Consider the following 69,065-nt stretch of genomic DNA (forward strand, 5'->3'; position numbering starts at 1 on the left):
GGAGGCAGTATTATAGCAGTTATATTCTTGTACATAGGGGCAGTATTATAGCAGTTATATTCTTGTACATAGGGGCAGTATTATAGTAGTTATATTCTTGTACATAGGAGGCAGTATTATAGCAGTTATATTCTTGTACATAGGAGGCAGTATTATAGCAGTTATATTCTTGTACATAGGGGCAGTATTATAGTAGTTATATTCTTGTGCATAGGAGCAGTATTATAATTTTTTTGCAGATTTAGAAGTTTCTTGTTCTGCAGAGAGCTCTCATTTTAAGGAAGAGCATGAGGGAAGATGTACTATGAAAGTAACACTTTACCAAAACTGAAATTACTACATTTTCTGTTGAGTCCTAACTAATATTGAGATATTACATGACGTTTACAACCTGCAAAGTGCATAAACTCCTGTATGAATTGCGTCTGGGAATGATTACTCGCTTTGTGTTCGGCACTTCCCTCTGGGTTGACTTTATATGGGCTGGATGGGAAATGACAGGTTCTACTGATTCCTTATTAAAAAACTAAATGTGACAATTTACAAATAAATTGCTGAATTAAATCCTTTCACCTCTAGATGGCAGTCTTTGCTCTGTTATTAATGAACGCTTAAAAAACACAGCACTCCGAGTGGTAAAATATGGTATAACAAGTAAAATTCCTATAAAAAAAAAATAGAGGTTATGTGGTGATTTTTTTTTCTGTTCTTTTGAATACAGGTCAGCATGATGGACACATTCAGTGTGATGTACTTTGCTGCTGTTGTTCTCCCCATAGTTCTCATCACAGGCCTGTGTATCAGCTGTCATAGAAAGATACCAAGTAAGTGATGGAATTCTCAGTTTTAATATATGTCATGGTGAATATGAAAGATGTTGTAGAAGTTTGAACTTTAATTTTTTTTCTAAAAAAAAACCAAAAAAAACTTTTCTGCTTTCTCTCTCAGTTCACATTACACAGACAGAGTACTGCGATAACAAGTAAGTTATTCCATTTGTGTAAATGTATCAAATCGGCAGCGCTATCTACGGTATATGCCATTTAAATAGATTCTATTATAATAACAGAGCCACCTATAGGACACAAACATATAAAGACTCCATCAGGAAGGTCCAGTAATGAAACACCGCCACCTGTAGGTCATAAAGATGTATAGAGTACATCAGGAAGTGTGGACACAGCACCATCAACAGGCAGACTCCATCAGGAAGCATAAAAACAACGCCACCTACATGACATAAAGATATATATAAACCATCAGAAACTACCGTAAAGGTCTATAGAGTCAGTCGACTAGGCAGTATGGAAATGCCACCACCTACAGGTCATGAGTAGATAGACTCCAGTTGGGCAAAAATTATCATGTTTCTCCTTTCCATCTGTGGTTGTATTTAGAGCCTACTGTACGTAGGCATGACCACCTAAAGTACATTTTTGGGGGGAGAATCGATGTGCAGTACATTACCCGGAATGCTCTTTTTTACTCTCATTTTCCTGTATCGTAGGACTCATTATACTCCACCTTCATCAAGTTTTATGATTATGAATAGACCACCAGGTAAGGCCTGACGTCAGATTCCCACATCTGTCTGATCACCTGCCATGTGTTCTGCACGGAGACAGAACATTCTTTGTGATGTACCAGAGTTGGCCTGCCTGCTCTAACCCCACATTTCCATAAACACCTAAATATTGATTGTATCTGAGGATCAGCCCAAGAACAACACTGTTTAGACCATAGGACATGTTCCTCAGCTGCTGAGAACTAACCACCATATCCTCTGTCTCCATAGTTCATCTGCGATCAGTCTCCTCTCAGGGCACCATGTGCCACCAGGACATCTTGCTCACCATTCCGTACGTATCTGTCATCTCCATATCCTCGATGTTGACCTTCTCCTCTGCACCTATCTTCATTCAGTAGGGTATATACATCAATAGATTGTAAGTTCTGATGGTTTCCAGGTCAGTGTGAACAGGCACACATTAGAAAGTTGACATGGTGAGGCCTCGTTGTTTTCGTAGACTTTTGAAAGTAATTCAGAGGTCGGGATTTCTTACACTTCCTCATATCATGGCCGGACCACAGATTTATAGCTTCTTGAGGGTTCTTGATGAGAAGGAAGTGTGTTATTTTCAAGTTCACCTGATGCGCAGACGACACTGAGATAAAGGGCTCATACATGTGAACTAAGACCCTTTGAACATCTGTCTCCACAGGAAGTCACCAATCTGTGAGAGCCGTAGAAGTTCGGTGGGAAGAGAAATTCAAGGTAGGTTCTAAAGCTCATCTCATTTGGAGCATGTGAGGCAGGCACCAGATGTATATGCCCCGTGGTGGTGATAATGTGGGTCTGATGGCATTGATGGATATGGATACTTTCACCTGTTTGCCAAAATTTGGTGACTTCCATATCTTTTGTAGGAACCTGTTGTATAGGGTCTACATCCTGAGCATTGGTTGTGAGGATCTACTATACTCTAGACCTTCTTTCGAATCATCTATTCAACCTCTGATACAGGTTTTGTCTACTTGTCTTCCACCCACTGTATTAAGTTCATTCATATCCAGCCTCATTTCAGAGACATGTACTGTGGGACAACCAGTAGACAAGTCTCTATGTATATGGAGATCTTTACCTCTGCGGATAGTCTCACATCTTCATCACATTTCTTAAACTTCCTTTATCATTTTACTGAGTTGTCAAAGTCTTTTCTTGATTCCTTTTTCTTCTGCTCTCAGGTTACCCTGATGGATGCGACTCCATCCCACCCGCAGCAAGTACGTGACCGCTATAATCTTATGTATCAAGCACAAGTTTAACTCTCCATATGGCACTCATGATACCCAAGGACCATAAATTTGGTCCGTCCTAAAGTCACCTATGATGGTAGAACCATCTACTAGGATTGTTGTTGAGTTGATGTATTTCCTAGTTCCCCATATTTGGTTATGACTTTTGTACAGGGGCCATCTTGATTTAATTGGGGACATATGAGGTGGTCATCAGAGAATCTTGGCCAGGTTCTTCATGAATGAGGCCTCCTAAGATTTTGTTTAAAGTGGAAAAACCATTTAAGTCAAGTGGCAGCGACAACTGTGTCCTTTCTGTAGGTGCTTCTCTCTTAAAAAGGAAAAGTATAGAAGTAGATGATTATGACGATGAAGGAGAAGACCCAAACTACTCCAATGACAACCAGGCTTACGGATACATGTAAGGAGGCTTGATATCCAGTAGATGACAGCGTATGGATACTTGGTGCCTGCCGTCATGTCACATATTGTAATGAAATGCTGAATGGAACATAAGAAGATGGTGGAGAATGGCTGACAGTATGAGAGAGCTGACATTTGCTACACCTTTTATTGCTGACGTATACTTGGCACACGATCCAAACCTCCATACATATACACAGTGCACCATCCATGTCCTTACACAAATGCACAATGATCCATCCAAGCTTTCACACCCATGCATAGTGCACCGTCCAGACATTCATACATGAAAGACACAGAGCCCAAATTTTTATTTTTTTATTCCAAGACTATTCATCCATCCCACCACTTTGACAAATGTACAGAGCCCTAGATGTAGGTTTCCTTCACCATTGTTACACCTTCACTCACTCTTCCTTATACTAATGCCCTACACTTTATACCCATCCAGTGAAGTTCTACCAGACGAAGGGGCCACTAATCTTGGACCGGTGCTGGTAGTTACATGCGATGTGGACAACAGAGCGAGCCTCTCCTCAGGTAGGAGAAAGATCTGTCATCTGTGAGGGAGAAAGGTTTGGACCAAACCATTTCTGAGGCCTCTGATAATACCTCGTTTTTGTTTCGCAGTGGGCACCGATGAAAATTATGTAAATGTCGGCAATTCCGATGACGCAAAGGGTAAGAGGAATGTTAATAACGGCATTTCTTAAAGATGTGGACTGAAATTAGCACTTTATGTAAAATGTTGAAAAGTGGTGTGGAAAGTTTAGACCTCCTTCACCTGGTGATAGGCACAGAACCATGACTACCAGAGATGATCGGCTGCTCATCTTGTTCTTGCTTCTATGGACTTTTCTTGTAATAATTTCCATTATTCTGTTTTCAGCACCTTCCATCGATGGCAACTACGTTAACGTCGGAGACGCGAGTGATATAAAGGGTATTTATATTATAGATATGCGGCAGGAAAGGCAATTGTGGGAGAAGAGGTCACACAGATGGGGAAAAGGCCAGGAGAATTAAGCGTGAGGGATGATTAAAGCGTTGGTTGAAATTTCATGGTGTTGGTTATTGAGGAGGAGGTTGTGTAGAATGATGCAGGATAAGCTATGGAAGATGATCATGAATGGACGAGAAGGTTGACTAGACAAGTCAAGGTCAGACATGGAAGAGGAGGTTGGACAGACTGGTGAAGAATATGCAAAGAGTAATATAGAACAAGGCAAAGTGTACCCAATGCCACCATAAAAAATAAAGTCAAGTGAACAGGTATTCAAAGCAATAGAAACACTACATTATTAGCAGACCAGAACCATAATATCTTATATCACTCTATGCTGAATGATTGGATTTATTATATGCTGGTACTGGTTTATTGCTACAAATTGTTTATATAGCAGGCATAGCAGCCACCGGTTTGGGACCCTATTGTTTTTGTCATTATTTTAATTGCTTTTAACCTGTTCTTGAGTAATGTCAGTGTAATAAAGTATTCATATTTTATACATGGGAGTGTGCTCAATGATTGTTTAGAAATGTCAAGGATCTGATTTAGAATGATGGTTTAATAAGAAGGCCAAGAATCAAATAGGGAGATGGAGGTTAGATCAAGACCATTCAAGGTCAGGTGTGAATGATGAGTTTAGATAGATTTTTCAAGGTTCCGGTATGGAAGGAGAGGTTGAATAGACCAGTCAAGGTCGGGTGTGGACGAGGAGGTTATATAGGCTATTCAAGGTCAGGTGTGGACGAGGAGGATATATAAGCTGTTGAAGGTCAGGTGTGGACGAGGAGGTTATATAGGCTATTCGAGGTCAGGTGTGGCCGAGGAGGTTATATAGGCTGTTCAAGGTCAGGTGTGGTGGAGGAGGCTAATTAGGTGACTAAAATTATAGAGGTGATGGTTAAATAAATTACTTAAAAATTAAGGATGGAGAAACTAAGAGTTGTCCATCTAGTTTTTATTTGGCTCTCGGCTATTTTATGGGAATGCATAATTTTTGTTCAGCCAAGAGGGAACATGATGAAATTCAGTACACCGATCATTTTTGGTGTTAGGCGATCCTGATATATGGTTCATTAAATCCATGGCAAATTTCAGTGAATATGCCATGGCTGGTTGCCTTCAACCCAATATGGGTGAATGGAGAGTTTAGACATATCAAGGAAGGGTCGCATATTGCTTTACTTGCGCCAAACGTTAAACTCTCTTCTCTTAGGAGAAAGTCTGGAGTATGTGAATGTAGAAGATGCCGAAACCCACTCCGCTTCCATTAATCAGGGTAGGTTTTTGGGATGATAATAGGTGGAATGTCCTCAGGCCTTAGATGAACATGCCAGTGAGCAAATTTAGGTCCTAAAATATTTCCAAAGTATGAATCATTTGCGTGCTCTGTTTTCTAGAGGAAAAAAACATCTTGCATTTTGTCTTACAGAGAGTGAAGATGATGACGTACCCGAATATGAAAACATTGAGAAAGCGCATTAAGGTATATAAATAACCCTCTATTCTTGACCTAGGGGGCAATGGCCAACTTGTGGAATCATCTGGTGAAATATTACATCCGGGGATGTTTCCTATCTCCACCTTCTACATGTCTTCCAGGTTAGGACTCCACACCTGCTGAAGGACAGACTTTTATTTTTTTTTTTCAGGCGACTGACCCCCAATATTCCCTGTATGGATCCAGGAGGAAGTCTTCTTGATGGGCCTTTATGCTTCAGGTTGACCTGTTAACCACTTTTCCTGAATCCTATCTTTGGGATGACCTCTTCTTGCACTTACTGGACTATTCTACATTGAGTTGCTAGGTTGAACTGGATCCCATTATAATTTCCAACCAACCCTTGATGAATCGGTTGTAAATGTCTTCTGAAGATAGATGAAGATGGGACGTGACCCTCAGAAAACTCATCATGAATATTTCTTTTTTTCTAATTTACTCTATTTTTTTTTTCTGAAGAAATAAGATGCCACCAAACTGGTGGCAGAAACGATTACAAAAGTATTAGATATTAGACATCGGAATAGTTCCTAGACATCATGTAAGAAAGTGGTCTTCATCCTGTGGTGGAAATAGTTGGCGACCACTAATCTAACCTGAGACGTATATATGGTAGTGCATGTTTTTGTTATTTATGCCTTGTAGATATTTTTTATGTTTTCCTTCCATATCTTGCTGGCCAAATCCTGAGATATTTGCCTCTTCTTTGATCACGGACCTGTAGCTGAAGAACGTGATAACTGGAGCCACTGTAGATGCTCAAGGAATCTTCAAGATTAGACGCCTTGTGTCTGTAGTAATAGGCCTACAACCTGTATAAGCTGACACAAACTCCTCACAATAATTAAACTCTTTCCCACCATTATCCGATGATGATGTTCCTGAGAAAATGTAAAAAAATAATCTTTGTAGGGAGTGACAAAAATACATATGATGTGTTTTATATGAAGACTTTATTTATTTCTTTTATTCTAGTAATTCTACTGTTCATTTTATTATGTTATTAAAAGGCTTTGATATCAATCCAAGGGTCCAATCATTTCCCACATATTTGTACCTGTTTGAGTGTCCATTGCCTGGTTTATGGTGTAGGGGCAAATTTTGGGTTACACTATGGGCAGTGTTGGAATATAGAAACTGGTTTAGGGATGGAATTTAGCTAGGACTAGGCCGGGCATCCGACGGTTCATTGGAGTCACACCTGTCTCGAGTGTTGGCCTGAATGTAGAGTTGAGCGACTTTTGGTTTTTTAGGGTCGAGTTTCGTTTAGTGAAACCCGACTTTTCCTAAAGTCGGGTCGAGCAAGATCGGCCGATTATAGGGAAAAGTCGGGGTCGTCCCGAAACACGAAACCCAATGTAAGTCAATGGGGAATAAAAGTCGGCAGTGAGAGGAGGACAGGAAACACACCTACAGTGCCCATTTGAATGCCAAAAGCATCAATTCTTCTTACTTAAGCTTGTCAACCTTAATTAACTTCATAATACAAGTTACGCACTGAAAAATGGGGGTTATTTGGCTAAAGTTGTGGGGGGGGAGGGCTGGCTCCAGGTTTTCATGTGCCCTGGGCGAAAGAGCGCCCCTTTAACACATACCACAACTCATCATGCTCCGATACGGCAGAGAAATAGCGGTATAGTACAATGAAAAATACTTCACTTTTTACATCTCATGACGAGGCCCATCTATTTCTCCATACAGAATCATTGGTCCCATATAGTGTTTGAAACAGTATTTGATGAGCTCCACATAATGCTACAGTATATGTTGGTCCCCATGGATGAAGCTCCACTGTCTTATGGGCCCAAATAATGCTCCAAACATAATGGGCCCCATTTCTAATGCTCTAGTGTATAATGGGCCCTGTAAATGCTGCTCCAGTGTCTGATGTCCACCTTTGGAATGTTCCAGTGTATGGTGGGCCCCATCTATCATTCTCCAGAGTATAGTGCTCCCCAAAAATTGCTGTCCCAACATTGAAAACAATGAAATAAGTCTCCTCGCTAGGGAATCCCTGTACTAGTCTGGACTCCTCGTCGTCCCCATCTTCCATCTCACTGCACAGTATTTCAACCTTGCAAGTGCTGTGATCCTGAGCAAGCAGGGGGGGCCCACTCGTTGGCAACGGCACTGGCACAGGGCCCCTGATAGTACGGTGGTGTGTCTGATGGCGGGTGGGCCGAACCTGCACTTTCATCTGCAGCTTCCTCTTTGTCACCGTGTAAGATGGAACTGTATATGGGAAGGGTAACCTGAGTTTCATCAGGGTCAGATTCAGGCCGTGTAGCGTGCGAGGGGAATGTAGTGGTCTGGGTCAATGTACCAGCAGATTCATCGAGCAGTGGCTGGGCATCAGTGCACTTGTGTCGCCCCCAGGAGTACGGTCGCCACAGTGGCATTACCTTCCTCCTAGGGAGTGTGATGTCATGCTTGGGAGCAACGAAGGATCTCTCTAGCAGGTTAACTGATTGGGCGGCGTTATTCCCACGAGTCATGACCCTCCAAACAGCGTTCATGAAGGCAAAGTGTTTGTTTTACGTGGGCAGTATGGTTGGAAAGCTGAACCTTAAAGGAATGTCCAGAAGGGCACCACCAGGAGTGGAGCCTACGGTTTAATTCGACTCCACCTGGGAAACCTCAACCATGCCAGCTACAGAACAGATGCACACATTGCAAGCTTAATTCCATTAACGAACGAGACTCCGTCATGCCCCGCGATCCGAGTCCGGCTTACTAGAGGGACACGTGAGGCTCTGGCACATGAGATTGGCCAATAACTGGTGGGTCATGCCCTTACATGTCCGTGGCTGCATGTGCGCTACACTGAAAAGGCCAGCGTTTGTCGCTTACATGTGCAGATAACCCGCTGAACAACGTTAGTGATGGGGATCTGGGATTACAATTATTACCCGCGAACGATGATTTCCCAGTAAGTGCAGGTCAACCGCAGTTCCGGAATTAGGCCTAACCGTCATTCCTGAAAAAATGAAAAACTTACGTGTGCAAACCACAGGTGCTGTAGCTTGCTTAACAGCTCGCCAGCCGTTCTCACGCCCAGTATGGATTACACGTGATTGCACAAAGGTGAGAAAGGGTACCGTATCCCCGGATAACATGTATGGATAGCGTACACATTCAAAATATATGTCTATACATCAGGAGGCAGGCTCAGACGGTGTTAGGCCCAGTATGGATTACACGTGATTGCACAAAGGTTAGAAAGGGTACCGTATCCCCGGATAACATGTATGGATAGCGTACACATTCAAAATATATGTCTATACATCAGGAGGCAGGCTCAGACGGTGTTAGGCCCAGTATGGATTGCACGTGATTGCACAAAGGTGAGAAAGGGTACCGTATCCCCAGATAACATGTATGGATAGCGTACACATTCAAAATATATGTCTATACATCAGGAGGCAGGCTCAGACGGTGTCAGGCACAGTATGGATTGCACGTGATTGCACAAAGGTTAGAAAGGGTACCGTATCCCCAGATAACATGTATGGATAGCGTACACATTCAAAATATATGTCTATACATCAGGAGGCAGGCTCAGACGGTGTCAGGCACAGTATGGATTTGACGGCCCAGACTACACAGCGGAGGAGCAGGGAGAGGTAAAGATTGCAAATGCTGGGGCCCTGCCCAAGCAAGGGGGGCCCACTCGTGGGCGTCGGTACTGGCACTGGGCCCCTCATAGTATGGCGGTGTGTCTGACGGCGGGTGTGCACCACCACCGTCAGAGACACTTGATTGCACTATGAGGGACCCTGTGCCAGTGCCCGCGCCCAAGAGTCGGCCTACCCACCTGTCCAGGGCAACGGCACTCGCACGGTGTCGTGCGCTAGGTGGTGACCCCGGCCATGGGGGGGGAGGCAGCACAGTTAGGGAGTTTTTGAAAGTGGTATATGTTGATGTTGGACATTCAGCTGATGCAAAAGGCGAAATAGGTCAAGTCCCAGGAAGAGGTGGACCAAAGCAAGCCATTTTTCTGTCACCCTATGTGTCATCAGGGGAAGGTGGGACAAAATCCTTGGAAACCCATGCGTGGTTCATTTTAATGAAGGTTAGATCATCCACATTTTGGGTTGACAGACGGGTCCTTTTTTCTGTCAGGATTGATCCAGCTGCACTGAAGACTCTTTCCGATAGCACACTTGCAGCTGAGCAAGCGAGCTCCTGTAAGGCATATTGTGCCAATTCAGGCCAGGTGTCCAGTTTAGCGGCCCAATAGTCAAAGGGGAATGACCTGTGTGGGAGAACATCGATATGGGAGGAAAAGTAGTTTGTAACCATAGTTGACAACTGCTGTCTCCTGTCACTTTCCATCGATGCAGTATTACCAGTTGTGTGAGCGGTACTTGAAAAATCAGTCCACAACATTGTCATGAAACCCCTGTCTCCAACGCCACTTCTGCTGTGTGCACCACGAACACCTCTGCCAAGCTGCCCCCGGCCCGTACGGCTCGTGTGAGAACCATCACCGCTGCTGTGTGCTGGGAATGCCTCAAGCAACCGATTTACCAGAGTTGCTTGTCTATTAGCCAATATTAGGTCAAGGTTCTCCTGTGGCATGATGTTTTGTAATTTGCCTTTATAGCGTGGATCCAGGATGCTGGCCAACCAGTAGTCGTCATCGTTCATCATTTTGGCAATGCGGGGGTCCCTTTTTAGGATCTGCAAGGCATAATCTGACATGTGGGCCAATGTTCCCGTTGTCAATGATGCACTGCGAGTGCTGGTTGGAGGAGCACTTTCTGGAAAATCCACATCCCTCCAGTCACGCACAAACCCTGTACCAGACCTTGCCACGCCAACATTTTCACTTGCCCCACGAGATGCATCCTCCTCCCCTAAGTAATCATCCCCATCATCCTCCTCCTCCTCTTCTTCCTCCACCTCGTCCAGGAGAGGTCCCTGAGCAGACAATGGCTGAATGTCATCAAGGATTCCCTCCTCCTCTTCCTCCTCGTCAACATTGGCTGCAGACGCCTGCTCCTTAAGGTGCGTCAAAGTTTGCATGAGCAGACGCATAAGTGGGATGCTCATGCTTAGGATGGCGTCGTCTGCGCTTACCAGCCGTGTGCATTCCTCAAAACACTGAAGGACTTTACAGAGGTCTTTCAGCTTCGACCACTGCACACCTGTCAACTCCATGTCTGCTCTCAAAGTGCCTGGCCGTGTATCCTCCCACAAATGCATTATGGCCTGCCTCTGCTCGCACAGCCGCTCCACCATGTGCAGGGTGGAGTTCCACCTTGTTGCAATGTCGATAATGAGGCGGTGGTTAGGAAGGTGGAGCAATCGCTGCAGCTTCTGCATACGAACGGAGTGTACAGGCGACTGGTGGATGTGCGCGCACAGTCTTCGCACCTTCTGGAGCAGGGCTGTTAACTCCGGATAATTTTTGAGGAAGCACTGCACCACCAGGTTCAAGGTGTGAGCCAACCAAGGTATGTGGCTGAGTTTTGAAAGGGCTATGGCTGCCACAAAATTACGGCCGTTATCACTAACTACCTTGCCTGCCTCAAGATGTACACTGCCCAGCCATGACTCAGTTTGTCGCTTCAAGTACTCGGCCAGCACCTCGGCGGTGTGTCTGTCGCCCAAACACATCATCTGCAACACAGCCTGCTGACGCTTTCCACTAGCTGCTCGATAGGGGGACACCTCGTGTGCAACAGTGGCAGCTGCAGATGGAGTGCTCGTACGACTGCGCTCTGTGGACGAGCTTTTGCTTCTGGAGGAGGAGGGTCGAACGCCTACAGCCAACTGTTTCCTATACCGTGGGCTAGGCAGCACTGTCCCACCACCGCTGTCCCCTGTGGACCCTACATCCACCACATTAACCCAGTGCGCAGTGATGGACACGTAACGGCCCTGGCCATGCCGACTGGACCATGCATCAGTTGTGAGGTGCACCTTTCCGCTCACTGACTGCTTGAGTGCATGGACAATGCGGTCTTTCACATGATGGTGGAGGGCTGGGATGGCTTTGCGAGAGAAGAAGTGGCGACTGGGTAGGTCATAGCGTGGTACTGCATAGGCCATGAGTTCGCGGAAAGCTGCGCTTTCCACCAACCGATAGGGCATCATCTCAAAAGAGATTAGTTTGGCAATGTGGGCGTTCAAACCCAGTGTACGCGGATGAGAGACTGAGTACTTTCGTGACCTACTCATAGTGTCTGGGAGGGTGAGCTGGACTTGAGAGCTGCATATGGTGGAAGTAGCGGTGGACAGGGCGGACTGAGAGAGGGTTGATGATGGTGATGGAGTTGTTGTTCTTTCTGATGGCCTAGAATCAGTCTTTCGTTGATATAACAGTGGGATTCCCTGACTGCTGTGGCCTTGCAACGACACCTCAACATTTGCTGCTGTGCTAACCGGTGGGCTTACAGTGGGGGAAACAATGTAGCGTTGCTGACTACCTTCGTTGTGATCAGTTGCACATGTGGCACTTGAGGTTTGGTGTTGTGTCCACGCTTGCAAGTGCATGCTGGTTAAATGTCTAAGCATGCAACTGGTATTCAAATTTTTCAGATTTTTCCCTCTGCTAAAGGTCTTTGCGCACTTCTTACAGATAACCTTGGCCTGATCATGAGGATTTTGTTCAAAAAAGTGCCACACTGCACTCTTCCTACTTTGGCAGACATTTTGCGGCCTAGCACGCTGTGATCTTTTGACCCTCTGGACAAGCTGTCCAGCAACTCTTTTGATTTTTGGAACCTGTCTTTGGAGTGCTCCGGGCCTGCCAGATAACAGCTGTTGCGATGTTGATGTCTGCTGTGGATGCTCCTCATCTGAGCTATTGGAAGCAGCACCCTCTTCCCCCAATGGATGCCAATCTGGGTCAACAACTGGGTCATCCATCACCTCCTCTTCAATGTCATGTGCACCTTCCTCTGTGTCACCGTGTATGGTGGTATAGTGTGCGGGAAGGGGCACCTGAGTCTCATCAGGGTCAGAATCTGGCTCTGTACACTGCGAGGACAATGTAGTGCTCTGAGTGAATGTACCAGCAGAATCATCCATCAGCGGCTGTGCATCAGTGCACTCCATGTCAGATTCATCTTGGCCTGGGTAATTCACCATTTCACTTGATAATCCAGGCATGGTATGTGAAAACAGCTCCATGGAGTAATCAGTAGTATGGCCTGCGTCATCCTTCAATCTTGGTTGGGGTGAAGGACACAAGGAAAGGTGTGGTTCATGAACATGAGCCTCCAATGACGACTCAGTGCTTTTACTTTTTACAACTTCAGAAGAGGAGGCGATAGAGCTGGAGGATGAGTCAGCAATGTAAGACAAAACTTTTTCCTGATGCTCTGGCTTTAAAAGCGGTTTGCCAACTCCTAGAAAACTAAGCCTTCGAAGCCTTATGGAGCCAGACGATGACGCAGGCTCAACACCTCCTGCATTCGGTCCTATTTTGCTTTTGCCACTACCATCAGATCCACCACCAACACCATCATTACCAGCTGCCAACCCCCGCCCAATTCCACGGCCTCTTCCACCAGCCTTCCTCATTTTTGGTAGAAATGTAGACAAAATCCAACAAACTATATAGTAATGTAAAACAAGGTACAAGGTGTCTATAGGACAGGGGAGATTATGATTTTCTGCAGACACTTGTGGACACTGGACACTTATGGATTGTGTGAGGCCCACTGAATATCAGAGCGCTATGTCACAGGCTCAATGGCACAGGTGTGACCAAAGTGACTAGAGGATAAGGGAGATTTTGAATTTCTGCACACACTTGTGGACACTGGACACTTTTGGATTGTGTGAGGCCCACTGAATATCAGAGCGCTCTGTCACAGGCTCGATGGCACAGGTGTGAAAAAAGTGACTAGAGGATAAGGGAGATTTTGAATTTCTGCACACACTTGTGGACACTGGACACTTTTGGATTGTGTGAGGCCCACTGAATATCACAGCGCTAGGTCACAGGCAGAAATTGGCTAGTGTATCACAAACTACAAGGTGTATGTAGAATTGGGCAGAATAGGAATCTCCCTAGAGTGTAGGTCTGTAAGAACGGAACAAGTCCTCCACTTATCCTTCCACAGTGACACACAGATAGCTTCACTGTGGCCGTGATAACAGCCGTTACACGGTACTGAGAGGAGCGTACACGTACACGGCTGTCCGGTGTACGTTAAATTGTCAAGCTCCGTGTTTTTTAAGTATACGGACTGACACACGCTGTCTCTCTATAGTTTTGAATGCGATCAAACAGCAAATATATTTAACTGTTTGAAAGCTAGACAAAACTAGTAGGTGCAGGTCTGTAAGAACGGAACATGTCCTCGACTTATTCTCACAGAGTGACACACAGATAGCTTCACTGTGGCTGTGATAACAGCCGTTACACGGTACTGTGTGAGGAGCGTACACCGCTGTATGGTGTGAAAAAATGCACGCTCAGTACCTCAGCAGGACAAAAAAAAAAATTGGGATTGCTTTTAAAAAAGCAGTTTGCAGAGCAGTGGGTAAACAGCAATGCAGCCGTCAGGAAGCCTTAGAAGGCAGCCTAACAACCAACACCGCTGATACACCACAATATAGCCTCCCCTTGCACTGCACACACAGTGACTGGTGTGTTGTACAGGCAAAATCGCTAGCAGCAGAAGCAGTTTTTTTGTCTTCTTCCCTGCCTAACGCTCTCCCTACAGAATCAGCAGCAGCAACCTCTCCCTATACTAAGATCGGCAGAAGTAAGATGGCGGTCGGCGTGCACGCCCTTTTATACCCCCTGTGACGCCCACCAAAGCAAGCCAATCACTTGCATGCCCTTCTGAAAGATGGTGGTGACCCCTGCCTATGTCATCACGTTGCCCACAGTGTCCGTGGATCCTGATTGGCTGAAAAAGAGCGCAAAACAAACTTTTGAAACGCGACTTTGGCGTGTAAGTCGCCGACCTCGTGGCCGACCTCATCCTAGGGTCGGGTTTTGTTTCATGAAACCCGACTTTGCCAAAAGTCGGCGACTTTTGAAATTTTTCGACCCGTTTCGCTCAAATCTACCTGAATGTTTATGTATTGTCCATGGAAGAGCGGAGTGTTTCCTGAGGAAACAATCGGATAGAGCTTTGATTTTCAACCGGTCATTCCTTCTCTCCATCAATATCATCTGTTGGGGGAAGAGTCAGGAGATCCACATTAACGATAGATGGTTGGCCGGCACCACCGATATTGATGTGGTTCAGCCAATTTTAATGTGTATGGAATGCTTTAGTGTTGACCTATAGATTGACTTAGGGCTGGGAGATATAGAGGGGTTTACGGTTTGACCAGAGTTAGAAGTGGTTAGAGGGCAGACAGAGCCATTTTTAACCCCCTATATAACGCACATATCCATCTTATGTGCGTTACTTTGTACTCCATGAATGAGTACATCATGCCGATCGTACCGTCCAACTTCTGTACCAATGCCATAAGCTGCAGGAACTCAACTGATACATACAGTTAGGTATTATCACCTATCCTACTAGCTGTTTAACCCCTCAGGACAAATTTGACAGAGGGAGACTTCTCCTTCTGTCAGCCCATCAGCACTTCCACAGTGCAATAACAAAGTGCCGATGGATTGCTATGTCAAATGGAAGACTGACAACGGCCTCCAGGTCTGCTATATACTACTGCCTATGAGATCATGCCAGAAGATGGGCCTAATAGGTCAACAATTAGTCAAACACCGACAGGCTAAGTAACGCACAGCAATACACAAGTAGTGCAGGGTATTACCTAAGTGATCATGAGATCACATGTTCAATTCCCATTGAGTTACTAATAAATATTATAAAGCAAATCTAAAAAAAACATGTTTCTAAGCATTATAAAGTGTTATAAAAAAGTAAAACCACCCTCACCAAAATCCCACTTTTTCAATAAAATAAAATATTTAATCTAGAAAAAAAATATTATTTGTTCTGTAGGATAGAAGACAATCTGTCACACAACTCTGTCTACCGAAAAATAAAAATGTTATGGGTTTAGGAATATGGCAAATAAGTGATTAAAAAACAAATTGTGAAAACGTAGTAAAATTTAAAAAAATGCGTCAATGAAAAAATTAAGTAAGTGATCTATGTTCCAAAGGCAAAAAAAATCCAAACATCAATACATATGAATGAAGTTCTCATGTGTCAGCACGGCCTTCACATCTCTTTGCTCTTGTTCTCGTAGAATTAGATGGTACCACTTGTGGTTAGTCTCACTCTTACGGTTGACCACCTAAGGAAGGTTGCGTTTTGGATGTCGAAAAGTGAAAGGTCTTACCTAGTCCTCAAGAGCGTGACTAGTTAAAGGGGTTGTCTATGGACATCAGATAAAACTTACTGATTTATTGTAATTCAGAATTATGAAAGTGCACCGGCATTATGTCCAGATTTCCCGACCGTTCCCAAGGTCTATATCTGCAGGGAGCTTCTTCACCCTCCATATTATCCCACCAGCTGTTTGGCACAGTTCATTCAGTGAGTTATACAAAGGTATACAGTTATGCAAAACTATATACTATTATAAAAAGTTGTTAAAAATGGCATCGCAATGACAGCCTCTGAATAAAGACACCTATGTGCTGTACAAAGGCCTGATGACGAATGTGCATCCTGTCCAATGTGGTTTTGGTGGTTTCCATAACACCTAGTTTTAAGCATCGCGTGTCTCATCAGAGGGGGCGTACAATTACTGTTCCGGACATGCTGCTTTGGTGGGTCACAGAACCTAGTGAGGACGATAGGACAAGGTAAGAGAGGCCATAAGAAAGAGCAGAGAAGAAAAGAAGAGCGCTACACAGCCAGAGAAGCTGAAGGACAGAAGAAAGGACGCATTCAGGAGGGAAATGTTGAGTGACCTGAAAGAGGACCTAAGACAGAAGACTCACCGGGAGTGAACACAGAAAGATAAATGTTCCACAACGCTTTCGATGACTGGATAATTGGGCTGTTTGGAATATTGGGTATGGCCTTATTTATTGGTTGCACCAGCTGCTGGCAATGTAAGTACATCTCACCAGTTTGGCCTCCAGGCCTACTCATTATCATGGTTTCAGGGCTTCTCAGCTCCAGGACTTTTTGTGTTATGCTCAAGACTTGTTAAGGTTCCACATGCCTCCGATAGATGTCAGTTGAAGGCTTTTTTAGGCCGCCAGTCATTTCTTTTGACTCCCCCCCATAAACACTAAAGCTTGGCTTGATCAAGAGTTCACAGGCTTTCAATATAGAAATCAGAGTAAAGCCACTAATAGGCACCCCTGAAACGTTGATTCTCCTCCTTATCTAATGAGAAAACCAAACCAATTCTCCCACCATTATCTCTACCAACATCGTATGTTGGAATAGAATCAGAAGACCCCGATACGAGCTAGATGTGATGGGTTTGGGTGAAGAACGGATTGCGGTCGTGTTCAGGGTTTTTGTTAGGGTCGGGAGCCACTTTAGATAGCTTGATCCAAATTGCTAAACAACAGCCAACCAGGTAAATCCAAGGAGATCGTTTAATGATCTGATTAGATTAAGCCAGCTTAAAAATCATTACAACCAATGAACAATGAAGAAGTGTTTCCTTCATTGGGTGATTACCAGCTTGTTAAGACTGGCTGATAGTTGGGAACAAGCCCTGCTATAAATGCTAATTTGCCAATCATAGGTTCCTCCAAATGAGCCATAAGGACTTGTGAATTGGGTTCAGGCTGTGAGTTAAGATATAGTGCAGATCATGTATTGAGGTTGGGTTCAGGGTTTCTAGTAATGTGATTTTCAAAACTTGGGTCGTGATCAGATTTAGTTCCTTTGTGGGATTATAAAACATATATTGGGGTTAGGTTCAAGTCTTGCATGGGAATCAATCAAGAGCGTATGTTGGGTAAAGGTTTCATGACTTGTGTTAAATTTGGCTTCAAGACTCATGTTGGGGTTGGGTTGAGGACTTGTGTTGGGGTCAAATTCAGGTCTTGCCTTAGGATTGAGTCCAGATCATGTGTTGGATTTGGATTCAGGACTTGCGTTAGGGTCAGGATCAGAATGTGTAGTGTTGACTGAAGATATGTCTTGGGGTAAGTGAAAGACATGTGTTAGGTTTGGGTTCACGGCTTGTTTTGGGGTTGGATTGAGGACTGGTTTTGGAGCTGGGCTGAGGGATTTTGTTAAGGTTAGATTTATGTCTTTCATTACAATGGAGTCCAGAACGTGTGTTGGGTACAAGTACAAAGCTTCTCTTGGGTTGGGTACAGGGCTATGTGTTGGGTCAATGTGCATTGCTTATTTTGGGTTGAGTACAGGGCTTGTGTTGGGTCCGGGTACAGAGCTTCTGTGGGGTCAAGGTACAGGGCTTTCAGTTGGGTCATGTCGCAGGGCTTTTTTGGGTTGGGGGTACAGGGCTTCTATTGGGTACGGGTACAGAGCTTGTGCTGTATCCGGGCACAGGGCTTGTTTTAGGTCCAGGTACAGAGTTTGTGGTATATCCGGGTGCAGAGTTTGTGTTTTGTCCAGGTGCAGGGCTTATGTTAGGTCTGGGTGCAGGGCTTTTTGGGTCAGTGTGCAGAGCTTGTGTTGGGTATAGGTAATGGGCTTGTTTTGGGTTCGTGTACAGAGCTTGTGTTGAGACCAGAGACGGGGCTTGTGTTTGATCCAGGGACAGGGCTTGTGTTTGGTCCAGGGACAGGGCTTGTGTTTGGTCCAGGGACAGGGTTTGCATTAGGTTGGGGTGCAGTCCTTGTGTCGGGGCAATGTAAAAAACGTGCAGTGTTGGCTCAGGACATGTATGAAGATGAGTGGAGGACTGATAATCCTAAAACATCACCTCCCTGTCACAATGTAGTTGTCTACTAGGAAGAACTAAAAGAGGAATGAGTCCTTTGGTGACTCAGTGACTGATTAACAAGGTCTATGAGAACCAATATGGCTGACAGTGCAATTGTAGGTGTCCCAGATACAAGTATAGAACTTAGAAAGCTGAGCTTAGAAACCACAGCGACAGGTTAGATACCAGAGGTGTGGATATGGGGGAAAGGCATTGGGGCATGTGCCTCAGGCGCTGGATGTTGTGGAGGTGGTGGAGAACAAGCCACTCTACCTGAGCTGAGGTATATACAGTAGATACAAGGTGAGGTGAACCTTTATGCCCCGGGATGAAGTCACAGTCCTGAATAAACCATTAGGAGCCTGCAGCAACTTTTTTTAATTTGCAAAATTTTTCACAAAAATTTAAATATGTAAAAATCAGAACTAAAATTGACATCCCCCTTCTGATATTTCTAACCTTTTCTTCTCCACAATCTTTATAGATAAATCCTCACATCCCGGAGGACGCCGCCAGCCTCCGCCGCCTCCGTAAGAACCTATAGATGAACCCGCCTTAATATTTGGGAATATTTTCTTCTATTTCTCAATGTTGTCATCTTTTTCTTTTTTTTTTTTCCCACAGAACCCCGGATCTACAGCCTCGTTATGAGCATGGTGAGATTGAATTTACAAAAAGTAACTTTTCCTTCTCCTGACTTTTCTCTCACATTTTGGTATTTATGTCTGATTTTACAGGTCCATATCCCCCAAATCCACCTCCAGCGGCTGCAGCCGACCACTCTGTCCCTCAGAAAACAAGTATGGCTGTCTCAATATTTGTCCCCCAATTTCTCTACCCCCTAGAAATCCTCTGGTACCAGTCAGTGGGTGTGAATAAATCCTCTGTTTCTAAAGAGTCAGGGAGGCGGAGCTTACTATACTTTTACTAATGTGTGACTGCCCTTCAAAATTACTAAACCCTTTAAATCTTTTATCGCCACGACAGGCGCAAACGACGGTGATTCTGAAGAGGATTTTGAGGAAAGTAAGTACAAATTTCTGGTACTTTTTAGAAAACCGGTCAGATTCTGGTAATATTACCATCATGATGGGGATAAGAGCCTACGAGACGTCACCATCAAAGGAAGCAAATCTTGGAAGAACTGAACACTAGGAGAGGCGCTCCACTGTGAAGCTTTGGGACCTGATACCTAACAAAGATAAAAATGTCAAAGTGTCCAGTCACCAAGAGGGTCTAAAGCGGGAAACATCGAGGTCCAGACCAGTTATGGGGGCTCTGTGATAGATGGCTGTCATTTATGGAGAGATATCAATAACTGTCATGTATGAAGGGCATCAATGGCTGTCGTGTAAGGGGACATCTGTGGCTGTCATGTAAGGGGACATCTGTGGCTGTCATGTAAGGGGACATCTGTGGCTTTCATGTAAGGGGAGATCAGTGGCTGTTATGTAAGGGGACATCTGTGGCTGTCATATAAGGGGACATCTGTGACTGTAATGTAAGGTGACATCTGTGGCTGTCATGTAAGGGGTCATCAGTGGCTGTCATGTATGGGGACATCTGTGACTGTAATGTAAGGGGACATCTGTGGCTGTCATGTAAGGGGACATCAGTGGCTGTCATGTAAGGGGAGATCTGTGGCTGTCATGTAAGGGGACATCTGTGACTGTAATGTAAGGGGACATCTGTGGCTGTCATGTAAGGGGTCATCAGTGGCTGTCATGTAAGGGGACATCTGTGGCTGTCATGTATGGGGACATCAGTGACTGTCATGTAAGGGGACATCAGTGACTGTCATGTAAGGGGACATCTGTGGCTGTCATGTAAGGGGACATCAGTGACTGTCATGTAAGGGGACATCAGTGGCTGTCATGTAAGGGGGCATCAGTGACTGTCATGTAAGGGGACATCGGTGGCTGTCATGTAAGGGGACATCAGTGGATGTCATGTATGGAGACATCTGTGGCTGTCATGTAAGGGGACATCTGTGGCTGCCATGTAAGGGGACATCTGTGGATGTCATGTAAGGGGACATCTGTGGCTGCCATGTAAGGGGAGATCAGTGGCTGTTATGTAAGGGGACATCTGTGGCTGTCATGTAAGGGGACATCTGTGACTGTAATGTAATGGGACATCTGTGGCTGTCATGTAAGGGGAGATCTGTGGCTGTCATGTAAGGGGAGATCTGTGGCTGTCATGTAAGGGGACATCTGTGACTGTCATGTAAGGGGACATCTGTGGCTGTCATGTAAGGGGTCATCAGTGGCTGTCATGTATGGGGACATCAGTGACTGCATGTAAGGGGACATCAGTGGCTGTAATGTAAGGGGACATCAGTGGCTGTAATGTAAGGGGACATCAGTGGCTGTCATGTAAGGGGACATCTGTGGCTGTCATGTAAGGGGACATCTGTGACGGTAATGTAAGGGGACATCTGTGGCTGTCATGTAAGGGGAGATCTGTGGCTGTCATGTAAGGGGAGATCTGTAGCTGTCATGTAAGGGGACATCTGTGACTGTAATGTAAGGGGACATCTGTGGCTGTCATGTAAGGGGTCATCAGTGGCTGTCATGTATGGGGACATCAGTGACTGTAATGTAAGGGGACATCTGTGGCTGTCATGTAAGGGGACATCAGTGGCTGTAATGTAAGGGGACATCAGTGGCTGTCATGTAAGGGGACATCTGTGGCTGTCATGTAAGGGGACATCTGTGACTGTAATGTAAGGGGACATCTGTGGCTGTCATGTAAGGGGAGATCTGTGGCTGTCATGTAAGGGGACATCTGTGGCTGTCATGTAAGGGGTCATCAGTGGCTGTAATGTAAGGGGACATCAGTGACTGTCATGTAAGGGGACATCAGTGGATGTCATGTATGGAGACATCTGTGGCTGCCATGTAAGGGGACATCTGTGGCTGTCATGAAAGGGGACATCAGTGGCTAGCATTTCTGGGGGGGGCATTTTTATGTCTCATTCGTGCACTGCTGTCACTTATTGATGGATTTTGTATCTGACAGAGACATCAGTAGTTGACACGTAGCCCACCCCAAAATAACACATGACCCATGGCTGTGTTGTGTATAAATATGGTCGACTCCTTGAAGAGCTGTAGATGATGATTTGCCCTGGCATGTGACCTGGACCAGATCTCGTGTAGTGTCCATCTCTGTGGGATTTGGGTGTTTCTCAGTATTGGAGACACAACAGTGAGGAGTTCAGGGATCAGGAATTGGGGAGATTATCCAGGAACCGGTCTGGTGGAGCTGCGCCTGCCCCGGAGAGAAGCGTCTCACAGCCAAAACCTCTAGATAACGGGTCACGTGACCTCAGGAGAACCTGCATTTTGGTTATAATTTTGATAAACTTTTTATTTTTATGCAACAAACTCATTGAAAATATATTATAAATTATAGAGGTGGTCGTCTCCTGGTGCCCGACCTCTGCTGCTGTGCGTAATAGGATGTTCAGGTCAATGATACATTGGAGCTCTGCAGAATCTCAGACTTTCCTGTAACATCACACAAGTAAAACAGGAAACTAGATGTCCGCCTCCATCACTCCCGCCTCCATCGCCCCGTCCGCCACTGCTCCCCATCACCCCCACCTCCATCTCCCCGTCTGCCACTGCTCCCCATCACCCCCGCCTCCATCGCCCCGTCCGCCACTGCTCCCCATCACCCCCGCCTCCATCTCCCCGTCTGCCACTGCTCCCCATCACCCCCGCCTCCATCGCCCCGTCCGCCACTGCTCCCCATCACCCCCGCCTCATCGGCCCCATCGCCCTCCTGAATGACTGTACCTGCAGAGGTAACAGTTTTATGTATGATGAAAAGTTCTGCAACGTTCTGATAGACTTTCCATGGAGACCTCGGCAGGGAGGCCTCGGTTGGTTTATCTGACTCTATCTACTCACTGACAGTAATCAGAGATCTTATAAATGAAGAGTGACGATCAGGAGGGGCCGGGACCTGTGATTTGTGATAATAGGGTCCACGATAACGTTCAGTCTTCTCTCCACAGTTCTGGATGTGATCGCGACACAGCAGGCAGAGGGGTGAGTGTTCTGCCCCCTTCTGTCCGACCCAAAACCTCCTTCATCCCCTATAAAGAACCATAACCCACAGATAACATCCCACAATGTAGGACAGAGATGACTTTTACCATATGTCCCATGATGCATCAGTGATGGTGACTATTTATTAAATCATGACTGTGTGCACCTGACAACTGATCACCACCGGGCGGAAAAAAGAAGTCTGATCATAGAGAAAAAGTTGTCAAGGAGGCGGTGATAGGATCATAATATAAATTATTGACTGTGTTAATATTAATTTACTTTATTTTTCTCTTTTAGGAAAGGACAGAAATCTGCGGACGGTAAAAATTATTACTGTGAGCTCCTCCTAGTGGTGGCTGCAGACAGGATCTTATCATGTATCTCTGTATACAGGGAGCTCCCCCTAGTGATGGCTGCAGACAGGATCTTATCATGTATCTCTGTATACAGGGAGCTCCCCCTAGTGGTGGCTGCAGACAGGATCTTATCATGTATCTCTGTATACAGGGAGCTCCCCCTAGAGGTGACTGCAGACAGGATCTTATCATGTATCTCTGTATACAGGGAGCTCCTCCTAGTGGTGGCTGCAGACAGGATCTTATCATGTATCTCTGTATACAGGGAGCTCCCCCTAGTGGTGGCTGCAGACAGGATCTTATCATGTATCTCTGTATACAGGGAGCTCCCCCTAGTGGTGGCTGCAGACAGGATCTTATCATGTATCTCCGTATACAGGGAGCTCCCCCTAGTGGTGGCTGCAGACAGGATCTTATCATGTATCTCTGTATACAGGGAGCTCCCCCTAGTGGTGGCTGCAGACAGGATCTTATCATCTATCTCCGTATACAGGGAGCTCCCCCTAGTGGTGGCTGCAGACAGGATCTTATCATGTATCTCTGTATACAGGGAGCTCCCCCTAGTGGTGGCTGCAGACAGGATCTTATCATGTATCTCTGTATACAGGGAGCTCCCCCTAGTGGTGGCTGCAGACATAATCTTATAATGTATCTCTGTATACAGGGAGCTCCCCCTAGTGGTGGCTGCAGACAGGATCTTATCATGTATCTCTGTATACAGGGAGCTCCCCCTAGTGGGAATATTAGACAGTGTTTGGTAATAACAGAAGCTCCTGATACACTCACTCTCATTATTTTCTGTGCAGACAGAGGCGCTCGGCAGGACACCTATGTTAACTTAGGTCAGTTCTTTCTTACTATGTGACTTGGATACTTATGAGCTTTTGTTCTCTGTATCACTGTGCAATATTCTTGTGTATTTCTACTATAAGAGTTGAACTCCTATAGACAAGATAATTGCTTCCTATTCGTGTAATTGTTGCAGACGCAGCGCAGGATTACGAGAATTTGCCCGATCCCGCCGTGAAAGGTGAGTGGAGACAATTAAATGATTTAAACAAATGTGGATTTTTTTTTTTTGCACGATTTGTCATATTTTCACATAGAAAACCCTTTAGCACAATTTTTATTTAAGGACCGAAGCCGCAGTAATTTCAGGCTGCCGGGATTGACGGCGCGGCTTCATGGTGCGCAGCGTCCGGTGCGTCATCTCGCACTCTGCAGGATTTTCTATGCATTAGTGCGCGGTGGCGGAGGCTGATGGCGGAGTCCGTGCGCTCCGGCCTCTTCTCATTACTTTCTTACTGCGGGATTTCCAGTTGATTTAATCCTCTCAGTCGTTTCTTGTCTTCTCTTATGTAGCTGATTAGATCGCTCCGTCCCGTATACATGCTATATACCCGCGACAGACGAGTGCTTCTGAGCATGTTGGGAGTTGTAGTTTTTCTCTATAAATTAACCCTTCTTTCTCTTTTTTTTTTTACTGGACAGAAGACCACGTTTACCTGTAAGTAGCAAATTTTTATTAAAATTTGATGATCCTGAGATCATAGCTACCATTTTCGGGGGTCACCCCCAGAATTCTAGAAGCGTCTTGCCTACAAGGACACACTTAGATCCCGATGCTCCCACAGGCAATGCTGCTGCTCTGCGACAGTGAAGCGATGGCCGGGGGACCACCACAATGCAGGGAGACTGCACAAGATGGTGCACACTTCTTCCTGGATGCTCTGTGCAACGTGGTCTTTTCCTTGTGTGCAGGTCCAGTGATTCTCCTAGAAATGGTGGATTCCCTCCTCTGGATTCCTTTCTTGACTTTTCCTCGTGGCTCCTCACGGCAACATAGGAAAGCCACCTAGTTTTCCACAGAATAGTTTACACAGTCTTTCCTTCACAGCTCAGGCACATCTCATTCCTCCAGAAATCTTGGCTCTCCCTTCTCACACAGAAAAGCAGCCCCTCCCCTCTTCAGTGCTGGCAGAAGAAACCAAAACAGTCTTTACAGCAGGGAAGCGCAGAATGTCCCACTGCTCTAACCAAGGGGGAGCTGTCTCTTAAAGTGGCAGCTTGTCTCTACGGTCCATAGCAATGCCACCCCTTTGCAACAGTTGCACTCCCTGGGCGATGGCGGCTGCAGCAGGGGAAGCTCCGATCCCGGTGTAGAAATCCCACTTTCAGATTAGCAGATCGGGAGGAGATATCTCCAGCACGAGGATATAATGTGACAATGGGTTTTCTACATCTGCATCCTTTATTCCTCCATCTTTCGCTCTGGAGGACCCAGCACGTCCATGTGTTACAGACAACCCATTCATTTCAATAGACTTGGTGTAATACTTTATTTCTCCTGCGGCGGCGCTGCAGGGAAACTGAACACTTACTGCCCGGGTACTCTTCATCTGATCGCGACATCAGACCCACCCTGTTGTTGTCTCTCCTTCTGGTCTCCATCTGTCAGGGCTTTTCCCCCAGTTGTAATAAAAGCCCCCCAGTGTCACCCAGTGAGGGGGAATTGGAAGAATGTAATCATGTTTGTGTCCGTCATTGTTGTCTTTTCAGGAAGATTCTGGAAAGTCATCCTGAAACTGATGTGACAGCCGCAGACGAAAAGACCGAGGAGGGTAAGTGTGGATCGTGGGAACGCAACGACTCTCATTACTACTTGTAATCCCTGGCTTGTCCACAGGGAGCGCTGTGACAAAGTCATACATCACTCAGCATTGCGATACAGCGCCCCCAACTGTACAGACCTCTATTGTCTCCTTACAGACAAGACCCCGAGGTCCGCCATCAACAGTATCAGGAAATACTCCTCACACTCAGACAGTCTGTGCCACTCATATGAGAATGTGGCCATGGACGGCCCCCCGAGTGAGTAATGTCTGCTGTATCTAATTCTATGTGATACTAACTGACGTATATAATCCTGAATATGTGATGCTGTATCTAATCCCTAACTTTTGCGGACTGCTGAGCCGTGTATCTAATCCTATCCTGAGTGATACTGACTGCTGAGCCGTGAATCTAATCCTCTCCTGTGTGATACTAACTGCTGAGCCGTGTATCTAATCCTATCCTGTATGATACTGACTGCTGAGCCGTGTATCTAATCCTCTCCTGCGTGATACTGACTGCTGAGCAGTGTATCTAATCCTCTCCTGTGTGATACTAACTGCTGAGCCGTGTATCTAATCCTATCCTGTGTGATACTGACTGCTGAGCCGTGTATCTAATCCTATCGTGCGTGATACTGACTGCTGAGCCGTGTATCTAATCCTCTCCTGCGGGATACTGACTGCTGAGCAGTGTATCGAATCCTCTCCTGTGTGATACTGACTGCTGAGCCGTGTATCTAATCCTATCCTGCGTGATACTGACTGCTGAGCCGTGTATCTAATCCTCTCCTGCGGGATACTGACTGCTGAGCAGTGTATCGAATCCTCTCCTGTGTGATACTGTCTGCTGAGCCGTGTATCTAATCCTCTCCTGTGTGATACTGTCTACTGATCCGTGTATCTAATCCTCTCCTGTGTGATACTGACTGCTGAGCCGTGTATCTAATCCTCTCCTGTGTGATACTGACTGCTGAGCCGTGTATCTAATCCTCTCCTGTGTGATACGGACTGCTGAGCCGTATATCTAATCCTCTCCTGTGTGATACTGACTGCTGAGCCGTGTATCTAATCCTCTCCTGTGTGATACTGACTGCTGAGCCGTGTATCTAATCCTATCCTGTGTGATACTGACTGCTGAGCCGTGTATCTAATCCTATCCTGTGTGATACTGTCTGCTGATCCGTGTATCTAATCCTCTCCTGTGTGATACTGACTGCTGAGCCGTGTATCTAATCCTATCCTGTGTGATACTGACTGCTGAGCCGTGTATCTAATCCTCTCCTGTGTGATACTGACTGCTGAGCCGTGTATCTAATCCTCTCCTGTGTGATACTGACTGCTGAGCCGTGTATCTAATCCTATCCTGTGTGATACTGACTGCTGAGCCGTGTATCTAATCCTATCCTGTGTGATACTGTCTGCTGAGCCGTGTATCTAATCCTATCCTGTGTGATACTGTCTGCTGAGCCGTGTATCTAATCCTATCCTGTGTGATACTGACTGCTGAGCCGTGTATCTAATCCTCTCCTGTGTCATACTGACTGCTGAGCCGTGTATCTAATCCTATCCTGTTTGATACTGACTGCTGAGCCGTGTATCTAATCCTATCCTGCGTGATACTGACTGCTGAGCCGTGTATCTAATCCTCTCCTGCGGGATACTGACTGCTGAGCAGTGTATCGAATCCTCTCCTGTGTGATACTGTCTGCTGAGCCGTGTATCTAATCCTCTCCTGTGTGATACTGTCTACTGATCCGTGTATCTAATCCTCTCCTGTGTGATACTGACTGCTGAGCCGTGTATCTAATCCTCTCCTGTGTGATACTGACTGCTGAGCCGTGTATCTAATCCTCTCCTGTGTGATACGGACTGCTGAGCCGTATATCTAATCCTCTCCTGTGTGATACTGACTGCTGAGCCGTGTATCTAATCCTCTCCTGTGTGATACTGACTGCTGAGCCGTGTATCTAATCCTATCCTGTGTGATACTGACTGCTGAGCCGTGTATCTAATCCTATCCTGTGTGATACTGTCTGCTGATCCGTGTATCTAATCCTCTCCTGTGTGATACTGACTGCTGAGCCGTGTATCTAATCCTATCCTGTGTGATACTGACTGCTGAGCCGTGTATCTAATCCTCTCCTGTGTGATACTGACTGCTGAGCCGTGTATCTAATCCTCTCCTGTGTGATACTGACTGCTGAGCCGTGTATCTAATCCTATCCTGTGTGATACTGACTGCTGAGCCGTGTATCTAATCCTATCCTGTGTGATACTGTCTGCTGAGCCGTGTATCTAATCCTATCCTGTGTGATACTGTCTGCTGAGCCGTGTATCTAATCCTATCCTGTGTGATACTGACTGCTGAGCCGTGTATCTAATCCTCTCCTGTGTCATACTGACTGCTGAGCCGTGTATCTAATCCTATCCTGTTTGATACTGACTGCTGAGCCGTGTATCTAATCCTCTCCTGTGTGATACTGACTGCTGAGCCATGTATCTTATCCTATCCTGTGTGATACTGACTGCTGAGCCGTGTATCTAATCCTATCCTGTGTGATACTGTCTGCTGAGCCGTGTATCTAATCCTATCCTGTGTGATACTGTCTGCTGAGCCGTGCATCTAATCCTATCCTGTGTGATACTGTCTGCTGAGCCGTGTATCTAATCCTCTCCTGTGTGATACTGACTGCTGAGCCCTGTATCTAATCCTCCCCTGTGTGATACTGACTGCTGAGCCGTGTATCTAATCCTCTCCTGTGTGACACTGACTGCTGAGCCGTGTATCTAATCCTCTCCTGCGGGATACTGACTGCTGAGCAGTGTATCGAATCCTCTCCTGTGTGATACTGACTGCTGAGCCGTGTATCTAATCCTATCCTGCGTGATACTGACTGCTGAGCCGTGTATCTAATCCTCTCCTGCGGGATACTGACTGCTGAGCAGTGTATCGAATCCTCTCCTGTGTGATACTGTCTGCTGAGCCGTGTATCTAATCCTCTCCTGTGTGATGCTGACTGTTGAGCCGTGTATCTAATCCTCTCCTGTGTGATGCTGTCTGCTGAGCCGTGTATCTAATCCTCTCCTGTGTGATGCTGACTGCTGAGCCGTGTATCTAATCCTCTCCTGTGTGATACTGACTGCTGAGCCGTATATCTAATCCTCTCCTGTGTGATACGGACTGCTGAGCCGTATATCTAATCCTCTCCTGTGTGATACTGACTGCTGAGCCGTGTATCTAATCCTATCCTGTGTGATACTGACTGCTGAGCCGTGTATCTAATCCTATCCTGTGTGATACTGTCTGCTGATCCGTGTATCTAATCCTCTCCTGTGTGATACTGACTGCTGAGCCGTGTATCTAATCCTATCCTGTGTGATACTGACTGCTGAGCCGTGTATCTAATCCTCTCCTGTGTGATACTGACTGCTGAGCCGTGTATCTAATCCTCTCCTGTGTGATACTGACTGCTGAGCCGTGTATCTAATCCTCTCCTGTGTGATACTGACTGCTGAGCCGTGTATCTAATCCTATCCTGTGTGATACTGTCTGCTGAGCCGTGTATCTAATCCTATCCTGTGTGATACTGTCTGCTGAGCCGTGTATCTAATTCTATCCTGTGTGATACTGACTGCTTCGCCGTGTATCTAATCCTCTCCTGTGTGATACTGACTGCTGAGCCGTGTATCTAATCCTCTCCTGTGTGATACTGACTGCTGAGCCGTGTATCTAATCCTCTCCTGTGTGATACTGACTGCTGAGCCGTGTATCTAATCCTATCCTGTGTGATACTGACTGCTGAGCCGTGTATCTAATCCTATCCTGTGTGATACTGTCTGCTGAGCCGTGTATCTAATCCTATCCTGTGTGATACTGTCTGCTGAGCCGTGCATCTAATCCTATCCTGTGTGATACTGTCTGCTGAGCCGTGTATCTAATCCTCTCCTGTGTGATACTGACTGCTGAGCCGTGTATCTAATCCTCCCCTGTGTGATACTGACTGCTGAGCCGTGTATCTAATCCTCTCCTGTGTGACACTGTCTGCTGAGCCGTGTATCTAATCCTCTCCTGTGTGATACTGACTGCTGAGCCGTGCATCTAATCCTCTCCTGTGTGATACTGTCTGCTGAGCCGTGTATCAAATCCTCTCCTGTGTGATACTGACTGCTGAGCCGTGTATCTAATCCTATCCTGTGTGATACTGACAGCTGAGCTGTGTATCTAATCCTCTCCTGTGTGATACTGTCTGCTGAGCCGTGTATCTAATCCTCTCCTGTGTGATACTGTCTGCTGAGCCGTGTGTCTAATCCCATCCTGTGTGATACCGACTGCTGAGCCGTGTATATAATCCTATCCTGTGTGATACTGTCTGCTGAAACGTGTATTGAATCCTATCCTGTGTGATACTGTCTGCTGAGACGTGTATCAAATCCTCTCCTGTGTGATACTGACTGCTGAGCCGTGTATCTAATCCTCTCCTGTGTGATACTGTCTGCTGAGCCGTGTATCTAATCCTCTCCTGTGTGATACTGTCTGCTGAGCCGTGTGTCTAATCCCATCCTGTGTGATACTGACTGCTGAGTCGTGTATCTAATCCTCTCCTGTGTGATACTGACTTCTGAGCCATGTATCTAATCCTCTCCTGTGTGATACTGACTGCTGAGCCGTGTATCTAATCCTCTCCTGTGTGATACTGTCTGCTCATCCGTGTATCTAATCCTATCCTGTGTGATACTGACTGCTGAGCTGTGTATCTAATCCTATCCTGTGTGATACTGACTGCTGAGCCGTGTATCTAATCCTATCCTGTGTGACACTGACTGCTGAGCCGTGTATCTCATCCTCTCCTGTGTGATACTGTCTGCTGAGCCGTGTGTCTAATCCTCTCCTGTGTGATACTGACTGCTGAGCCGTGTATCTAATCCTATCCTGTGTGACACTGTCTGCTGAGCAGTGTATCTCATCCTCTCCTGTGTGATACTGACTGCTGAGCTGTGTATCTAATCCTCTCCTGCGTGATACTGACTGCTGAGCCGTGTATCTAATCCTATCCTGTGTGACACTGACTGCTGAGCCGTGTATCTCATCCTCTCCTGTGTGATACTGTCTGCTGAGCCGTGTGTCTAATCCTCTCCTGTGTGATACTGACTGCTGAGCCGTGTATCTAATCCTATCCTGTGTGACACTGTCTGCTGAGCCGTGTATCTCATCCTCTCCTGTGTGATACTGACTGCTGAGCTGTGTATCTAATCCTCTCCTATGTGATACTGACTGCTGAGCCGTGTATCTAATCCTCTCCTGCGTGATACTGACTGCTGAGCTGTGTATCTAATCCTCTCCTGCGTGATACTGACTGCTGAGCTGTGTATCTAATCCTCTCCTGTGTGATACTGACTGCTGAGCTGTGTATCTAATCCTCTCCTGTGTGATACTGTCTGCTCATCCGTGTATCTAATCCTATCCTGTGTGATACTGACTGCTGAGCTGTGTATCTAATCCTATCCTGTGTGATACTGACTGCTGAGCCGTGTATCTAATCCTATCCTGTGTGACACTGTCTGCTGAGCCGTGTGTCTAATCCTCTCCTGTGTGATACTGACTGCTGAGCCGTGTATCTAATCCTATCCTGTGTGACACTGTCTGCTGAGCCGTGTATCTCATCCTCTCCTGTGTGATACTGACTGCTGAGCTGTGTATCTAATCCTCTCCTGCGTGATACTGACTGCTGAGCCGTGTATCTAATCCTCTCCTGTGTGATACTGACTGCTGAGCCGTGTATCTAATCCTCTCCTGCGTGATACTGACTGCTGAGCCGTGTATCTAATCCTCTCCTGCGTGATGCTGACTGCTGAGCTGTGTATCTAATCCTCTCCTGTGTGATACTGACTGCTGAGCTGTGTATCTAATCATCTCATGTGTGATACTGTCTGCTGATCCGTGTATCTAACCCTCTCCTGTGTGATACTGTCTGCTGAGCTGTGTATCTAATCCTCTCCTGTGTGATACTGTCTGCTGAGCCGTGTGTCTAATCCCATCCTGTGTGATACCGACTGCTGAGCCATGTATCTAATCCTCTCCCGTGTGATACTGACTGCTGAGCTGTGTATCTAATCCTCTCCTGTGTGATACTGACTGCTGATCCGTGTATCTAATCCTCTCCTGTGTGATACTGTCTGCTGAGCCGTGTATCTAATCCTCTCCTGTGTGATACTGACTGCTGAGCCGTGTATCTAATCCTATCCTGTGTGATACTGACTGCTGAGCTGTGTACCTAATCCTATCCTGTGTGATACTGACTGCTGAGCTGTGTAGCTAATCCCATCCTGTCTGATACCGACTGCTGAGCCGTGTATCTAATCCTCTCCTGTGTGATACTGACTGCTGAGCCGTGTATCTAATCCTATCCTGTGTGGTACTGACTGTTGAGCCGTGTATCTAATCCTCTCCTGTGTGATACTGACTGCTGAGCCGTGTATCTAATCCTCTCCTGTGTGATACTGACTGCTGAGCCGTGTATCTCTTCCTCTCCTGTGTGATACTGTCTGCTGAGCTGTGTATCTAATCCTCTCCTGTGTGATACTGACTGCTGAGCTGTGTATCTCTTCCTCTCCTGTGTGATACTGACTGCTGAGCCGTGTATCTAATCCTCTCCTGTGTGATACTGACTGCTGAGCTGTGTATCTAATCTTCTCCTGTGTGATACTGACAGCTGATCCGCATATCTAATCCTATCCTGTGTGATACTGACTGCTGAGCCGTGTATCTAATCCTATCCTGTGTGATACTGACTGCTGATCCGCGTATCTAATCCTATCCTGTGTGATACTGACTGCTGAGCCGTGTATCTAATCCTCTCCTGTGTGATACTGGCTGCTGAGCCGTGTATCTAATCCTCTCCTGTGTGATACTGACGGCTGAGCCGTGTATCTAATCCTATCCTGTGTGATACTGACGGCTGAGCCGTGTATCTAATCCTATCCTGTGTGATACTGACTGCTGAGCCGTGTATCTAATCCTATCCTGTGTGATACTGGCTGCTGAGCCGTGTATCAAATCCTCTCCTGTGTGATACTGACGGCTGAGCCGTGTATCTAATCATATCCTGTGTGATACTGTCTGCTGAGCCGTGTATCTAATCCTCTCCTGTGTGATACTGTCTGCTGAGCCGTGTATCTAATCCTCTTCTGTGTGATACTGACTGCTGAGCCGTGTATCTAATCCTATCCTGTGATACTGACTGCTGAGCGTTGTATCTAATCCTCTCCTGTGTGATACTGACTGCTGAGCCGTGTATCTAATCCTATCCTGTGATACTGACTGCTGAGCCGTGTATCTAATCCTCTCCTGTGTGATACTGCCTGCTGATCTGTGTATCTAATCCTATCCTGTGTGTTACTGACTGCTGAGCCGTGTATCTAATCCTCTCCTGTGTGATGCTGACTGCTGAGCCGTGTATCTAATCCTCTCCTGTGTGATACTGACTGCTGAGCCGTGTATCTAATCCTCTCCTGTGTGATGCTGACTGCTGAGCCGTGTATCTAATCCTATCCTGTGTGTTACTGACTGCTGAGCCGTGTATCTAATCCTATCCTGTGTGATACTGACTGCTGAGCCGTGTATCTAATCCTCTCCTGTGTGATACTGACTGCTGAGCCGTGTATCTAATTCTCTCCTGTGTGATACTGACTGCTGATCCGTGTATCTAATCCTATCCAGTGTGATACTGCCTGCTGATCCGTGTATCTAATCCTATCCTGTGTGTTACTGACTGCTGAGCCGTGTATCTAATCCTATCCTGTGTGATACTGACTGCTGAGCCGTGTATCTAATCCTCTCCTGTGTGATACTGACTGCTGAGCCGTGTATCTAATCCTCTCCTGTGTGATGCTGACTGCTGAGCCGTGTATCTAATCCTCTCCTGTGTGATACTGACTGCTGAGCCATTTATCTAATCCTCTCCTGTGTGATACTGACTGCTGAGCCGTGTATCTAATCCTATCCTGTGTGTTACTGACTGCTGAGCCGTGTATCTAATCCTATCCTGTGTGATACTGACTGCTGAGCCGTGTATCTAATCCTCTCCTGTGTGATACTGGCTGCTGAGCCGTGTATCTAATCCTCTCCTGTGTGATACTGACGGCTGAGCCGTGTATCTAATCCTATCCTGTGTGATACTGACGGCTGAGCCGTGTATCTAATCCTATCCTGTGTGATACTGACTGCTGAGCCGTGTATCTAATCCTATCCTGTGTGATACTGGCTGCTGAGCCGTGTATCTAATCCTCTCCTGTGTGATACTGACGGCTGAGCCGTGTATCTAATCATATCCTGTGTGATACTGTCTGCTGAGCCGTGTATCTAATCCTATCCTGTGTGATACTGACTGCTGAGCCGTGTATCTAATCCTCTCCTGTGTGATACTGTCTGCTGAGCCGTGTATCTAATCCTCTTCTGTGTGATACTGACTGCTGAGCCGTGTATCTAATCCTATCCTGTGATACTGACTGCTGAGCGATGTATCTAATCCTCTCCTGTGTGATACTGACTGCTGAGCCGTGTATCTAATCCTATGCTGTGATACTGACTGCTGAGCCGTGTATCTAATCCTCTCCTGTGTGATACTGCCTGCTGATCTGTGTATCTAATCCTATCCTGTGTGTTACTGACTGCTGAGCCGTGTATCTAATCCTCTCCTGTGTGATGCTGACTGCTGAGCCATGTATCTAATCTTCTCCTGTGTGATACTGACTGCTGAGCCGTGTATCTAATCCTCTCCTGTGTGATGCTGACTGCTGAGCCGTGTATCTAATCCTATCCTGTGTGTTACTGACTGCTGAGCCGTGTATCTAATCCTATCCTGTGTGATACTGACTGCTGAGCCGTGTATCTAATCCTCTCCTGTGTGATACTGACTGCTGAGCCGTGTATCTAATTCTCTCCTGTGTGATACTGACTGCTGATCCGTGTATCTAATCCTATCCAGTGTGATACTGCCTGCTGATCCGTGTATCTAATCCTATCCTGTGTGTTACTGACTGCTGAGCCGTGTATCTAATCCTATCCTGTGTGATACTGACTGCTGAGCCGTGTATCTAATCCTCTCCTGTGTGATACTGACTGCTGAGCCGTGTATCTAATCCTCTCCTGTGTGATGCTGACTGCTGAGCCGTGTATCTAATCCTCTCCTGTGTGATACTGACTGCTGAGCCATGTATCTAATCCTCTCCTGTGTGATACTGACTGCTGAGCCGTGTATCTAATCCTATCCTGTGTGTTACTGACTGCTGAGCCGTGTATCTAATCCTATCCTGTGTGATACTGACTGCTGAGCCGTGTATCTAATCCTCTCCTGTGTGATACTGACTGCTGAGCCGTGTATCTAATTCTCTCCTGTGTGATACTGACTGCTGAGCAGTGTATCTAATCCTCTCCTGTGTGATACTGCCTGCTGATCCGTGTATCTAATCCTATCCAGTGTGATACTGCCTGCTGATCCGTGTATCTAATCCTCTCCTGTGTGATACTGACGGCTGAGCCGTGTATCTAATCATATCCTGTGTGATACTGTCTGCTGAGCCGTGTATCTAATCCTATCCTGTGTGATACTGACTGCTGAGCCGTGTATCTAATCCTCTCCTGTGTGATACTGTCTGCTGAGCCGTGTATCTAATCCTCTTCTGTGTGATACTGACTGCTGAGCCGTGTATCTAATCCTATCCTGTGATACTGACTGCTGAGCGTTGTATCTAATCCTCTCCTGTGTGATACTGACTGCTGAGCCGTGTATCTAATCCTCTCCTGTGTGATACTGACTGCTGAGCCGTGTATCTAATTCTCTCCTGTGTGATACTGACTGCTGATCCGTGTATCTAATCCTATCCAGTGTGATACTGCCTGCTGATCCGTGTATCTAATCCTATTCTGTGTGTTACTGACTGCTGAGCCGTGTATCTAATCCTATCCTGTGTGATACTGACTGCTGAGCCGTGTATCTAATCCTCTCCTGTGTGATACTGACTGCTGAGCCGTGTATCTAATCCTCTCCTGTGTGATGCTGACTGCTGAGCCGTGTATCTAATCCTCTCCTGTGTGATGCTGACTGCTGAGCCGTGTATCTAATCCTCTCCTGTGTGATACTGACTGCTGAGCCGTGTATCTAATCCTATCCTGTGTGTTACTGACTGCCGAGCCGTGTATCTAATCCTATCCTGTGTGATACTGACTGCTGAGCCGTGTATCTAATCCTCTCCTGTGTGATACTGACTGCTGAACTGTGTATCTAATTCTCTCCTGTGTGATACTGACTGCTGAGCAGTGTATCTAATCCTCTCCTGTGTGATACTGCCTGCTGATCCGTGTATCTAATCCTATCCAGTGTGATACTGCCTGCTGATCCGTGTATCTAATCCTATCCTGTGTGATACTGCCTGCTGATCCGTGTATCTAATCCTATCCAGTGTGATACTGCCTGCTGATCCGTGTATCTAATCCTATCCTGTGTGATACTGACTGCTGAGCCGTGTATCTAATCCTCTCCTGTGTGATACTGACTGCTGAGCCGTGTATCTAATCCTATCCTGTGTGATACTGACTGCTGAGCCGTGTATCTAATCCTCTCCTGTGTGATACTGACTGCTGAGCCGTGTATCTAATCCTATCCTGTGTGATACTGACTGCTGAGCCGTGTATCTAATCCTCTCCTGTGTGATACTGACTGCTGAGCCGTGTATCTAATTCTCTCCTGTGTGGTACTGCCTGCTGATCCGTGTATCTAATCCTATCCAGTGTGATACTGCCTTCTGATCCGTGTATCTAATCCTATCCTGTGTGTTACTGACTGCTGAGCCGTGTATCTAATCCTCTCCTGTGTGATACTGACGGCTGAGCCGTGTATCTAATCCTATCCTGTGTGATACTGACGGCTGAGCCGTGTATCTAATCCTATCCTGTGTGATACTGACTGCTGAGCCGTGTATCTAATCCTATCCTGTGTGATACTGGCTGCTGAGCCGTGTATCTAATCCTCTCCTGTGTGATACTGCCTTCTGATCCGTGTATCTAATCCTGTCCTGTGTGATGCTGACTGCTGAGCTGTGTATCTAATCCTCTCCTGTGTGATACTGACGGCTGAGCCGTGTATCTAATCCTATCCTGTGTGATACTGACGGCTGAGCCGTGTATCTAATCCTATCCTGTGTGATACTGACTGCTGAGCCGTGTATCTAATCCTATCCTGTGTGATACTGGCTGCTGAGCCGTGTATCTAATCCTCTCCTGTGTGATACTGACGGCTGAGCCGTGTATCTAATCATATCCTGTGTGATACTGTCTGCTGAGCCGTGTATCTAATCCTATCCTGTGTGATACTGACTGCTGAGCCGTGTATCTAATCCTCTCCTGTGTGATACTGTCTGCTGAGCCGTGTATCTAATCCTCTTCTGTGTGATACTGACTGCTGAGCCGTGTATCTAATCCTATCCTGTGATACTGACTGCTGAGCGTTGTATCTAATCCTCTCCTGTGTGATACTGACTGCTGAGCCGTGTATCTAATCCTATCCTGTGATACTGACTGCTGAGCCGTGTATCTAATCCTCTCCTGTGTGATACTGCCTGCTGATCTGTGTATCTAATCCTATCCTGTGTGTTACTGACTGCTGAGCCGTGTATCTAATCCTCTCCTGTGTGATGCTGACTGCTGAGCCGTGTATCTAATCCTCTCCTGTGTGATTCTGACTGCTGATCCGTGTATCTAATCCTCTCCTGTGTGATGCTGACTGCTGAGCCGTGTATCTAATCCTATCCTGTGTGTTACTGACTGCTGAGCCGTGTATCTAATCCTATCCTGTGTGATACTGACTGCTGAGCCGTGTATCTAATCCTCTCCTGTGTGATACTGACTGCTGAGCCGTGTATCTAATTCTCTCCTGTGTGATACTGACTGCTGATCCGTGTATCTAATCCTATCCAGTGTGATACTGCCTGCTGATCCGTGTATCTAATCCTATCCTGTGTGTTACTGACTGCTGAGCCGTGTATCTAATCCTATCCTGTGTGATACTGACTGCTGAGCCGTGTATCTAATCCTCTCCTGTGTGATACTGACTGCTGAGCCGTGTATCTAATCCTCTCCTGTGTGATGCTGACTGCTGAGCCGTGTATCTAATCCTCTCCTGTGTGATGCTGACTGCTGAGCCGTGTATCTAATCCTCTCCTGTGTGATACTGACTGCTGAGCCGTGTATCTAATCCTATCCTGTGTGTTACTGACTGCTGAGCCGTGTATCTAATCCTATCCTGTGTGATACTGACTGCTGAGCCGTGTATCTAATCCTCTCCTGTGTGATACTGACTGCTGAGCTGTGTATCTAATTCTCTCCTGTGTGATACTGACTGCTGAGCAGTGTATCTAATCCTCTCCTGTGTGATACTGCCTGCTGATCCGTGTATCTAATCCTATCCAGTGTGATACTGCCTGCTGATCCGTGTATCTAATCCTATCCTGTGTGATACTGCCTGCTGATCCGTGTATCTAATCCTCTCCTGTGTGATACTGCCTGCTGAGCCGTGTATCTAATCCTCTCCTGTGTGATGCTGACTGCTGAGCTGTGTATCTAATCCTCTCCTGTGTGATACTGACTGCTGAGCCGTGTATCTAATCCTCTCCTGTGTGATACTGACTGCTGAGCCGTGTATCTAATCCTCTCCTGTGTGATGCTGACTGCTGAGCAGTGTATCTAATCCTCTCCTGTGTGATACTGCCTGCTGATCCGTGTATCTAATCCTATCCAGTGTGATACTGCCTGCTGATCCGTGTATCTAATCCTATCCTGTGTGATACTGCCTGCTGATCCGTGTATCTAATCCTCTCCTGTGTGATACTGCCTGCTGAGCCGTGTATCTAATCCTCTCCTGTGTGATACTGACTGCTGAGCTGTGTATCTAATCCTCTCCTGTGTGATACTGACTGCTGAGCCGTGTATCTAATCCTCTCCTGTGTGATACTGACTGCTGAGCCGTGTATCTAATCCTCTCCTGTGTGATGCTGACTGCTGAGCTGTGTATCTAATCCTCTCCTGTGTGATACTGGTGGACATTAACTCTTTCCCGGCTTCGGTGTTGCAGTGTCGTTGGAGTCGGATCTGGATTATGTGAATGTGTCTCCTTCGCTGTGAGCGCTGCTGTGGAGGATGCCACGGCTGAGCGTCCGGAGTGGGGTCTCCCCAGTGAGATGTCCTATAGGGGCTTCTAATATGTTGTGTGATGCTGACAACCCGCCTCCTACATATGAGTAACAAGTTGTCAGCGCCTTCTCCTAGATCCGGACTCCTCCATATGATTGACCCTCTCTGCTCGCTGTCGGTGACTCGGGGCCATTTTGGGAGATCTGTTCACACTGTAACGGAACCTCAGCCATGCGAGGTACGGGGCCTATAAAGTCTGATTCGCTGACTGCAAGCAGAGATCCTAAAAGTAGTGCTGAATCGACCCACGAAGTCCAAGAAAGTCGCAGAATGTTTAATTGCGTAGTGATCGGGCGTCGCTCCCATTAATGTGGACGCTGGCCCTTTAAGAGAAGCGGCTGCAAATCATTCTACACAAGTTTATCTATATATAATGCAAAAAAAAATGTAAAAATCAGCAGCAAGTGCAGGAGTCACTGAATAAAGGCACAAACCAGCAACACGGCCGCCCCCGTGTCTCCTCTATCGTTATCTTGTGTTCTCTGAATTGTAGAAACTAAAGGGGTTTCTATAGAATTAGGGGAAAAAATGGCTGATTTCTTCAAAAAATAGCGCCACCCTGGATGCCAGGTTCTGTTTGGTATTGCAGCTCAACTCCATTCACTTCAATGGAGCAGAGAAGCAATACCGCATACTGCACAGGGGTGGCGCTGTTTTTCCAAGAAAGCTACCATTTTTTTTTTGTAATCAAGTACTGCCCCTTTAAATCTGATGGAGAATGATCACGAGAAGGAGGACGGACGTTCCGGAGATGACGCCAGCAGTCCGCTTTCCACCAAGGATTGTCACAACGAAAGTTTTTGATGAGAATTCAACCTTTGTAGCAAAAATACAGAAATATGGCCAAAAGCCCGGTGACCACCAGCGCCGCTGAGACCAGGCTGAGCTTCACCGTTCTGTATGACCGCGCGGACCCCGGGACCACCGAATCATGGTTCTCCAGGGTTCTTGTCGATGCTGCCGTCTGGAGGCCAAGATCATCTGCGAAGGAAACCAAAAAGATGGCGTCAACAGGATGGAGGAGAATGGACGGTTGGTCGAGTGGGCAGTGGTCCTAGGGCTCTCTACAAAGGGGGCCTTTAACCCCTTATGGACCGGGCAATTTTCCTTTTTTGTGCTTTTGGTTTTTTTCTTCCATTTATTCCTAGAGCCGTAACGCTCTTATTTCTCCATCTACATCCCCAATTCTGCAATTCTGCCCAAAAAAAATTGGTTCGTCCCACCATTATTGTTCCGTCGGTGGAGCCATGTGAGGACCTGTTTTGTTTTTTTTTGCTCGCTGAGCCGTACTTTTTATTGATACCATTTTGAGGTGCGTACAATGTTTTGATCACTTTTTATTGTGTTTTTATATTGAGATGTGGAGAGGAAAAATACAGCAATTCTGGTGGCTTTGGTTCCCCTTTATAGTTTTTACCATATAGCTAATTAATTTTATATTTTTATAGATCAGACTTTTACTGTGATCACATGACAAAAATAAACATGTTGATTTTATTTTACTTGTTTTTTCTATTACTATATTTTTAAATTGGGAAAAGCTTTTTTTTACTTTATTTTTTAGTCCTCTAGAGGACTTCAACCTGTGATCCGTTGATCGCTTATTCTCTATGCTGCAAAATTCTAGAATTGTAGTATATACAGCAGTGAACTTTTATTGTTTCGTATGAAGATGTACTAAAATGGCAGCCATGGGACCCTTCAATAGGCCTTCAGAGAGAAGCCATGGTGCCTTCAATAGGCCTTCAGAGGGAAGCCATGGGGGCCTTCAAAAGGCCTTCAGAGGGAAGCCATGGGGGCCTTCAAAAGGCCTTCAGAAAGAAGCCATGGGGGCCTTCAATAGGCCTTCAGAGAAAAACCATGGGTGCATTCAATAGGCCTTCAGAGAGAAGCCATGGGTGCCTTCAAAAGGCCTTCAGAGAGAAGCCATGGGGGCCTTCAATAGGCCTTCAGAGAAAAGCCATGGGTGCATTCAATAGGCCTTCAGAGAGAAGCCATGGGTGCATTCAATAGGCCTTCCGAGAGAAGCCATGGGGGCCTTTAATAGGCCTTCAGAGAAAAGCCATGGGTGCATTCAATAGGCCTTCAGAGAGAAGCCATGGGTGCATTCAATAGGCCTTCAGAGAGAAGCCATGGGTGCCTTCAAAAGGCCTTCCGAGAGAAGCCATGGGGGCCTTCAATATGCCTTCAGAGAGGAACCATGGGTGCCTTCAATAGGCCTTCAGAGAAAAGCCATGGGTGCATTCAATATGCCTTCAGAAAGAAGCCATGGGTGCCTTCAGATGGCAGCTATAGGTGCCTTAAATAGCCTTTCAGATGACAGACATAAGCGTCTGCATATGGCAGCCATGGAGGCCTTCAATAGGCCTTCATATGGCAGCCATGGGGCCCTTCAACAGGTCTTCAGATAGCAGCTATGGAGGGCATTCAGATGGCAGCTATGGAGGGCATTTAAATGGCAGCTATAGGGGTCTTAAATAGATTTCAGATGACAGACATGAGGGTCTACATATGGCAGCCATGGGGACCTTCAATCGGCCTACAGATGACAGCCATGGGAGCATAAAATAAAACTTCAGATGACAGTTGCGGAGGGCCTTCAGATGGCAGCCGAGGGTGATTTCAATAGGCCTTCAGATGGCATCCATGGGAGCCTTCAGTAGGCCTTTAAATGGCAGCCATGAGGGTCTTCAGTATGCTTTCAAATGGTAGCAATTTGGACCTTCAGTAAGTAAGTCATCAGATGAAAGCCTTGAGTAGGCCTTCAGACGGCATCCATGGGACGTTTCAGTAGACTTTCGGATGACAACTATGGGAAATTTCACTAGGCCTTCAGATTGCAGCCATGCATGCTTTAAGTAGGCCTCAAATAGCAACCATGGGTGCCTTCAGATTACAGCCATGCAGGCCTCAAGTAGGCCTTCAGCTAGAAGGCATGGGAGCCTTCGGTAGACCTTTTAGACAGAGCTATGGAAGGCCTTCAGATAACAACCATGAGAGATGTCACTAGTCCTTCAGATGGTAGCCATCGGGTCTTAAGTAGGCCTTCAGATGACAGCCATGTGAGACTTAAGTAGGACTTCTTTCCATTCCTTGCAGTGCTAGATGTCTAACATGGGAGTACCCCTTACACTTTTGCCTGGTCACCTACCTTGGATGCGAAGTGTGGTGCTCCAGCTTTCCTCCATTGATTTGAACTTTATGGAGCACGTATACACCCCAGCGTCTTTTTCCTGGACATGGACCAATTGTAGGGGCGCTCTTCCCTGTTGGAGATCTTCTTCTGAAATTTCATAACCCGGGAAATCGCAACATGACTTGTTTGAGAAATACTTGGTCACTCCGTCCTTTGACCAATGAACAACCAGCGTTGACAATTCCGGGACGTCACCCACCGAAAAGTTGCAATGCAGAGTAGCGTTTTCTCCCATCTTGGCCGTAACAAGTTCAACTCCATCGTTTTTTTTGGTCGATCTGACTAAGGTGAGCCCTAGAGGAGAGAGAAGGGAGGTGGTAAGAACATGAAGTACAGAAGTATAAAATAAAGCATGAATAACCATCTTACCATTGAATAAGAATATGAAGCTGAAAAACAAGAAAATATTCCTGGGCACCGCCATGGGGCCCGGCTGGTACAACATTTCAAAAAGGTTGAAGGAAAGTAGATGAACGAAGCTTATATATGAGGTAAAAACCTCGTTATCTTAAAACGCCAGTCGCGTAAGGAGGGAGCGACAAGCTTGTGCTACATCAGATATCAAATTCTTGTTTTTGAGTTTCAGAAACATTTATCCAGTACATTTTCAGACATACAAGTACTTGATCAGCAGTAACAGCCAAGCTGTGGATCACCCACCGTGCCCCGATGGCCCCAGGTTGGAGATCCTCGATATGAGACAAAAAACAGCTTTGAGCAAAAACTACATTTTTGAAAAATGTTAACATTTTCAATTTTTCTAAATTCTACTTATGTATGAAAAGTGGTCCTTCTCCAGGAAAGAGGGTCTTACTTGCCTCTGAAGGACCAGTATAAACACTAAAAAAACCCTTTAATATCTACATCCACTTCATTCATTAATAACCCAGGTCTTACTGGTTTTCTCCGGGGGAGGCGTCAAGTCCAAGATGCGGATCCTATTGCCTGGACAAAAAAACAAGAAGCTGAGAGTCACTGGTCTGAACCGAAGAGGGATCCAACCTAGAATCTATAGATAAACTGAATCAAAGCTGAGCATGTGGGTACCAATAAACAGGGTTGGAAAATGTCAGCCCCACCCACTGGACTCCTTAAAAACAGAAAAGAGTCCGACAAGTGGTCAAATTACACAGTCCCCTGCTACATAGCTCCAGCCTCCTATCCGTAAATGTACTATAAGCCCCACCCACCGGACTGAAAAAATAGGAATAGTTCCGAGAATGGTCACATGACTACTTCAAAGCAAGAAAACTCTTCAAAGTGGCCAAATGAAACTACCCAGATAATTAACCTCTCCTTAAAAACCGAGTCCCCAAATCAAATGCGTCTCTCTGTTTCTAGATCAGTATGGCGTACTTCTCTTTGGAGGATCCATTTGGGCCACCCTAACATTGCGTCATAGAAACGCCCTAATCAAACAGGACCTGACGAAAAGACCACTTTAAGGGTCAACGTAAACAATATATACTGCTCAAAAAAATAAAGGGAACACTAAACAATACAATGTATTGAGCAGTATATAAAGGGACTGTATAAACCTCCCTGTATAGATAGAAAAGCCAGTGACGTTGCCATGGTTGCCATTGCAGAATGGACATTCCGTCATGTGACTTATGAATTAGACATTGAGGTCACATGACAACAAGACTGTGCTGGCGTCTCCATGACAACCCCAGAGCAAGCATAATATTAACACCAGTCTCTTTTTTGTCTAAGCCAGGTGGCTTCCATTATTGTGCCGATTACCGCTCCCCCACATAACGGCGATAAGGCGGACGCCCTTACGTTCTATAATCAGGGTATAGATGGCGGTTTGCTGTTTTACGCCATACTGGACCAGACAAGTATAATTTCCAGCGTCGCTCAGGCTAAGATTTGTCAAAACCAGAGAGATATTTCCTTGTGCGAGCTGCTCCAAAGACATCTTGGCCCAAGGGCTGTGAAACGTCAGATTCCCATCGATATACTCCACCAGGGGGCGCTCATTGTGCTCCCAGCGCACTGACAGGATGTCCATTCTCACAGGAGGGTTGACCACCTTTATGGAGGTGTTCATGAGAATCTGATGGGGGAGGCGGGTGGTGATCGTAGAGGCGTCTGCGGAAGTGAGGAACGAGAAGGCTAAAAAAAAAAGTAATAAAAAAAAACTTTAGCAAGTCTCATGGCGCTTTGTGTATACAGTTACCCTGCAGCTCTTCGTCTCCATGGTTACAGACTACAAACCCTGGGGTATTATCCTCCATCAGCCCCTTCGCCTGCATTACCTGCAGAGGGAAAGTCCCAGGGTCAGACTACACAGGGTTTGTTTGTAGTCTGTTACCATGGAGACTCACAGGTAGTCAGGAGATTCTTCATCATGGCACTTTCTAAACTGTCTCTTTAAGATGTGATTCTATCTGTGGGAAAGCTTCCATATATATATAACCCACACGATGTACCCGTGTGCGACCCTGTGTCACGCGGGTGTCACTTACCGGCAAATATCACCAGCCTGAGTACGGGGACTGGGCAGCTCATGGTCATGGCCTCTCGCACGTGTAGGACTCTGCTCCGCCAAGTGCAGATCCTGGCTGTGAAGAAGGGCCTGTGCCCGCTGCCTTCTGTGATATGGCTGCTGGGGCCTTATCTAATGCTGACACCACACAGATAAAAACGTCATCTCTACCCTGATGGCCAAATGTAGCAGAGCCGAGATCGCAAAGCTTCATTTCTGCATTACAATGGAACAGATATTGCGGAAAATTTGGGGGGATGCAAAGACGCACCCCACAGCCATACAGAAACTGAGCTCCGGTGAAGTGTCCCTTTCACAGCCCCCACATTGTATAATGCCCCCCACACACAATGTAACGTGGGGGGGTTATACGGTTTAGGTGCCACCACTTCTGTAGGGGACGTCTGTTGATTTTATCAATCTCCGGCCTTCTGATCGATGGAATAAAGAATGTCCGCCTGATTCATAAAGGCCATTGGGGGACACAGTCCAGGAGGACCCCTCCTCGCTTTCATGATTTTCTCACCTTCCAAGAGAGATCACTTTTTATTTTTCAGTCGTTAGTGTTGTCTCGGGCCTGGAGCTGTACTTATTACTATGGAACTTACACATCTTTTTTTATTCCAATTTTTCGGGTGAGTTCTCAGAATGGGATAAATATTCAGATATTTTATTCCATCTTATTTACATTTCAGGGAAACTTTTCTATCATTTTTTTTAGCTTTTACATTCTTTGTGTACTTTTTTTTTCTTGGTTCCCCTACTAGTGGTTTGAACCTGCGATGGCTTCATCGTTCGTACAATATATTGTAATATTACAGAATATTGGAAAATTACCACCGGCCATACCAATATGGCAGAAGCAGGGGCCTACCGTCGGCCTTCTGGGTGCCATGACCCTGCCATCGATACCCTACGATTACAAAGGCCATCAGAAGATAGACCTCACCCCCATTTCCAACCTTTTTAAAGCCGGTGTCACAATGGCTGCGAATGGCGCATTAAGCGTGTGTTCACACTGGGGATTATTGCTGAGTTTTTTGGGAGCAGAAACTTTCCAAAAACCGTGAAGAACTTCAAACAACACAAGTTTTGATTGGAGAGTTGAAGAGTTTCCTCTCCGAAAACTCAGCAAAAAAAAATTCACTGTGGACACGTCCTTAGGCTATGTTCACACGTTGCGGGTTTTTTTTCTGCAAATTTTGAGCTCCGTTTCACAGTATTATTATTATTATTATTTATTTATATAGCACCATTGATTCCATGGTGCTGTACATGAGAAGGGGCTACATACAAATTACAGATATCACTTACAGTAAACTAACAATGACAGACTGATACAGAGGGGAGAGAGGACCCTGCCCTTTCGGGCTTACATGCTACAGGATGGTGGGGAAGGAGACAGTAGGTTGGTGGGTTGCAGCAGTTCCGGTGTTGGTTGAGGTGATATCACCGTTAGTGGTGAGAGGGAAGGAGGTAGCGGGGTCATTGCAGGCTGTAGGCTTTCCTGAAGAGATGGGTTTTCAGGTTCCGTCTGAAGGATCCGAGGGTGGTGGATAATCGGACGTTTTGGGGCAAAGAATTCCAGAGAATAGGGGCAGTTCGGGAGAAGTCTTGGAGGCAGTTGGGTGAGGAGCGAATAAGTGTGGAGGAGAGAAGGAGGTCTTGGGAGGACCGGAGGTTACGTGAGGGAAGGTATCGGGAGATTAGATCAGAGACATATGGCGGACACAGGTTATAGCTGGCCTTGTAGGTCAGTATTAGTAATTTGAACTGGATACGCTGAGGGAATGGGAGCCAGTGAAGAGATTTGCAGAGGGGAGAAGCGGAGGAGTAGCCAGGAGAGAGATGAATTAGTCGGGCGGCAGAGTTAAGGGTGGACTGGAGAGGTGCGATGGTGTTAGCAGGGAGGCCACAGAAAAGGATGTTGCAGTAGTCGAGGCGGGAGATGATGAGGGCACGCACAAGCATTTTAGTAGACTGAGGGTTGAGGAAAGTATCAGTATCAGCAAAAGCTATGACATTTCAGAAATCTCATGTGTTTTTTTTTGGTTGTTTTTTTTTGGAAAACTGCTGCGTTTTTGCAAACTGCCTCATGTCATTTCTTCTTTCAGCATTTTTACAGCGTTTTTCATTTCACCCACAGTAAGCAATAAATTCAAAAATGCAGGTATCAAGTTTTGCTGCGTTTTTGGTGCAAAAACCTAAGCCAGTTGCATCGTGTTATTTTTGGGGGGCACTAAACGTTGTCAACATGCACTAGAGACAATAAAAACGCAGTACTAACACAATGTGTGAACATAGCCTTAGGCGTCGGCTGTGCACCACAGCTGGTACCAGTGCTGTATACGCAATGGAAATCTGCCCCAAGGCACCAGGGGCCCTGGCACTTGCCCAGGTTCGCCGGGTATTGATGCCAGCACTACCTAAAACACAAGAAATTACTCATCCTATAATGATTACACACAGAGACACCAGTGATTATTATTTTTGCTTTATTGCATAAGTATTCAACCCCACGGTGAAGCGAAGCAATATCTGTACCTCCCAAGACTTCCAACCCCATTCACGTATTATACATCCAACCCGACCAGGTAGGCCCTCAAAATGTCACTAGAGCGCCCCCGTTAGTACACATATGGATAAGCCATGCCCCTATGAGGCCCGTTTCAGGGGAAAATCCCTCAAAAAAACTGAATTTTTGGCTATACAAGAAAATAAGTGCACCCTATGAGTGCTCGTCTCTCTTCCATACCCTTCTCAACGCAACTTCTTGTTTTTTGTGGGATTTTCCACGAACTTCAAAAGGAAGGGAAATTACACAAATATATCGAAAAGCGAGCATTGCTAGGAGTTTTACGGGTTTTCCTAGACCTAAAAGAGCGGTGCTTAAAACTGCGGATGGCATTGGATCCATCAAAACTATGAAACCAGAAGCCATAATACTCATGGAAACAAGGTATAAGGAGGAAAGCTAGGCCTCGTTACCTATAGCAACCAATCAGAAAGCAGCATTCATCTCTAAAACTGCTGTGGAAAAATGAAAGTTGCATTCTGATTGGTTGCTACAGGTAACAGGGTCGGTCTTGATAAGTGAGGCAGCAGAGAAAGCGCTGAGAGGCGTCGGATCAGTTTTCGCGCGTCTTGTACTTCTGGGAGGAGCAGCTGCTCTGCACTTCCACCAGTTTGCTTTCCACTTTGCTGATCCAGTCGATGATCTTGTCCAACTTCTTGTCCAGGACGGTATCACAGGTGCTCAGCTCCACATCACTTTCGCTTTGGGTTGATGTAACTGAAAAAAAAAAAGTAAAAAAAATAAATAAATAAAACGGTAAAAAATAGCACCGTCCAGGGAATGTGGCGGCTCAGATATATGGCAGAGAGAGCAATTCTCTAAGGCTCATCCAATGATCTGGAGTATCTGACAATCTGCCATCAGTCGACGCCAAACTCTTGTCTGGGGTCTGTAATTATCTAGAGGATCTGGTCTAAAATCTGTAGGGGGTCCGGTCTGTGGCCTTATAGTGTAGTAGGTCTGTCTTAGTTTAGGGGGTCCGGTCTGTGGCCTTATAGTGTAGTAGGTCTGTCTTAGTTTAGGGGGTCCGGTCTGTGGCCTTATAGTGTAGTAGGCCTGTCTTAGTTTAGGGGGTCCGGTCTGTGGCCTTATAGTGTAGTAGGCCTGTCTTAGTTTAGGGGTTCTGGTCTGCGGCCTTATAGTGTAGTAGGTCTGTCTTAGTTTAGGGGGTCCGGTCTGTGGCCTTATAATGTAGTAGGCCTGTCTTAGTTTAGGGGGTCCGGTCTGTGGCCTTATAATGTAGTAGGCCTGTCTTAGTTTAGGGGGTCCGGTCTGTGGCCTTATAGTGTAGTAGGTCTGTCTTAGTTTAGGGGGTCCGGTCTGTGGCCTTATAGTGTAGTAGGTCTGTCTTAGTTTAGGGGGTCCGGTCTGTGGCCTTATAGTGTAGTAGGTCTGTCTTAGTTTAGGGGGTCCGGTCTGTGGCCTTATAGTGTAGTAGGTCTGTCTTAGTTCTTAGTTTAGGGGGTCTGGTCTGTGGCCTTATAGTGTAGTAGGTCTGTCTTAGTTTAGGGGGTCTGGTCTGTGGCCTTATAGTGTAGTAGGTCTGTCTTAGTTTAGGGGGTCCGGTCTGTGGCCTTATAGTGTAGTAAGTCTGTCTTAGTTTAGGGGGTCCGGTCTGTGGCCTTATAGTGTAGTAGGTCTGTCTTAGTTCTTAGTTTAGGGGGTCTGGTCTGTGGCCTTATAGTGTAGTAGGTCTGTCTTAGTTTAGGGGGTCTGGTCTGTGGCCTTATAGTGTAGTAGGTCTGTCTTAGTTTAGGGGGTCCGGTCTGTGGCCTTATAGTGTAGTAGGTCTGTCTTAGTTCTTAGTTTAGGGGGTCTGGTCTGTGGCCTTATAGTGTAGCAGGTCTGTCTTAGTTTAGGGGGTCTGGTCTGTGGCCTTATAGTGTAGTAGGTCTGTCTTAGTTTAGGGGGTCCGGTCTGGGGCCTTATAGTGTAGTAGGTCTGTCTTAGTTTAGGGGGTCCGGTCTGTGGCCTTATAGTGTAGTAGGTCTGTCTTAGTTTAGGGGGTCCGGTCTGTGGCCTTATAGTGTAGTAGGTCTGTCTTAGTTTAGGGGGTCCGGTCTGTGGCCTTATAGTGTAGTAGGTCTGTCTTAGTTTAGGGGGTCTGGTCTGTGGCCTTATAGTGTAGTAGGTCTGTCTTAGTTTAGGGGGTCTGGTCTGTGGCCTTATAGTGTAGTAGGTCTGTCTTAGTTTTTAGTTTAGGGGGTCTGGTCTGTGGCCTTATAGTGTAGTAGGTCTGTCTTAGTTTAGGGGGTCTGGTCTGTGGCCTTATAGTGTAGTAGGTCTGTCTTAGTTTAGGGGGTCTGGTCTGTGGCCTTGTAGTGTAGTAGGTCTGTCTTAGTTTAGGGGGTCCGGTCTGTGGCCTTATAGTGTAGTAGGTCTGTCTTAGTTTAGGGGGTCCGGTCTGTGGCCTTATAGTGTAGTAGGTCTGTCTTAGTTTAGGGGGTCCGGTCTGTGGCCTTATAGTGTAGTAGGCCTGTCTTAGTTTAGGGGGTCCGGTCTGTGGCCTTATAGTGTAGTAGGTCTGTCTTAGGCTACTTTCACACATCAGGTTTTCGGCGTCAGGCGCGATCCGGCGTCATGCCGGAACGCCGGATCCGGCAAATGTTTCGTAAAACCGGATGTGACGGATCCGGTTTTCTGCCGGATCCGTCTTTTTCTTGACAGACAAAACCGGATCCGTCTCATCCGGTACATCCGTTTTTCTATCCGTTTTTTGACGTATTACGCCGGATCCGGTTTTTAAAATTGACCCTTGTGGCCTTCCGAACGGGATTGGCTACTGGAAAACTATATATAGCATGTTCCTACAGCCCTTCTTTGACAGGTTGTAGAGGAGAAAGTGCAGGTTGGAGAGAAGAGCAAGTTACTGGCGAAGATGGATGTTGTCATTGGAAATATTTTGAAGAATTTGGCGGATTTTATAGCGGAGGCGAATCGTTTGAGGGTGATTGTTCTGGAGAAGGAGAGAGCGAGACAGCAGCGCATCAGGCATTGTAGACGACGTTTGTGGATCCACCCCATCACAGCCAAGAGAATGACGCGTGGGGTCTATTCTACACTCTGCATGGACCTTCGACGAAACCCGGATAAATTTTTTGGATATGTTAGGATGAAAATGGAGAATTTTGATTACTTGGTGGAGCGCATTGCACACCTCATAAGAAAAGCGGACACCTATTGCCGCTTCTCTGTTTCACCCGCAGAGCGTCTGATGGTGACTTTAAGGTAAGCCACATTTATTGGATATGCTCGCATCAGAGCACACTTTCACTGCAATCTTGTTGGTGGTAGTTTGTATCTCCAAGTGTTATAGGTCAGTTTTGGTATGTAATGCTGTGATTTAAAACTAATTTATTGTTTTTTAATTCCCCACAGATTTCTTGCAACTGGAGAATCCCTTTCGTCACTGCATTTCCAGTACAGACTCGGGATTTCCCCCATATCTGGAATTGTGAAGTACACATGCCGTGCACTGTGGGACTCCTTAGCTGAAGAGTTTTTACCAGAGCCCACAACAGAGAGGTGGATTGAAATTGCTGACAAGTTTCAACAGATATGTCAGTTTCCAAACTGCTTGGGCGCTGTGGACGGGAAACATATCCGCATTGTAAAGCCAGCTGGATCGGGATCGGAATATTTCAATTACAAGAAATATTTTTCAATTGTCCTCATGGCCATCGCTGACGCGGAATACAAATTTATTGCGGTTGATATTGGGGCCTATGGCCGCTCCAATGACTCTCAAGTTTTCAAACTGTCTGCCATGGGGCGTAAACTGTATGGAAACACCTTCCAGTTCCCACCACCTAGACCGCTGCCGCAAACATCTGGTCCACCTATGCCATTTGTCTGTGTAGGGGATGAAGCCTTCCAGCTGTCAGAACACCTTTTGAAACCGTACTCTAGCAGAGGATTGACAAGACCAAAACGCATTTTTAATTACCGCCTCACAAGAGCAAGAAGAATGGTTGAATGTACCTTTGGTATTCTGACAGCCAAATGGCGGGTCCTATTGACTGCGATCAACCTCAAGACAGAAACTGTGGACGAGGTGATCAAAGCGTGCGTGGTACTCCACAATTTTGTTATCTGCAAGGAACCCATTTCCATTGAGGACACCTCTGAAGAAACCACCTTGCAAGATTACCATGATATTACCACTAGAAGTTCTGTGACGGTTTCACTAATGAGGGGCAATTTTGCACTATACTTTATGTCACCTCAAGGCAGAGTACACTGGCAGGATGACAGAGTGTGAAAGATTTGTGCCCTAACCAAACTTGTGTACCTTCTGGACCAACAGTATATACCTTTGCCAACCAAAGTTGGCTATCTTGTCATGGTCTTACTATTTTTACCTTTAGGCCACAGGTGTGTACCTGGTTGTGTTTTATGCAAAGTATTTCACCTTTTAACAAAAGTTGTGTACATTGTTAGGAAATCACCAACAATAAACACAACTTTTTAGGTGAAATACTTTGCTTCAAACACAACCAGGAACACAACTGTGGCAAAAAGCTAAAATTTACCCACAGTTATATACCTGGTTTTGAATACCTTTTTACCTTTGAAATACCCTGTATTTAACCTTTTTTTTAAACATAGTTCGCCGCAGAAAGAAATGACAGACAACCATTGTGAAACGATAATTTAACTTTTATTTAAAATTTTTTTTTTTTTGTAAAATGTTTTTAAAGTGCAAAAAACTTTTTTAATAAAGGTTTTAAACCCAATGGGCATTTTTATTAAAAAACACACATTACAAATCTGTGTAGTGTGGGGTGGAAATACTGCTGGAGAGGCTGCGGGACACTTCGACACTGGGTGTGTGGAGAGAGGACTGGGATCGTGGTGGGGAAGGTACAGTTAGAGGTGAAGGTGTGGAAAAAGCTACAGAATGGGTGGACATGTGGGAGGCAGAAGAGGTGGTGGGCGGTGGAGTGGAGGGTTGGGCAGGGACTGTAGGAGCAGATGATGTTGATGGAAAGTTGTATGGGGAAGGAGTTTGGTACGGGGAAGGAGTTTGGTACGGGGAAGGAGTTTGGTACGGGGCAGGTTGCTGGAAGTGGGGAGATGTCTGGTACTGGGGAGGTTGCTGGTATGTAATAGGAGGGGGAGGATGGAAAGTGGCTGGAGGGGGTGCAGATGTAATAGGAGGGGGAGGATGGAAAGTGGCTGGAGGGGGTGCAGATGTAATAGGAGGGGGAGGATGGAAAGTGGCTGGAGGGGGTGCAGGTGGAGGAACTACAGTGGTGGGAGGTGGAGGTTGGGAGGTAACCTGCTGTAGAGCACCGTGGCACGAATGCATTACATGCATCTGCTGGGTTGGAGATAGTGTTGCCATGCGCTCCACAACAGACCTGAAAAAGGTGTGGTTTGGCGAAGATCTTGCTTCTGAATGCATGGTTTGCAGAAGTGTCTTCACCTCCAGAATGCTGGAGTTGATCTGCTGAAAGCCTGCGGAGATTTGCTCTGACAAGACTTTTAGACAGTTCTGGAAAGATGCATTCAGATGCAAGAACTCTTGCGCATAACTCTTTTCCTGACCCCTCTGCCGCTGTCGCCCAGTACCCGCAGGTGTACTAGAGGTGGCAGGGGCAGAAGGGTGGGGTAAAGGGAAAGCGATCTCCTCACCAGCAGCTTCATGTAATGTAGGCGGCCACGATGCTCCTGTGCTGGTGGATGGGACAGATGGGTCGAATGTGTGGGAAGGCTGGGAAGGTGCAGATGTACCGGGGCGGTCGAAGTGTCCCTCGGTGCCGGTCTCCTCAGGGATCGCCTCAGAAGGGTCCAATCGTGCAGGCTCCCGAGTGCTGCTCACCGTGCTGTGGAATAAAGAGAAAAAAAAACAATTAAAATAGTGACATGGTATGGCCCTGGCTGAAAAAAAAAAGTTACATCTAACATTTTTTTGTCACATGTGGTGTGTAATATTTACCTTCTGGTGAGCATTGTTTCCCGGAGGAACGACAGGGCTTGTGCGTACTTGTACTTGCTCCTGCGTCCTCCAGATCCACTCGGGGCCCGCATCTCTTTATTGAACTCCTTCTTGAAACGATCCCTCACAGACCGCCACCGATTCACAATTCTCTCCCCTGAAACGAGAAAGGACAAAGTGGTTAGTATACAACATCAGTGTTTTCCAAACTCCAGTCCTCATGGTCCCCAGGGGTCATGTTTTCAGGATTTCCATAGTAAATAGAAATCCTGAACACATGATCCGTGGGGACCACGAGGACTGGAGTTCGGGAAACACTGGTTTACATCAAGCAACCGGTACTGTATATACTTACGCTCTTTAATCTGGGCCCGAGCATCGAGGTCCTCCCAGCGGTCCACAAGGATCGAACAGATTTCCTCCCAGAGTCGTCGGGTAATGATAAGGTCAGCGTGGCGGCGGTCAGCCATATTCCAGAGCGGCTCCCTTTCTCTGACGAGATCGATGAGGCGGTCCACATCAATCCCTCCATCCTCACCGTCAGAGTCGGGAGCACGCTGTGAAGGCTGTTAAAGAAAAAGACAAAAATAACATAATTAGCCTCCACAAAAGAAATGAAATAAAAAGTGCAAAAAAACAAAGCAAAAATATTTATACTTACACGCTGGTGACCGCCGCGTTGCTGTCGCCGACGACCCTGGGAGGCACTGCGAGGACCTCTTGGCCGAGCACCAGATTGGGAAGACTAGAGAAGAAAACAAAAAATGTTATGTCTTTGGATGTAGGCATTTGTTTGCTGTGTGTGGTCTGCAGAACATTGTTTTCTATGTGTTGTGTGTAGTGTGATGTTGTGTTTCTGCGTTTGATGCAAAAAACTTACCAATTGTGAGCCCACTCCAGGTGTCTGTCCACCCCTTCCTTCTTCTTCTGGGAGCTCCTCTTCATCTTGTGATTCCTGTTTTGAAATAAAAGGCAATGAATAGACATATATTACAGAGATGATGGATTTTGGAAATAAAAACTTACCGTCAAACGCTGACGATGCGAGGGAGGGCTCCCAGAAGATGATGTGCTGTCCTGTTGATGGCCAGACTCCATGGCTGTGGGTATTGCTGCTGCTGTTGCTGCTGCCAGTGATGCCATTTCTGCTGCTGCTGCTGCTGCATCTCTTTGGCGGCTGTTGAATAAAGAGAAACAAAGGGCCAATGAATATCTTGATATTCCATGGCCCTAGTTTGGAGGAATGGGGGATTTGATAATTACCGTCTCTCATCTGCTGCTGGACTCCCCTCCTCAGCATGTTCCATTTGCTGCTCCATTTGGGGTGGTGGTGGTGCTGATGGTGCTGCAGTGGTCTCCTGCCTTCTCCTGCTGCGCCTTTTTGCTTTCTTGGGTGGCATGTTGGGTGTGGCTGTGGGTCCCACTGTCTTGCTTTTATATATGTCTTGTGGGCAGAGCTACTGAGCATGCTCAGACCAAAAAAACCGGATCCGGCCACCGGATCCGGCTTTCGCCGGATCAGGCGCATTGCGGCTCTCATAGGCTTTCATTGTGTGAAAAAGCCGGAGACAAAAAGCGTTACAGTAGCCGTTTTTTCCAGACGCCGGATCGCGACAAATTGCCGGATCCGGCGAAAACCAGATGAAACGCATGGCCATCCGGCGCGATCCGGCGCAAATGCAAGTCAATGGGGGGGAAACCGGATCCGGCATTGCATTTCGCCGGATCCGGTTTCTGTCAAAAGCGCCGGATCGCGCCTGACGGCGAAAACCTGATGTGTGAAAGAGGCCTTAGTTTAGGGGGTCCGGTCTGTGGCCTTATAGTGTAGTAGGTCTGTCTTAGTTTAGGGGGTCCGGTCTGTGGCCTTATAGTGTAGTAGGTCTGTCTTAGTTTAGGAGGTCCGGTCTGTGGCCTTATAGTGTAGTAGGTCTGTCTTAGTTTAGGGGGTCCGCTCTGTGGCCTTATAGTGTAGTAGGTCTGTCTTAGTTTAGGGGGTCCGCTCTGTGGCCTTATAGTGTAGTAGGTCTGTCTTAGTTCTTAGTTTAGGGGGTCTGGTCTGTGGCCTTATAGTGTAGTAGGTCTGTCTTAGTTTAGGGGGTTTGGTCTGTGGCCTTATAGTGTAGTAGGTCTGTCTTAGTTTAGGGGGTCCGCTCTGTGGCCTTATAGTGTAGTAGGTCTGTCTTAGTTTAGGGGGTTTGGTCTGTGGCCTTATAGTGTAGTAGGTCTGTCTTAGTTTAGGGGGTCCGCTCTGTGGCCTTATAGTGTAGTAGGTCTGTCTTAGTTTAGGGGGTCCGCTCTGTGGCCTTATAGTGTAGTAGGTCTGTCTTAGTTTAGGGGGTCTGGTCTGTGGCCTTATAGTGTAGTAGGTCTGTCTTAGTTTAGGGGGTTTTGTCTGTGGCCTTATAGTGTAGTAGGTCTGTCTTAGTTTAGGGGTCCGCTCTGTGGCCTTATAGTGTAGTAGGTCTGTCTTAGTTTAGGGGTCTGGTCTGTGGCCTTATAGTGTAGTAGGTCTGTCTTAGTTCTTAGTTTAGGGGGTCTGGTCTGTGGCCTTATAGTGTAGCAGGTCTGTCTTAGTTTAGGGGTCTGGTCTGTGGCCTTATAGTGTAGTAGGTCTGTCTTAGTTCTTAGTTTAGGGGGTCTGGTCTGTGGCCTTATAGTGTAGTAGGTCTGTCTTAGTTTAGGGGGTCCGGTCTGTGACCTTATAGTGTAGTAGGTCTGTCTTAGTTTAGGGACTCTAGTCTAGGGAACATATTACTTGAAAGGCTGTGGTTTGGGGTTTTTATAAAGTTAGGGTGTCTGGTCTGGTGTCTATATTAGTTTGAAGGATCTGGTTTGGGGTCTTTTACTTCAGTTGGTCCAGACCCCAGGGTCTGAAATAATTTAGTTGTCTGGTCTACAGTCTGTTAGTTTAGGGGGACTGGTCTGGGGATCTGTATTTAGTGGGTGCAGTCTGGTCTGGGGTCTGTATTACTTTAGGGTTCAGTTTGAGAAAAGTAGTTTGGGGGATCTAGTTTGGGTCAGTATTACGGTACTGTAGGGCTCAGTTTGGGGAAATCTGGTCTGGGTCAATATTACTTTAGGATTCAATTTGTGGGGAATCTGGTCTGCAGTTTTTATTAGTTTAGGGAATCTGGTCTGGGGTGGGTATTACATTAGGGCTCAGTTTGGGGTGATCTGTGCTGGGGTCTGTATTACTTTATGGGTCTGGTCTGGGGTCTTAATTAGTTTAGGGGATCTGGTCTGGGATCTTTATTACATTAGGGCACAGTTTCCAGTCTATAGTAGTCTGGGGGATCTGGTTTGAGTCTGTATTAATTTAAGGCTCAGTTTGTGGTCTATAGTAGTTTGGGGGATCTGGTCTGGGTCTGTATTACTTTAGGGCACAGTTTGCAGTCTATAGTAGTCTGGGAATCTGGTTTGGGTATGTATTACTTTAGAGCTCAGTTTGAGGGATCTGCTCTGGGGTCTGTATTAATTTAAGGCTCAGTTTGTGGTCTACAGTAGTTTGGGGGATCTGGTCTGGGTCTGTATTACTTTAGGGGTCTGGTTTGTCGACCATATTAGTTTAGGGGATCTGCTCTGGGATCTGTTTTTCATTTATTTTGGGATTTGTTGAAGTGGATCATAATGACTACCTATAATTCAAATCCCTTAGTTTGGGGGGGCATCTTTCCTAAATGAGAGAAGGATATATGATAAAAAAAAAAGTACTAAATAGGTAATATAGTCAATGATTTACAGCAGCAAATTTAAAGTGTCAGCTTGCGTGGCATTAACTTACCATTAGCAGAAAGAACTGTCTGCTTCATGATGTGGTCTGACTTGTAATAGAAATAACAGCGATAGTTCCCAGCATCCTCTGCAGTGAAGGACTGGATGGTCAGCGTAGCGTCACCTTTCATCAGTCCCTCTAAGGACATGGACAATCCGGTTTTTGCAATTTGGATTTTATCATCAAACTCCGCGATCTGCTTCCCGCGTGTGTACCACTGAACCATGAGCTTCTTTATGTCCACGAGACCTTCCACACCCTGCAGGACACATTTCAGCTTCACTGTGTCCCCAATGTTGGCCACGATATTGGAGTCCACAGCGACATCAAGTACAGCATCTGGGTCAAAGAAACATACAATTTATGATATTTATCTAATCCATAGATGACAAGGTCTTGGGCACAGTCAGGACCTTCTCCCATGGGTGACCCCATATCACACATGTTCACAAAGTTATACTTACATGAGACCCCGGCCCCTAGGAGCACAGACAGAAGGATGAAGGCTGCTGCCATGTTCCTTCTCCTAGATGTGTTGGTTGTTGTGTTCTTCTCCGCAGAGTCAGATCTTTTAATATTATCTAAGGACATGTTTGGGGTGTAACATTGAGGCGTTACCGTCTGCACCCACGAGATAGCGAGCAAGGACATGTCTGCAGCTCAGGAGGGGACCTCCTTGTCTAACGTCACAGATCGAAGGGGGAGCACACATGCGTGTCACCCCAAGTATCCTGAGCCACAAGTGTAATTGTTGTGTACCTCAAATATCACCATGTCATTGTCCAGTGTTTAAACCCATGCCCCATATCTCCAATTCTTAAACTCATGACTTTCATACATGGAGAGGTCTGGAGTCTGAATTAATTTAGAAGTCTGGTTTCTGTATAAATTTAGGGGTTCTGGTTTGGGGTCTGTACTAGTGTAAGGATGTGGTGGTCTCAAATTTGTAGCAGTTTAGGGGTTTTGTCTGTGATTTATATTAACTTAATAGGCCTGGTCTATAGTCAGAATTAGTTTGGTGTGGGGTCTATGCTAGTTTAGTGTATAGGGATTTACACTCAGCAGTAGGCAGCGTTCACACAGGCAATGTGGTATAGTCCTAAAACGCGCAGTTTTATTGTCTTCATAAAACTATCAGGGATTAAAAAAAAACAGAAAGATACTCTTCTGGGCACAAATGTATCACAGCAAATAAACAGTTCATTCAACAGGTACATATATGTCAGTGCGGTCTCACCAGGACAGATTACAGTCCTTCCCCGGATCAAATTTTACACAAAGAGGAGGTGCGATCCCAAAAGTCTTAGTATCCCCTTCTGCGTGAGCCCCAGCCAAACAGAAGTGTTCAACTCCAGGCACAGTTCACACTGAACAAGCTGCAGCTTCCACACAGTTCTCTGCATCTCCAACACACAGACTGCTCAGCTTTCCCAGCTGACCCATGCAGTCTATATACAGAGAGACACTGGCTTGTCTCCTAGCTGCCACACTAAAGAGGGCATATGCCTGTTTTTTTTGTGTCAAAAATAGCCAAGTATCTAATCAAGACTAGCATTGCTGGGATTTAACAAATGCGTGTGTAGTGAAGACACCGCGCTCGTTTTTTTTTTTTTTAAACCATCACGGCGTCGATGTCAATTCCTGTTGTGACACGTGATCGGAGAGATAGTCATGTGATCGAGAGTTTCGGCTGGACGGAAAGTCCCGAGTGTTCCCGAGCGGCCGAATGCGGTAGTGCGCATGCGCTAAACATTGTGAAGAGGTAATACTGGTGAACACCAATGAGATAAGTGTTAGAGATACACAGACTACCGCCGGAGATTACAGGTATCTTAAAGACGTCTACCTATTGGGAGTGCAAAAGCCTTGGCCTGTGTCTACTGAAGTCTGAATTAGTTTAAGGGATCTGGTCTGAGATATGTTTTAGTTTGGGGGCTTGGATTGAGGTCTAATAGTTTTGGGTTCTGGTCTGGGCTCTATTAGTTTAAGAGGTCTGCTCTGGAGTCTATCACTTTGAGGGTCTCATCTGTGATCTGTATTTAGGGCTTTAATCTTGGATTTATATTATAATACCTACAGTATAATAGTTTAGCATTATTACTACACTCTATTATACCGTATTATACTACATTAGATTTTACTGTTCTATTAGTATGACCCATTATTATTGCACCATAGTTTTATATATTATATTGCACCATAGTTTTATATATTATCGCATTCTTATTATGTTCTTTCTACTTTATAGCGCATTTCATTAACCCCTCACATTCCCTCCTCCCCCTTCCCAACACCCGGGACAATGTTAAATCACAGATCAGGTCGGATCAGAGATGTAATCCTGGGTTAATCCCGGATCTCGCTTCAATTAATTACTTCTCTACGGTCAGGGCGTTAGCGGGCGGCAACTGGGAGGAGGCGACTATGTCCGGCGATCCCACTTATGGTGCACGACTTTCCCTGATGTTATGACTGATGAGATGTGGTCACCTGTTCCCTATTTTGTAGTAGTACACGGAACATTTTATCAATGATTACACTGCAATCCGCAACTAAAATATAAATAGTCATGGTATTACAGCATTACAAATTATAATTCACAAGAAGGCTTCTTGTGCCGCCTGAAACTTCATGTGCGACACCAGATAAATCCGAGAGACATCACTGATCCAAAAATGATCTCATAGCGACAAGACCAATCACAAGATGTTTATATACGGTCAGAAGAGCGACTGCTGAAATTACCCAATATTATCATCTCTGTAAAATATATCTGGAATAAAACTGCCCCGTTTTCAAGAAAAAACTACTATAATACTACCCCTATGTACAAGAATATAACTACTATAATACTGCTCCTATGTACAAGAATATAACTGCTATAATACTGCCCCCTATATACAAGAATATAACTACTATAATACTGCTCCTATGTACAAGAATATAACTACTATAATACTGCCCCCTATGTACAAGAATATAACTACTATAATACTGCTCCTATGTACAAGAATATAACTACTATAATACTGCTCCTATGTACAAGAATATAACTACTATAATACTGCCCCCTATGTACAAGAATATAACTACTATAATACTGCTCCTATGTACAAGAATATAACTACTATAATACTGCCCCCTATGTACAAGAATATAACTACTATAATACTGCTCCTATGTACAAGAATATAACTACTATAATACTGCTCCTATGTACAAGAATATAACTACTATAATACTGCCCCCTATGTACAAGAATATAACTACTATAATACTGCCCCTATATACAAGAATATAACTACTATAATGCTACCCCTATGTACAAGAATATAACTACTATAATACTGCCCCTATGTACAAGAATATAACTACTATAATACTGCTCCTATGTACAAGAATATAACTACTATAATACTGCTCCTATGTACAAGAATATAACTACTATAATACTGCCCCCTATGTACAAGAATATAACTACTATAATACTACCCCTATGTACAAGGATATAACTACTATAATACTGCCCCTATGTACAGGAATATAACTACTATAATACTGCTCCTATGTACAAGAATATACCTACTATAATACTGCCCCTATGTACAAGAATATAACTACTATAATACTGCCCCTATGTACAGGAATATAACTACTATAATACTGCCCCTATGTACAAGAATATACCTACTATAATACTGCCCCTATGTACAAGAATATAACTACTATAATACTGCCCCTATATACAGGAATATAACTACTATAATACTGCCCCTATGTACAGGAATATAACTACTATAATACTGCTCCTATGTACAAGAATATAACTAATATAATACTGCCCCCTATGTACAAGAATATATCCACTATAACACTGCTCATATGTACAAGAATATAACTACTATAATACTGCCCCCTATGTACAAGAATATAACTACTATAATACTGCTCCTATGTACAAGAATATAACTACTATAATACTGCCTCCTATATACAAGAATATAACTACTATAATACTGCTCCCTGTGTACAAGAATATAACTACTATAATACTGCTCCTTTGTACAAGAATATACCTACTATAATACTGCTCCTATGTACAAGAATATAACTACTATAATACTGCTCCTATATACAAGAATATAACTACTATAATACTGCTCCTATGTACAAGAATAAAACTACTATAATACTGCCCCATATGTACAAGAATATAACTACTATAATACTGCTCCTATGTACAAGAATATAACTACTATAATACTGCTCCCTGTGTACAAGAATATAACTACTATAATACTGCCTCCTATGTACAAGAATATAACTACTATAATACTGCTCCTTTGTACAAGAATATACCTACTATAATACTGCTCCTATATACAAGAATATAACTACTATAATACTGCTCTTATGTACAAGAATATACCTACTATAATACTGCTCCTTTGTACAAGAATATAACTACTATAATACTGCCCCCTATGTACAAGAATATAACTACTATAATACTGCTCCTATGCACAAGAATATAACTACTATAATACTGCCCCCTATGTACAAGAATATAACTACTATAATACTGCTCCTTTGTACAAGAATATAACTACTATAATACTGCCCCCTATGTACAAGAATATAACTACTATAATACTGCCCCCTATGTACAAGAATATAACTACTATAATACTGCTCCTATGTACAAGAATATAACTACTATAATACTGCCCCCTATGTACAAGAATATATCCACTATAACACTGCTCATATGTACAAGAATATAACTACTATAATACTACCTCCTATATACAAGAATATAACTACTATAATACTGCTCCCTGTGTACAAGAATATAACTACTATAATACTGCTCCTTTGTACAAGAATATACCTACTATAATACTGCTCCTATGTACAAGAATATAACTACTATAATACTGCTCCTATATACAAGAATATAACTACTATAACACTGCTCCTATGTACAAGAATATAACTACTATAATACTGCCCCCTATGTACAAGAATATAACTACTATAATACTGCTCCTATGTACAAGAATATAACTACTATAATACTGCTCCCTGTGTACAAGAATATAACTACTATAATACTGCTCCTTTGTACAAGAATATACCTACAATACTGCTCCTATGTACAAGAATATAACTACTATAATACTGCCCCTATGTACAAGAATATAACTACTATAATACTGCCCCTATGTACAAAAATATAACTACTATAATACTGCTCCTTTGTACAAGAATATACCTACTATAATACTGCTCCTATGTACAAGAATATAAATACTATAATACTGCTCCTATATACAAGAATATAACTACTATAACACTGCTCCTATGTACAAGAATATAACTACTATAATACTGCTCCTATGTACAAGAATATAACTACTATAATACTGCCTCCTATGTACAAGAATATAACTACTATAATACTGCTCCTTTGTACAAGAATATACCTACTATAATACTGCTCCTTTGTACAAGAATGTAACTACTATAATACTGCTCCTTTGTACAAGAATATAACTACTATAATACTGCCTCCTATGTACAAGAATATAACTACTATAATACTGCCCCCTATGTACAAGAATATACCTACTATAATACTGCTCCTATATACAAGAATATAACTACTATAATACTGCTCCTATGTACAAGAATATAACTACTATAATACTGCTCCTTTGTACAAGAATATAACTACTATAATACTGCCCCCTATGTACAAGAATATAACTACTATAATACTGCCCCCTATGTACAAGAATATAACTACTATAATACTGCTCCTATGTACAAGAATATAACTACTATAATACTTCCCCCTATGTACAAGAATATAACTACTATAATACTGCTCCTTTGTACAAGAATATAGCTAATATAATACTGCCCCCTATGTACAAGAATATAACTACTATAATACTGCCCCCTATGTACAATAATATATCCACTATAACACTGCTCATATGTACAAGAATATAACTACTATAATACTGCTCCTTTGTACAAGAATATACCTACTATAATACTGCTCCTATGTACAAGAATATAACTACTATAATACTGCTCCCTGTGTACAAGAATATAACTACTATAATACTGCTCCTATGTACAAGAATATAACTACTATAATACTGCTCCTATATACAAGAATATAACTACTATAACACTGCTCCTATGTACAAGAATATAACTACTATAATACTGCCCCCTATGTACAAGAATATAACTACTATAATACTGCTCCTATGTACAAGAATATAACTACTATAATACTGCTCCTTTGTACAAGAATATACCTACTATAATACTGCTCCTATATACAAGAATATAACTACTATAATACTGCTCCTTTGTACAAGGATATACCTACAATACTGCTCCTATGTACAAGAATATAACTACTATAATACTGCCCCTATGTACAAGAATATAACTACTATAATACTGCCCATATGTACAAGAATATAACTACTATAATACTGCTCCCTATGCACAAGAATATAACTACTATAATACTGCCCCTATATACAAGAATATAACTACTATAATACTGCCCCCTATATACAAGAATATAACTACTATAATACTGCCCCTATGAACAAGAAGATAAATAATATAATACTGCCCCTATGAACAAGAATACAACTACTATAATACTGCCCCTATATACAAAAATATAACTACTATAATACTGCCCCTATGAACAAGAAGATAAATACTATAATACTGCCCCTATGAACAAGAATATAACTAGTATAATACTGCCCCTATGTACAAGAATATAACTACTATAATACTGCCCCTATGTACAAGAATATAACTACTATAATACTGCCTCCTATGTACAAGAACATAACTACTATAATACTGCCCCTATGTACAAGAATATAACTACTATAATACTGCTCCCTATGTGCAAGAGTATAACTACTATAATACTGCCCCTATGTACAAGAATATAACTACTATAATACTGCTCCTATGGACAAGAATATAACTACTATAATACTGCTCCTATGTACAAGAATATAACTACTATAATATTGCCCCTATGTACAAGAATATAACTACTATAATACTGCCCCTATGTACAAGAATATAACTACTATAATACTGCCTCCTATGTACAAGAACGTAACTACTATAATACTGCCCCTATGTACAAGAATATAACTACTATAATACTGCCTCCTATGTACAAGAACGTAACTACTATAATACTGCCCCTATGTACAAGAATATAACTACTATAATACTGCCCCTATGTACAAGAATATAACTACTATAATACTGCCTCCTATGTACAAGAACATAACTACTATAATACTTCCCCTATGTACAAGAATGTAACTACTATAATACTGCCTCCTATGTACAAGAATATAACTACTATAATACTGCCTCCTATGTACAAGAACGTAACTACTATAATACTGCCCCTATGTACAAGAATATAACTACTATAATACTGCCCCTATGTACAAGAATATAACTACTATAATACTGCCTCCTATGTACAAGAACATAACTACTATAATACTTCCCCTATGTACAAGAATATAACTACTATAATACTGCTCCTATGTACAAGAATATAACTACTATAATATTGCCCCTATGTACAAGAATATAACTACTATAATACTGCCCCTATGTACAAGAATATAACTACTATAATACTGCCTCCTATGTACAAGAACGTAACTACTATAATACTGCCCCTATGTACAAGAATATAACTACTATAATACTGCTCCTATGTACAAGAATATAACTACTATAATATTGCCCCTATGTACAAGAATATAACTACTATAATACTGCCCCTATGTACAAGAATATAACTACTATAATACTGCCTCCTATGTACAAGAACGTAACTACTATAATACTGCCCCTATGTACAAGAATATAACTACTATAATACTGCCTCCTATGTACAAGAACGTAACTACTATAATACTGCCCCTATGTACAAGAATATAACTACTATAATACTGCCCCTATATACAAGAATATAACTACTATAATACTGCCTCCTATGTACAAGAACAGAACTACTATAATACTGCTCCTACAGTCATGGCCAAAAGTATTGACACCCCTGCAATTGTGTCAGATAATATTCAGTTTCTTCCTGAAAATGATTGCAAACACAAATTCTTTGGTATTATTATCTTCATTTAATTTGTCTTAAATGAAAAAACACAAAAGAGAATGACGCAAAAAGCAAAACATTGATCATTTCACACAAAACTTCAAAAATGGGCCGGACAAAAGTATTGGCACCCTCAGCCTAATACTTGGTTGCACAACCTTTAGCCAAAATAACTGCGACCAACTGCTTCCGGTAACCATCAATGAGTTTCTTACAATGCTCTGCTGGAATTTTAGACCATTCTTCTTTGGCAAACTGCTCCAGGTCCCTGATATTTGAAGGGTGCCTTCTCCAATCTGCCATTTTTAGATCTCTCCACAGGTGTTCTATGGGATTCAGGTCTGGACTCAATGCTGGCCACCTTAGAAGTCTCCAGTGCTTTCTCTCAAACCATTTTCTAGTGCTTTTTGAAGTGTGTTTTGGGTTATTGTCCTGCTGGAAGACCCATGACCTCTGAGGTAGACCCAGCTTTCTCACACTGGGCCCTATATTATGCTGCAAAATTTGTTGGTAGTCTTCTGACTTCATAATGCCATGCACACGGTCAAGCAGTCCAGTGCCAGAGGCAGCAAAGCAACCCCAAAACATCAGGGAACCTCCGCCATGTTTGACTGTAGGGACCGTGTACTTTTCTTTGAATGCCTCTTTTTTCTCCTGTAAACTCTATGTTGATGCTTTTGCCCTAAAAGCTCTACTTTTGTCTCATCTGACCAGAGAACATTCTTCCAAAATGTTTTAGGCTTTTTCAGGTAAGTTTTGGCAAACTCCAGCCTGGCTTTTTTATGTCTCGGGGTAAGAAGTGGAGTCTTCCTGGGTCTCCTACCATACAGTCCCTTTTCATTCAGACGCCGACGGATAGTACGGGTTGACACTGTTGTACCCTCGGACTGCAGGGCAGCTTGAACTTGTTTGGATGTTAGTGGAGGTTCTTTATCCAACATCCGCACAATCTTGCATTGAAATCTCTTGTCAATTTTTCTTTTCCGTCCACATCTAGGGAGGTTAGCCACAGTGCCATGGGCTTTACACTTCTTGATGACACTGCGCACGGTAGACACAGGAACATTCAGGTCTTTGGAGATGGACTTGTAGCCTTGAGATTGCTCATGCTTCCTCACAATTTGGTTTCTCAAGTCCTCAGACAGTTCTTTGGTCTTCTTTCTTTTCTCCATGCTCAATGTGGTACACACAAGGACACAGGACAGAGGTTGAGTCAACTTTAATCCATGTCAACTGGCTGCAAGTGTGATTTAGTTATTGCCAACACCTGTTAGGTGCCACAGGTAAGTTATAGGTGCTGTTAATTACACAAATTAGAGAAGCATCACATGATTTTTCGAACAGTGCCAATACTTTTGTCCACCCTCTTTGTTATGTTTGGTGTGGAATTATATCCAATTTGGCTTTAGGACAATTCTTTTTGTGTTTTTTCATTTAAGACAAAGTAAATGAAGATAATAATACCAAAGAATTTGTGTTTGCAATCATTTTCAGGAAGAAGCTGAGTATTATCTGACAGAATTGCAGGGGTGTCAATACTTTTGGCCATGACTGTATGTACAAAAATGTAACTACTATAATACTGCCCCTATATACAAGAATATAACTACTATAATACTGCCTCCTATGTACAAGAACATAACTACTATAATACTGCCCCCTATGTACAAGAATATAACTACTATAATACTGCTCCTATGTACAAGAATATAACTACTATAATACTGCTCCTATGTACAAGAATATAACTACTATAATACTGCTCCTATGTACAAGAATATAACTACTATAATACTGCCTCCTATGTACAAGAACATAACTACTATAATACTGCCCCTATGTACAAGAATATAACTACTATAATACTGCTCCCTATGTGCAAGAGTATAACTACTATAATACTGCCCCTATGTACAAGAATATAACTACTATAATACTGCTCCTATGGACAAGAATATAACTACTATAATACTGCTCCTATGTACAAGAATATAACTACTATAATATTGCCCCTATGTACAAGAATATAACTACTATAATACTGCCCCTATGTACAAGAATATAACTACTATAATACTGCTCCTATGTACAAGAACGTAACTACTATAATACTGCCCCTATGTACAAGAATATAACTACTATAATACTGCCCCTATGTACAAGAATATAACTACTATAATACTGCCTCCTATGTACAAGAACATAACTACTATAATACTTCCCCTATGTACAAGAATGTAACTACTATAATACTGCCCCTATATACAAGAATATAACTACTATAATACTGCCTCCTATGTACAAGAACAGAACTACTATAATACTGCTCCTATGTACAAAAATGTAACTACTATAATACTGCCCCTATATACAAGAATATAACTACTATAATACTGCCTCCTATGTACAAGAACATAACTACTATAATACTGCCCCCTATGTACAAGAATATAGCTACTATAATACTGCTCCTATGTACAAGAATATAACTACTATAATACTGCTCCTATGTACAAGAATATAACTACTATAATACTGCTCCTATGTACAAGAATATAACTACTATAATACTGCTCCTATATACAAGAATATAACTACTATAATACTGCCCCCTATGTACAAGAATATAACTACTATAATACTTCTCCTATATACAAGAATATAACTACTATAATACTGCTCCTATGTACAAGAATATATCTACTATAATACTGCCCCTATGTACAAGAATATAACTACTATAATACTGCTCCTATATACAAGAATATAACTACTATAATACTGCCCCCTATGTACAAGAATATAACTACTATAATACTGCTCCTATGTACAAGAATATAACTACTATAATACTGCTCCTATATACAAGAATATAACTACTATAATACTGCTCCCTATGTACAAGAATATAACTACTATAATACTTCTCCTATATAAAAGAATATAACTACTATAATACTGCTCCTATGTACAAGAATATAACTACTATAATACTGCTCCTATGTACAAGAATATAACTACTATAATACTGCTCCTATGTACAAGAATATAACTACTATAATACTGCCCCTATGTACAAGAATATAACTACTATAATACTGCTCCTATGTACAAGAATATAACTACTATAATACTGCCCCTATGTACAAGAATATAACTACTATAATACTGCTCCTATGTACAAGAATATAACTACTATAATACTGCCCCTATGTACAAGAATATAACTACTATAATACTGCTCCTATGTACAAGAATATAACTACTATAATACTGCCTCCTATATACAAGAATATAACTACTATAATACTGCCCCCTATGTACAAGAATGTAACTACTATAATACTGCTCCTATGTACAAGAACATAACTACTATAATACTGCCCCCTATGTACAAGAATATAACTACTATAATACTGCCTCCTATATACAAGAATATAACTACTATAATACTGCCTCCTATATACAAGAATATAACTACTATAATACTGCTCCTATGTACAAGAACATAACTACTATAATACTGTTCCTATGTACAAGAATATAACTACTATAATACTGCCCCCTATGTACAAAAATGTAACTACTATAATACTGCTCCTATGTACAAGAACATAACTACTATAATACTGCCCCCTATGTACAAGAATATAACTACTATAATACTGCCCCTATGTACAAGAATATAACTACTATAATACTGCCTCCTATATACAAGAATATAACTACTATAATACTGCCCCCTATGTACAAGAACATAACTACTATAATACTTCCCCTATGTACAAGAATGTAACTACTATAATACTGCCCCTATATACAAGAATATAACTACTATAATACTGCCTCCTATGTACAAGAACAGAACTACTATAATACTGCTCCTATGTACAAAAATGTAACTACTATAATACTGCCCCTATATACAAGAATATAACTACTATAATACTGCCTCCTATGTACAAGAACATAACTACTATAATACTGCCCCCTATGTACAAGAATATAGCTACTATAATACTGCTCCTATGTACAAGAATATAACTACTATAATACTGCTCCTATGTACAAGAATA

At 44.3% G+C, this 69,065-nt stretch overlaps 4 protein-coding genes and 1 long non-coding RNA gene across 9 annotated transcripts in view; 2 read left to right on the top strand and 3 right to left on the bottom strand.

The window, feature by feature from the left end:
• The window catches only part of LAT (linker for activation of T cells), a 16,001-nt gene extending 9,272 nt beyond the window's left edge, over positions 1-6,729 (top strand). For 2 of the 4 annotated variants that reach the window (XM_073547303.1, XM_073547301.1), the window contains exons 2-14: positions 722-824; positions 949-982; positions 1,508-1,560; positions 1,796-1,859; positions 2,223-2,275; positions 2,746-2,784; positions 3,118-3,217; positions 3,671-3,759; positions 3,850-3,900; positions 4,109-4,162; positions 5,442-5,504; positions 5,658-5,711; positions 5,828-6,729. In XM_073547303.1, coding sequence (XP_073403404.1) covers positions 728-824; positions 949-982; positions 1,508-1,560; positions 1,796-1,859; positions 2,223-2,275; positions 2,746-2,784; positions 3,118-3,217; positions 3,671-3,759; positions 3,850-3,900; positions 4,109-4,162; positions 5,442-5,504; positions 5,658-5,710 — 750 coding nt within the window. In that variant the 5' untranslated portion in view covers positions 722-727 and the 3' untranslated portion in view covers position 5,711; positions 5,828-6,729. The remainder of the gene's footprint in view (positions 1-721; positions 825-948; positions 983-1,507; positions 1,561-1,795; positions 1,860-2,222; positions 2,276-2,745; positions 2,785-3,117; positions 3,218-3,670; positions 3,760-3,849; positions 3,901-4,108; positions 4,163-5,441; positions 5,505-5,657; positions 5,712-5,827) is intronic. The other 2 variants (XM_073547302.1, XM_073547304.1) reach the window with 2 other exon arrangements.
• A 9,717-nt stretch (positions 6,730-16,446) lies between these two features.
• On the top strand, positions 16,447-40,311 carry LOC141050708 (uncharacterized). The gene is made up of 13 exons (XM_073547306.1): positions 16,447-16,737; positions 19,024-19,069; positions 19,164-19,195; positions 19,277-19,339; positions 19,527-19,565; positions 22,564-22,597; positions 22,898-22,920; positions 23,763-23,798; positions 23,942-23,986; positions 24,448-24,463; positions 25,516-25,577; positions 25,726-25,827; positions 38,696-40,311. Exons 1-13 carry the CDS (start codon positions 16,647-16,649, stop codon positions 38,743-38,745), a joined length of 639 nt encoding a protein of 212 aa, XP_073403407.1. The 5' UTR covers positions 16,447-16,646; the 3' UTR covers positions 38,746-40,311.
• Positions 39,068-44,613, bottom strand: LOC141050707 (titin-like). The gene is made up of 5 exons (XM_073547305.1): positions 44,485-44,613; positions 43,796-44,131; positions 42,908-42,955; positions 41,966-42,304; positions 39,068-39,795 (listed from the first exon to the last, which is right to left on the bottom strand). Exons 1-5 carry the CDS (start codon positions 44,531-44,533, stop codon positions 39,626-39,628), a joined length of 942 nt encoding a protein of 313 aa, XP_073403406.1. The 5' UTR covers positions 44,534-44,613; the 3' UTR covers positions 39,068-39,625.
• Positions 44,614-46,982: 2,369 nt separating this feature from the next.
• On the bottom strand, positions 46,983-57,414 carry LOC141050709 (uncharacterized). The gene is made up of 3 exons (XM_073547307.1): positions 57,257-57,414; positions 56,802-57,131; positions 46,983-47,796 (listed from the first exon to the last, which is right to left on the bottom strand). Exons 1-3 carry the CDS (start codon positions 57,381-57,383, stop codon positions 47,633-47,635), a joined length of 621 nt encoding a protein of 206 aa, XP_073403408.1. The 5' UTR covers positions 57,384-57,414; the 3' UTR covers positions 46,983-47,632.
• Positions 51,719-56,792, bottom strand: LOC141050711 (uncharacterized). Of its 2 annotated transcripts, XR_012220525.1 has the most exons (3): positions 54,284-56,792; positions 53,376-54,197; positions 51,719-53,177 (listed from the first exon to the last, which is right to left on the bottom strand). It is a non-coding gene; the product is annotated as an uncharacterized lncRNA (long non-coding RNA). The 2 variants fall into 2 exon arrangements; XR_012220524.1 differs by having other exon boundaries at positions 53,376-56,792.
• Positions 57,415-69,065: the final 11,651 nt, after the last annotated feature.

The sequence above is a fragment of the Dendrobates tinctorius genome, unplaced genomic scaffold (genome assembly GCF_039654945.1).
Source record: "Dendrobates tinctorius isolate UK_male_01 unplaced genomic scaffold, ASM3965494v1 ptg000152l, whole genome shotgun sequence".
Taxonomy (NCBI): Eukaryota; Metazoa; Chordata; class Amphibia; order Anura; family Dendrobatidae; genus Dendrobates; species Dendrobates tinctorius.

What these genes read in the sequence shown, in the direction of transcription:
- LOC141050708 (XM_073547306.1), top strand. Translation starts at nt 16,647, where the DNA reads ATGTTCCACAACGCTTTCGATGACTGGATAATTGGGCTGTTTGGAATA. An exon ending in TGAAGAGGATTTTGAGGAAA is followed by an intron (nt 19,566 to 22,563) that starts GTAAGTACAAAT and finishes TTCTCTCCACAG; the next exon opens with TTCTGGATGTGATCGCGACA. An exon ending in GGACACCTATGTTAACTTAG is followed by an intron (nt 23,799 to 23,941) that starts GTCAGTTCTTTC and finishes TAATTGTTGCAG; the next exon opens with ACGCAGCGCAGGATTACGAG.
- LOC141050707 (XM_073547305.1), bottom strand. Translation starts at nt 44,533, where the DNA reads ATGACCATGAGCTGCCCAGTCCCCGTACTCAGGCTGGTGATATTTGCC. An exon ending in GCCTCCCCCGGAGAAAACCA is followed by an intron (nt 42,305 to 42,907) that starts GTAAGACCTGGG and finishes TCTCTCCTCTAG; the next exon opens with GGCTCACCTTAGTCAGATCG. An exon ending in CACCACACTTCGCATCCAAG is followed by an intron (nt 39,796 to 41,965) that starts GTAGGTGACCAG and finishes TTTCCTTCGCAG; the next exon opens with ATGATCTTGGCCTCCAGACG.
- LOC141050709 (XM_073547307.1), bottom strand. Translation starts at nt 57,383, where the DNA reads ATGTCCTTAGATAATATTAAAAGATCTGACTCTGCGGAGAAGAACACA. An exon ending in CCTAGGGGCCGGGGTCTCAT is followed by an intron (nt 57,132 to 57,256) that starts GTAAGTATAACT and finishes TCTTTGACCCAG; the next exon opens with ATGCTGTACTTGATGTCGCT. An exon ending in GACAGTTCTTTCTGCTAATG is followed by an intron (nt 47,797 to 56,801) that starts GTAAGTTAATGC and finishes TTTTTTTTTCAG; the next exon opens with TTACATCAACCCAAAGCGAA.